Below are 72,089 nucleotides of genomic sequence, written 5' to 3' on the forward strand. Positions count from 1 at the left end.
GCCATTTACAAACTCACTAGGGGGGGACCAGCAGGAATTAGGGGAAGCTCTGTTCTCCCGGGCACCACCCAGGGTTACTAGGAATAACGGCCACAAATTGTTAGAGAGCAGGTTCAGGCTGGACATCAGGAGACCTTCCTTTACAGTTAGGGCTGCCAGGCTCTGGAATGGGCTCCTGGGTGAGGTGGTGCTCTCTCTTTCCTTGGGGATCTTCAAGAGGAGGCTGGACAGATATTTGGCTGGGGCGACATGATCCTGGCATATGATCCTGCCATTTCTGCCTGGGGCAGAGGTTGGACCTGATGATCTGTTTAGGTCCCTTCTGACCCTAAGTACTATGATACTATGAAACTGTAGTCTCTAGACCTGCCTTGATTAAAAAGTGATTTTCCCTTCCCACCGATTGCCGGTGCTTGAGATCTGTGTCAGTAGATTGTAGACCATCTGCTTGATGTATGGGGTGTTAAGAATAATGGAAGGGGGCAAGCAAAGACAGGGCTGAAAGAAGCTTCTCTGGTAGGACTGGAAAACAGCTTTTGACTTCAGCATTAAATCCGGTGTTTGGAAGATAATGCAGAGTAAGTGGCAGATGGAAGGAATGAGGATGTCCTGGAGAGAAGTGAAGTCTTCTTTAGAAGTACAGTCATAGATTCATAGATGCTAGGGTTAGAAGGGACCTCAACAGATCATCGAGTCCGACCACCTGCCTAGGCAGGAAAGAGTGCTGAGTTCAGATGACCCCAACCAGGTGTCTATCCAGCCTTCTCTTAAAGATCCCCAAGGTAGGGGAGAGCACCACCTCCCTTGGAAGCCCATTCCTAATGTTGGCCACCCTTACCGTGAAGAAGTTTTTCCTGATATCTAGCTTAAATCTGCTGTCTGTCAATTTGTGACCATTGCTCCTTGTTACCCCAAGAGGCGCTCTGGTGAACAGAGCATCTCCAATCCCCCTAATGAATTTGTAGGCAGCCGCAAGATGACCTCTCAACCTTCTCTTGCAGAGGCTGAAGAAGTCCAGGTCCCTCAGTCTCTCTTCATAGGGCTTGTCCTGTAAGCACCTAACCATACAAGTGGCCCTCCTCTGGAGCCTCTTGAGTCTATCAACATCCTTCTTGAAGTGTGGTGCCCAAAACTGGATGCAGTACTGCGGTCTGACCAATGCTGCATAGAGGGGAAGTATCACCTCCTTGGTTCTCTTTGTCATGCATCTGCTGGTGATGATAAAGTGCCGTTAGCTTTGCTGATGACGTTGACACACTGACGACTCATGTTCATCTTGGAGGTCCCTTTCCACTTCTGTGCTGCTGAGAGGGTCACTTCCCAGCCAGTAGGTGTGCTGGATATTTTTGTGCCCTAGGTGCAGCACTCTACACTTGTCCTTGTTGTACTGCATCCTGTTATGTACTGCCCACTTTTCTAACCTTTCCAGGTCTGCCTGCAATTGTTCCCTACCCTCTGGAGTCTGCACTTCACCCCACAATTTAGTAGCATCCGCAAACTTGGACAGAGTACACTTCACACCCACATCCAAGTCACTGATGAAGATATTGAAGAGTACAAGTCCAAGGACCGAACCCTGCGGGACCCCACTACCCACATCCTTCCATGTCGATACCAACTTGTCTACTACCACTCTCTGGGTGCTACCACTAAGCCAATTTGCCACTCACCGGACCATGTAAACATCTGTCACAGCCTCTTAATTTATTTATGAGAATGGGATGAGATACCATATCAAAGGCCTTGCTAAAATCCAGGAAAACGACATCCACCAGTCATCAGGCCTCTGTTGCAAACAGGAGATAATTTTGTCTGAAGTGGACCTTCTACTGACTTTGTATTCTCCTGGTAATAGGTCCTGAGGACAGGCTACAAGGGTGGGTGGATGTGAATAGGATGGGATTCAACACAGACAAGTGCAAGGTGATGCACCTCGGGAGGAACAACCGGCACCATACCTACAGGTTGGGGAACTCCCCTCTTGTCAGCACGGAGGCGGAAAAGGATCTTGGAGTCATCATTGACTCCAAGATGACCATGGGCCGGCAGTGTGGGGAGGTAGTCAGGAAGGCCAACCGTACCTTGTCATGCATCCACAGATGCATCTCGAGCAGGTCCAAAGAAGTGATCCTCCCTCTCTAGGCGGCACTGGTCAGGCCGCAGCTGGAGTACTGCATCCAGTTCTGGGCACTGCACTTCAAGAGGGATATGGTCAGCATCAAGAGGGTCCAGAGGAGGGCCACTCATATGATCAGGGGGCAGCAGGGCAGGCCCTATGAGAAGAGGCTATGGGACCTGAACCTGTTCAGCCTCCACAAGAGAAGGCTGAGGGGGGATCTAGTGGCCTGTTACAAACTAGTCAGGGGGGATCAGCAGGCATTGGGGGAGTCACTGTTCCCCCAAGCACTGCCAGGAGTGACCAGGAATAATGGTCACAAGCTGGCAGAGGGTAGGTTTAGGTTAGATATCAGGAGGCGCTACTTCACAGTCAGGGCTTCCAAGAGAAGTGGTGATGGCTCCTATCCTGGGGGTTTTTAAGAGGAGGTTAGATGAACATCTTGCTGGGGTTGTTTGACCCCAGTATTGTTTCCTGCCATGGCGGGGGGTCGGACTAGATGATCTACTCAGGTCCCTTCCGACCCTAGAAACTATGAAACTAAGTATCAAAAGTTGAGAGTCAGGTTCTGGCCTCATGGTATAATAGTGACCACGGAAAGGGTTGCTGTGTCAAAGTCATCCAGTGTCCCTTGAAGAGAGGTTCTGGCCAACTACCCATGGTAATACAGACTATAGCTTAGGCTTAACTTTCCTTAGAAGCTTAACAATAGACACTTTATTGTACATTATGTTGGTAAACAAGGCCTGACAGTTGTCTACATGAATGATACTGAAGAATGCACTTTTCTGCCTAAAAGCCTGAGTCTTTGGAATGGCCTTTCACAGGGACTTCCTATGGTCCCTATTGTTTAAATCTGGTGTGGGCCACAGCTGCCACTAGTGCATCTCTCACACTCCCACCTACTGCACTTCTGGTCCGCTGTGGGCACGAGAGCCACAAGAATAAGCAGGGCACAGGTCAAAATGGAAACTGCTGGAAAGAAGCCTCAGAACTTTTGCATGTGGGGTGCATGCCTCATGAGCATGATGCACATGGACAAAGGCTCACAGAGTCTCTCTGCTGCTACTGGCCCATTTCACGAGGCATGGAGAGGGCTGTGCATCTGGAAATGTTTCAGCCCTAAAAATGTCTGTTCAGGATGCTTCCTGAGTGACAGTGGTGTTGACAAGGAAGCCTGGATGCAAGCCTGGGGAGGAACACAGCTGGGCGTATCCAGCTGTCATTGCTTGTCCTGTATACAATCCTCTAGTGAGCATCACCTCCTCCTGCATAGTCCTCCTATCCCAGTCATGTCTATACACATAGCAGCTCCTGTGCTTGCCTCACAGCTCTGGTACTTTCTTGGCTACCACTGTCCATGCCTGACCTCATCTCTTGTTGTTGTTACCTCCCTACAGTGCTAGTTATTTCCATTAATATTTTCCATGGAAATGCCTCATTTCTCAGATATTCTCAGATGGAAGCAGCCTCAAACAAAAGGATGAATTCATTCTTTGCCAAACCGGCAATGCATAAGTTTATTTTTATTCCTTATTTAATGTCAGTTAATCCATCAAAGGCAGACACATAGTTACACATCTCTTCATGAAGTGGCAGAAGAAGGAAGTTAATACTGCTCTGTATGGGAGGTAGCCAAAAAAGATACTAATACATTTTATAACAGAGCAATTTTTGAAGGGCTTCTTAAGGATGGAACCCACATATCATTTCTTAAGTATGGAAATGAAGCTCCTAGAACTTGACAGGGAAAAAATTTCTTCTTCCAGACAAAATTTATCATAGGGAATTTCTCAACAATATTTTGTTTCTAGCAAAGTCAATGGTTAAGGTGTCTCAGAGTAACATTTGTTAGGAACCCAATTTCATTCCTATCTATGTTGACTCTCCATAATCATATCTGTCTTCATAAAGAAAGAAAGAAAAATGTCTGAATCTCTCCCACTAATATATACAAGTGGCTTTATCAGTGTCCCTGCAGTAATCTGTTATGCTGTGCTCCTTCCCCTGTGACCCCTGTGTGCCATCTCTAGTGTGCTGCAGGTCCAAAGCAAATATTTCTTTGGACATAATGTACTGTCTCATCAGTACTGCCTTGCCACGTTCAGACCCATTCTGTTTATATTCCATGTATCCTGTGTTCAACTATTGGACCTTCCCCCAATACCTTTTCACTGTTATTTGATGACAGCATGTTTTCCAAAGCCTATTTTCAGTTTCCTATCCTTGGTATTAATATTGTTAATAATATAAATAGTACCCTCCTTTCCTTTCCAAATTCTCAATGTCTAAAAAGACAATTGAATTTTGAAGTGAGAGATTTATACTAAATTTCCCACTTGTGGGGTCCTTAAATCCATCCTTAAATATGGAAGATCAGTCAGAAAAGCAAAGCCATTTTCCTGAGGCAAGGCACAAAACAAACAGCGAGACACCTCTGTAGGACAGCATTCCTTCAGGTGATTCTGGATTCTCCCACATGCTGTGTACACTGTAGACTTCAGCTAATCTTTAGCTCTAGCTAATCTTTAGTCTAGACGGTAAGCACCAGAATCACAGTCCTTACCTGACCTACTTCCCTTTTCATCTCAGTGAAGGTTCCCTCTTCTTCCAGTAGGAAAACAGTCTGTGCTGGGCCTAGGTACCTTCCACAGTATCCTAAAGAAAGACATCCTATGGAGAAGGGTCAAGCTGTGGAAGAATAAGCAGAACCTTACCACCTGACTATCCGCTTCTCTTGACACTCAATGCCAAAGTGCTCCTTCCCCTCTTCATTACCTTCATAGAAGTCATAATTCTACAGAAAAGGACCTGGGGGCTACAGTGGACAATAAGCTGAACGTGAGCCAGCAGTGTGCCCTTGTTGCCAAGAAAGCTAATGACATACTGGGCTGCATCGGTAGGAGCGGTGCCAGCAGATCAAGGGAAGTGATTATTCCCTTCTATTAAGCACTGGGTCCAGTTTTGGGCCCCCCGCTACACAAAAGATGAGGAAAAATTGGAGAGAGTCCAGCAGAAGGCAACAAAAATGGTGAGGGGGTTGGGGACATGACTTATGAGGAGAGGCTGAGGAAACTGGGCTTATTTAGTCTAGAGAGGAGCATCCAGATGACCATGTGTGTGCATTTTCCTGGGGGCAAATATCAGTGGCACATAGTTGTACCACTGCTACTTGTCCCTGGGGAATGTCTATACCCACATGCTCTGGTGCACATCATATTACCCTTGATGGGGTATGGGAGGCTGGGGCCAGCACCTGGGAGCCGCAATGTGATTCCAGCCAATCAGGCTCTGGTTTCAGGCAGCACAGGCTGCCGCCACATATGCCACCCCACTTTTTTCTGCTGCAAGTGTTTTTGACACTGGAATCTTCTGGTGTCAAAAAAACTGCCACGCTGCAAAATACCCACATGGCAAGCACCTGCATGTGCGGCACATGCAGTTTGCGGTGCCACAGATGAGTCTTCAGTGGTACAAACCACGCACATGTGCTCATCTAGACACACGCAAGAAGAGAAGACTGAAGGGAGATTTAATAGCAGCCTTCAACTGTCTGAAGGGTGGTTCCAAAGATGATGAAGGTGGACTGTTCTCAGTGGTAGCAGACAGCATAACAAGAAGCAATGCATGCTGAAGCAAGGGAAGTTTAAGTCAGATGTTAAGAAGAGAGCCAGGAAAGGAGTAAAACACCAGAACAGGTTACCCAGAGAAGTTGTGGAATCTCCATCCTTGGAGGTTTTTAAGACTCAGCTAGACAAAACCTTGGCTCAGATGATCTAATTGGGGATGGTCCTGCTTTAAGCAGGGGGTTGGACTCAATGACCTCCCAAGGTTCCTTCCAATCTTAATTTTCCTAATTTTCTATGATATACCTGGGAGTAGAAGCAGCACAGAAGGAGGTATCTATATGGTGGCAAATATGAACAGTAGCAACCGTAACCCTGCCAGAATCATTACCAACTTTTGGCATATATATGGAGGAAGCCAAGAGACCCTCTATTTGCTTATAAGTTCCCGACCCCTATTAGTGCAACAATTCATGTAAGTTTTATTGTAGTAGCATCTAAGAATCACAGCCATAGCCCCACTCTGACAGGAGCTATATAAATGCATTACAAGAAATGTTCTGTTCCAACGAGGTTACTTCAAAGGCTCGTTATAGTACAGCTGAGCCAAATGGCAGTTTTATGGTGCAGACAGAATCCTAAATATACAATACACAGTTTCCACATAGCATTAGAAAATAGGTATCACTTGAGAACTTTTTCATGTAAGCAAGCCAAGAAAAAAGAACAAATTAGTAAATAAGCTTAAGACAAAACCTTGGAATAACACCAGATCTGAAAGTTTGACTACGTTGTTTTCAAAAGAGAAGAATACAGTTGATAGCAATGAAAATCAATGGGAGTGTGAAGGAGAGCAAATTATACGTAGAATGGAAACAAAATACTTGTACTATAGTTTAAAACTACTAGGGCATTAGGATTTTGTACATTTCAGAATAAATTGCTAAGCCAAAAAATTAGAACAGGTACTTCTTCTCATCCCCAATAATTTTGCAGCAAGAAACTGCCTGCTAGCCATGTGGCCTGTTTACCTAAGCATGATAACCCTGTGCTAACCTAGTCTCCATGGACTTTATCCTCACAAGGTAGGGCCTCTTTTTCAAACTGATGCTTGGCGATGCAGCACGTTGCCAGGAGTGAACAGTTTCCAAGATCAATAATGAAGAAAAAAAACAGATTTGCAAAAAAGTGAAGTGCAAGTCTCAAAGTTCTGAGTCAGGTTATTTTCTGCTCAGCATTAGGCAACTCTTTGAAATGCTCCTTCCACCAAAATATAGCAAGCGATAAAATAATGTTTTCATTGTTTATTGATCTAGCATCTGGATATTATATTGCATGATCATGATTCACTTAAGCTTGTTTTAAAATTAAAAAAACAAAATAAGCATATGCCCCACATTATCAGGGTATTGTCACTCAACAGTAATCAATTTCTTTGTGTATGGGACTAGTCTGTAACTATCCAAAAGGTAGTACCTCTCAACAGTCACCAAAGTCAGGTTTATACTACAAATTTTGTCAGTATGTACAATAGATTCATAGATTGATTGTAAGGCTGGAAGGCACCTTGGAAAATCATCAGATCCCACCCCCTGCACTAGGCAGGAAAGACAATTGTCTCAGCCTTTCCTCCTATAGTTTGCCATGCACTGCACATATGCTCTTCTCTGGACTCTCTCAAGCTTTACCACATCCTTGTTGAAGTGTGATGCCCAGAACGGGATGCAGTACTCCAGCTGCAGTCTTACCAATGCTGAGTAAAGTGAAAGAATCACCTTCTTGGTTTTGCTTGAGATGCATTGATTGATGCATGCCAGAGTATTGTTTGTCCTACTGGCTACAGCATTGCACTGATGGCTCATATTCATACTGTGGTCTATTATTACCTCTAGGTCCCTTTCATTTGTGGAGCTGGTCAGTTTGGCTCCGCCAAGCCAGTAGCTGTGTTGAGGATTGTTCATCCCCAGGTGGAACACTACATTTCTCGTTGTTGAACTTCATCTAGTTTCAATCGACCCAATTTGGTACCTGTCTAGGTCTGCATGAACACGCTTCCTCACAACTTGGTGTTGTCTGCGAATCTGGCCAGTGAGCTCTTCACCCCCACATCCAAATCTTTGATAAAGGTATTGAAAAGCACTAGATGAAGCACAGACCCCTGGGGGACACCACTGGCCACTTCTGGCCAGGACGAGACAGATCCATTCATCAGACCTCTCTGGGTCCTACCTCGCAGCCAGCTTCCTACCCATCTAGCTGTCAAGCAATTAAGCCCACCATCCTCCAATTTTCTCATGAGAACATTGTGGGATACCAGACCAAAGGCCTTTTGGAAGTCAAGGTACACAGTGTTAACCTCCTCTCTCTTATCCAGGTGGTGAGTTACCTGGCCGTAGAAGGAGATAAGATTGGTAAGACATGACCTGCCTGCGACAGGCATGTCAGCTAGGAGTGCAAAAAACCTGTGTGCCTACTCTGCAGCCCCAGAAACTGGCACAAGAAGCAAGGGGGAGTTCCCACTTTTATACAGAAAATCATAGGAGTTAGGGTCACAAGACAATGAGCCAAAGGGAGGGAACAGGTAAATCATATCAACACTATGGTAACATACACCTAGTACCTTAATTTCCTTCCCACACCTCTGGAGGTGTCCCCAAACAAGCCTTTAGTCCCCAGAGAGCTCAAACAGCAACCTGCCCCTTCCCCCAAGTCTGAGTCCAATTCCTTCAGTCCCCAGTCCTGGCTGGCCGAGCCTGTGAGATCTCCAGCTCCACTGAGCACTCCTCTGTGTAGGGCCGACCAGGTGCCACATACACATTGCTCCTTCTTCCCTTTACTCCAGCCTCAAGCTTCCTCTTCCTTTTCCCCTTGCCCCTGCCACTCCCTCCCCACTTCCTGGGATTTCTAGCAGTTGCAGTCTACATTTACAAACAGCACAGCTCTGCAGACTGCTCCCTGCTGTTACACACATTGGATTCATATTAGAGCTGAATGCATGCCCCTGCCCCGCCCCCCAAACCCCAACTCATGTAGGTAGCAAAACCCCTAATAAGGACGCAGCCCTGCTAAGAAGGGGTTTATTTTGGCTTGGCTTGTATCATTGATGGAAGTGGTGTAGCTATATTGGTAGCAATACCCCAGAAGTACTAGAAGTGTGTAAGGCCAGAGGGACCAGTGTAAACACACAGTTTCACCTATAGCTTGTCTGGAACCACTTAGTCTTCGTTCTTCTGCCCTCCTACACAATACAGTGCAAGACTCTGAATACATTTTACACTATTTTTCCTAAGGGAAGAGGAACATGGGACATTTCAGGTGTTCAGAATATCTGGATGCAAAGCCTCCTTGTCTGTCTCTAAATATACATGAAGCACTTTAACCAACAGAAGAGCATAGACACCAGCCTGAAAATAACAACAATTTGAAGCAAGGTTACATATGAAGTTAAGAAAACAAATGAAACACCCTGCAGTGATATGGGAAGATCTCTGACTGACTTTTCACTGCTACAGTCAGAGGTAAAAATTAGTATGTCGGGATGACATTATAGAGCCCTCTGCAGTGATTATTTTTCCCCATGGAAAATATCACAGGAGTCCTGACCACTCACAGCTTCTGGGAATCCCACCATTACGTTCAGAAGCATAGGGATATTAAAATCCATGGCCATGGCCAGTCCCCTGATTACGTTCTGCAACCCCTATAAAGTTTCTGCTATAAAAGTGTCTGTGAATGCACTGCCCTAAACTCTGCTGGAGTTGTAGTCTGTCAACTACAGCTGTTACTTTTCTCCCAAAGACAGTTGGATGAAGCACTTCTTGTGTATCAGGGCTTACTGGTGTGGAAAATTTCCATTAGTTCAACTACAGGCATGCTTTTAAAATCAATTTAGTTAAGTTTGGAAGTTTGCAATGCCCTCTGGGGTGACTTCAACAGAATTCTATAAATGGAAGACTGCCAAAAGCATCCATTTGAAATTGCAAGAAAGTTTAGGTAGCAGAATATAATTAGCCAAGTTGGAATTTAATTAGGATGGAAATGATTCCAGTCTGGGCTGGGGTGCTGAGAACTCAAAGCACATGGCCTTAGGGACAAGCAGGAATTCCTAAATGCAGTCTAGGGTAGAAATACCCAGGCTGGTTTCAAATCCATTAACAAGCTTCAGTTTAAGGTTGATATTCTGCAGGATGACAGATTCCTGCTGTGTTTCCAGAGAAGAGCTTGATCATACATCTTACTTGTTCATGTTCCTTACTGATGAGAAGACACCTTTGCAGTGAGACTACCTGAATTCAGATCTAAATGCAATATGCCTGAAGAGGCATTGGTGATTAACACTTCTCACCTTCCCAACATGGAAGATTTGACTCATGTAAACAGAAAAATTGCCAAAACGTGAACATGGAGAAGACTTTGAACAAGGATGCACCAGACAACGGAAGGGTCAATCAGGAGAGTCCAGTCCCTGTTTATACTGACATCAGTGAATCAATGTCCCTTTAATTAGTCTCCCCACCAAGTGTAGTATGAATTTCTTATGCCAAACTAAACTTTAATCGGACTGTAAATCTCAGTCCTTAATTATGAAAAGATCCAAAACACAGCAAGATTTGTTACCATTTGAAACTTGAATATCAGTCAATTGTAAAGTATGGTAAAAAATTGCACCTAAAAAGTATCCCTGCAGCACTAGGTAACTGTGTACTCCTTTTCTGATGTTTATCAACTGCGTTATAAACAGATTATGCACAAGAGAGAAAACACTCTGATAGATACAGACGAGCATTAGTATTTACAATGAAATGTTTCACAAAGGTCAGAATGTACAGCCAGTTTCAACTGATTAAGTTAAAATACTGGAAATATTCAGAAGTAAAAGTCAATATTGCACATCTTCATAGAACAAATTAGACATTTTTGAGTAAAGTCTGTTTAGATTTCAAATGTTTTGCTATTAAAACCTCACTTGTCCTAAAACAGCTAAAAGTAGTTACAAAATGTAGGGTCTAATCTTGATCTAAAATTCCTACCCCACCACCCAGGGTTGGGAGTGGAAGCACTCCCAGTAATAGGATCAGACCAGTAAACCCAGCTCAAGTAAGCAGGATGGATCCTGGGCTGGGGTTTTAAGGGTTCCCAGGCACATGGTCAGGTTCAGAGTTGGGAGGATTTCCCTTGCTCCAGTAAGCAATGTGGCAGCTAGGGATATCCTAGGGCTATGGAGTTTAGGGAATCTTCAAGCTAATTCTTGTTGTCAGGTTGAAGTAGGATTAGGGTTAGAGAATGGGAAATGTTTTGGACTGTCTTTCTGGTTATGGCTGGTAGAACTCTGTTTAGGACAGAGTTAAGTAGGTTGGTCCAGTGAAGTGGTAAGCGAGACAGATCCTGGAGTCCCCCACCTACAGGTGGGAGTAGGAGCACTCTGCTTGCTCCAGTGGGTATTGTGGCTCCTGGCTAGGAGTAGGGATGGAGTATGGGGGCTCTCCACCCTAGTTTTATGGTCAGCCTTCTCAAGGTTTCTTGCCTGTAGCTAGGGTTGGCCCAGCCTGAGAGTTAGGCTAAGCAAGGCTTGAGCTGTCTTTGTGGTTGTGGGGTGGTGGGATCCAAGGAGCTCTAAAGAAGATAGGTCAGTCCAGCCTAGTGCTAAGAAGATCCATTCCACCCCCACCCCCTACCCCCGCCCCTGCTGGAGCATCTAGAGCTAGCTTCAGGGTCAAAGGTGGAGATTGAGGAAGGTTTCAGCCTCTGTGGATACCTGGGGCTCCAAGGTACATTCAGGGCAGTAGGGAGGGCTCTCAAGGTTCACTGTAGATGGTGTGGATACTTAGATCCCCAGCTAGAGAGAAGGTTTGTGGGGTATGACTACCAGTGGTAGTTTCATTTTACTCTAATGGATGCTGTGACGGCTAGGGAACTCATGACTAAGTTTAATGATGGGATCTGGGGCTTTCCAAGCTAACTTTTGTGTTCAGGCTAGTTGGGTTCTCTAGCCTGGGTCTACATCTCAGATGGATGGAGCAGCCAGAAGTAACAGGCTGATTAGGTGTGGGGGAAGTAGGGAAGTCTTTGGGCTCTTTTGATGGTTTGGGTTAGTAGAGGTTCCCCTGGCTAAGTGTAGGACACAGGTAGGTCAGAATCTTGCGGGCATTGGTATGTAGCATTGATCTTGAGGTCCCCTTGCTAGGGTTAGGGTTGGAATGCAAAAGATAGATTAATTTTAAAACCATACTCATTCATCTAGACCCTGGCTGTGGGCCAGATCTAACATGCAGAGATGTTTTATCTGGCCCACAGGAATCCCCAAGGGTCCAGAAATTTGGCAGCAGGGAAGCAGTGGCAGCATTAAATCCTGATTTCCTGCCGCCAAATTTTGGACCTAGGTAACATGGCCCTGCATACTAGATTGGGCCCAGCACATGGCCAGATCTCAGATCATGGGACTTTCATCCAGGACCTGAGTTACTGGCTGAAGAGCAAATTTCTGAAGTCAACCTGAGCTCTTTATTTCCGATTTTTAGCCAAGCTTCAAAAAGCTTCCTAAATAAGAAAATTCAAATACAGCCAATGGATAAATATGTGTTCATTATGCCATTTAATCATTAATATAAAATATTCCTTCTGTTATGGTAATCTCTTATTTGGCATCCAGAGAATAGATTTCTTCTAGTAAATAGTAAAAACTGTCTCTATGGGAAAACCGGATCTTAGCTAAACTGACCTACCTAGCTTAACCAGGTTTCCTGTATGTTCTGGGGCCTTCTATCCTGAGTAGTAATGAGTGAAAGAACTCAGGTGGGGAGGTTTGCAAGGGTCCCGAGGGAAGCAGAAAGTCCTTTTCTGAGCCCTAGGCCCAGCAGCGCCATGAAAGAAGGTAAAAGGCCAAGTGTGTCCTATAGCTGGGTGCTTCCATGCATAGAGTTTAGCCTGGGGATATCAATGAGACTAGGATACAAAAATCCACTCTGGCCTTTGTACCTAACACTGGCTGGCCCTCAGCTTGCCATTACTTCTACTATGGGATTATTTTTGGACTCTGGAAACCCTGCTTCCCTGGAACTTGAAGTTCTGGCAGCAAGGAGAGGCAGGGTCTCTGCACTCACACAGGACTGAGCCAATAGAGGCTCATTTAAGGACAGTAGTCCTCAGATAGAAAGGAAGAGGTACTAACAAGCCAGGAGAAATCAGGGCAGGCACAAGATGCCAGGAGAAAGGAGATTCTGGGCTGTGATGGCCAGAACCAAAGAAATTAATAAGCAATAAATATGTGCTTCTTGGAGGCATTTGGAACTTTTGTCTAATATGATGTTTGTATTTTTGTAACCCGCAAATGTAACTTGTAACTGTTTGTGGAACTCACTAGGCCTCAAAGACAAAGCTATAGCTGTGAAATTAGCTGACCTAATAGTTCTTTCTTGCTCAGAATTTAGCCTTGATGATGATAAAAACTGGATTCAACTGCCTAGCTTATCTAGTACATTTCAAGAAAGGACATCTCAAAAAAACATAGTCAGAGATTTTTGAAGGGGCTGGATTTAGGCGGGGTAATGTTAATTTTAAACCTGAAGATGTTGTGTTGCAATTTGCTTATTGGATAAACCCAAGCTTGGGCAGTAACTTACTATAATAATTTTTAACACCTTTTAACCCTATAGGATAACAGCTATAAAGCAATGTTATGAATGGCTATATAACTAAAAAAATAGCATAATTAAAATATAAAAGAACACACACATCATAGTAACCCTCGGGAAGGACGGAACAGAAGGGTCATTGCTGTCCCATACCCCCACGGATCTCTCTTACTCCCTGTGAGAGCGAGGACCAGATCCTGACTGAGGGGCTTCCACCGGTATCCTTCGAGCAGCCCAGTTCAGAGACATCTGACTTTGCTGATCCAACTTGCCGTGCATCTTCTAACCTAGGGACTACCGATAAGTCACTAACCAAGTGGGAACTCTTCGTTAATTTCTTTATCTGTTTTATTATCATTGTCAATTTTAATCTGTATTGTTATGTTGTCTGCTTATTAGCTTAACCTTTGTATTAACTATTATATATGCAAACTATATCTTTTGTTGTCATAAGTAAAATTCATTCCTTTTTGTAAGTGAAACTCGTCATTTCTTTCCTTTCCAACATCACCTCCTCGATCCCGAACCAAAAAGCCCAGTGGCTAGTAAAGTTGCAGTGCTCAGTCAGTCTGCAACTACATTGATATACTCACAGTGCCCAGCTGGCCTGTGACACTGGGCTGATCCAGGAAAGAGGCCCAGCATGACCATATCACTGGGGAAAGCAACCAGGGACAAATCCCAAACTTACACCTTCTGAGGGAGCCCTTACACAGTAGTGAAGAAGATTTAACACCTCCTTGCTGGTGCAAAGACCAAGAGCAGGTCGCTTGTAGTGCATTGAAGCTGGTAGTGCATGCACTCACTTAAGAAAGAGAGTGCAGTCAGAGTCAACAGCCATCCTTGAGGGATATAAGAGAATCTGGAAATACTTGGTCATGTTCCAGTGGCCTGTGGTGTGAGATTAGGGGTGGAGGAAGTTGCTGGCACATCATTAGGATCTCAGCGTAGCACAACCTTCACACTGGCTGATAATCAACTCAGTGACGAGCAATGTTCCCAGGAAAGAACCTAGAACATAAGTGAACAGGCCACAAAGCTGCAGGTGTGGCAAACATCTTAGTGTCCCCAAGGTTTATGGCAGTGACAAAGCATCAATTACCATTTTGCAAATGTCATTATCCCAAGGTGTGAAAAGTTGCAGCAAGGCATGCAGGCAGCACATCCCCGGTAGGTGGTGCTGCACTTGTATATTTGGCAGTGATTCCAATTTTGTAGATTTCCCTGAATTCCTTCTATGTGGGGCTTTGTTAATACCCATGGTGAATCCAGACCCTATTCCACTTAAGTGGTCTCAGGCACTTACGTGCAATACTATTTCACCCTGCGCTGGTCCTTCAAAAGTGTTAACACACCTATTTTGGCACCATGCTATCATCTGATCCTCAGGAGTAGGACAAGAAGCCACCCATCCTTTTCATTATGGGTTTTTCTGAGACTCAGGCAGATTGGAATAGAAACAAATCCACTTACGTGCCTAAAAGGTGAAATAGAATCTGGGGTCACTTGTTTACTATGCAGATTTCCAAAATTGCTAGAAACATTCCTACTGACACCTCTCCCCCCTTCTCCCTCCTTCCCCCAACCATTTTTTTTTAAATGTTAGTTGTATTTATTGCCTTGTTTGAAGGACAGGAACATGATTCTGGAAGATTTTCACAGACTGGAAAGCTGGGCTAGAGCCAATGGGATGAATTTAAATGCTGAAAAATGCAAGTTGCTAAAGCTCATGAAGAATAACCCAAAATACAAATTAAAAATAAACAACAACTGGCTGGCTGACAATACTGTGGAGATAGATCTTAGAGTTGTGGAGGATCACAGAATCAACCTGAGTATAGCTGTGGGATACAGCTGCAAGAAAAGTGAATGAAGTTTCAGGATGCATCAACAGGAGCATTAAGCGTAAAATACAGGTGGTGATAGTGTCACTATATTCAGCACCGGTTAGGTCTCACCTAGAATATTATGTGCAGTTCTAGACTCCATGTGATGTTTAAAACGGTGGGAGATTTAGAAAGGGTCCAAGAGCAGGCAACAAAAATGATAAAAGACTTGGAACACAAGCCATGAAAGGAGAGGTTGTGGGAAATAGGCATGTTCAGCTTGTGGAAACGTTGATTAAGAGGGAACACAATAGCAATCTTCAAATATCTGACAGGCCAACATAAAGAAGAGGGAAATCACCTTCTCTTCCTCAGTGCAGAGAGTAGGACACAGAAATTGGAGGGGACAGTGCTCAGCAGCACGAGAATGAAGCAGAACACCACAACTGGTGTGGTTATAGAAGAAGATTAAGGAACTAGGAAAGTTCATGGTGGGGACAGGATGACAGAAAAGAGAATTCTGGTTCTTTAGTTAGGATGTGTGGAGTTGTGTTTGTAGCCTCCAGGCTGCAGTGCAGAATGAAGGGTGTTTTGGTTTCCCCATATGTCTGGGTTTTCCTGGTTGCCACATGGGACCAAGAGGGAGGTTTGTTTTTTTTAAATAATATTTTGTATTGGACTAACAATATAATTTGGAGATATGTCAGACAAAGTTTTGGATACAAGGTGACCTGAGGGTGGTCAGTGCTGTTGGGACTGGGTTTGACCCTTGTGCTTAGCTCAAGCTGCATGCTTAGTTTGAATTGTGGTCAAGACATGCACCCAGTGAAAGGAGAAGATGGAAAAATACTGTCTCTGTGTAAGGAGGCTGTATTGTACCACCTGGAGTTGTCTCTCTGCTGTAATAGTAGTGTTCTGTCCCTTGAAAAATCTCCAGCCATACCTTGGTGTTAAAAAGACAGAGGTACCAAACACTTGAGAGAGAGAGAAAAAGGATCAGTTAAAGGCTCAGGAGATCAGCTTCTTTTTGCAGGGCTCCACCATCCCCATCCCCTGCCTTAACCACAGATGTTCCAGGCCCAGTGTTGCTCACCTGCTGGACTTATGGTCCAGGCTTAGCCTTATGGGCTCCTGTGTCAAGGAGTCTTCTTCTAAATTGACTGCTTGCCACGTTCTTCCCTGCATGGGTCCCAAGCCAGCCACCTCTTAGTTCTAATCCCACCCTTACCTTCAGGGTTGGGATAGATTTACCCCTCCTTTGGGGGTAACTTTCTCTGTGTCTCTTTCTTTTAGGATCCCAAAGTGGTTATCTCCACCCCTCTGGACCTGATTCAGTGACAGAGCAGTCTTCTCCATTGCTTCACTGGTTTCTTCCAGGAAAGTCCGGGGACCAGGGCTTTCTTCCAAGCGCTGGGTTGGTTCCTTCTCCTGTCATCTCTCTTCCTCTTCTCTGTTTTTACCTTGCTTCTTCTTCTGAACCAACCCCAGACACTTCCTTAGTGTCCCTTTAAATCCCCTTTCTTCCTGGCTTTTTCCCCCATGGCAGCATCCGATTCGCTGCCTTCTTGCCTTAACTGTTCTCCTTTTACTTTTTCAGCACAGCTTTTTCCTTTTTCTTCTGCTGAAGCATTCTCCTTCTCCCAGGCAGGAACTCCAGCAGTTGGGCTTGCTGCAGCAGCTTTTGAACTGCCATGGCCCCAGCTGTTTCCTTTAATTAGTCAGGGCACAGCTTTCCCCCCGCCCCCCATCTCGGCTCAGCACAATTTATTCAGTGTCTCCAGGTAAGTTTTGTTCCTTTTTGTTCTTCCTGGCATCCCTGTGGCAAGGTGCTTTAGCCACCCTGTCACACCCTAACTTAAAATGAATCAGGAAGTTGGCTAACTAAAATTGAATAGAGTCTGGACGAAAAAGGAACAGTCGCATCAAAACCTACTCCCATCTAAGAATGAAAAGAGTACCTCAAAATAGAAAATTCCAGTTAAAAGTAAACATATTTGGCAAACAGAAGCAAAATCATTAATATTCATTAGGAGGAACACTTAAGCTAATTTTACGTATTAAGAAATGCAAGCTATATGGTATATAAGGAGAGGTAAGAGAGTGTATCCTTCAGAGCACCCCGAAGAGATCCTGTCACCAATTCAAGATCCTGTCTCAGCTTCAGACGTGGGAACCAGGATCCCCAGACAAAACTTCACAGCCTGATCAACCAGTGATGTCGCATTTGCAGCATTATGGAGAAGTGAGCATCTGCTTTGACTAGCTACAAAACTTCAAATGTAACTGTTAATGCTCTTTCAATTCTAATTAGAGTTGTATTTGTTAGGGTTCAATAAACTTACTTTTAGTTTAGGACAACTGTGTCTTAGTCTCCTTGCCAGTGTTAAGACCCATTATAGCATCATAGGGGGCACAACAAATTGGTGGAGAATGTGGGCATCCATGTAATGGTGTAGACTGTGGATGTAGGCTTCCCCCATATTGTTTGGAGTGTGAACATTGCCCAAAAGTTTGTCCAGCATCTCTGCCAACTATGCACTTGGTCCAAAAAAAAAAAGTAAAAAAAAAAAGATAGTATGAAAAGAACTATTGCTTCTTACTTTAAAATAGAAGCATATTATCAATCACTGCTGGCACAGCACAAATGCCAGAGTCTAATGAAATCATTCTAACAGTCCCTGATGATGGGACAGAATTGCTGAAATGGACAGTGCATCCAGCTCTGTCAGTAAAATTGTTATTACAGTATAACCTCAGTTATCCAAGCAGCAGATTTGTTTTACTAACTTGCAAGAAGCAAGGATTCTTATAGGCAACATCTTTTATTGGATCAACTGCATGGTTGGGATACCCAAAAGTTTGTCTATGTCTGTCCCAGTATCCTTTCTGAGGTGCCTGGGTGAGAAATAGACACAGCAGCACTAAATAGCAGATGGAACAAAAGCTTGTATAAAACTCCATATGTAAATAAAAACAGGATACAAGAGAAAATTCCAGTCCTTATTGCCTGTGAAATGCAGAAATGAGCAAGTATGAGGTAGATTATAATGGACCATAATGTCATTGTCCATGTTTGCTAACTTTTAACTTCGGGTATTCTATAAGAGACAGATCTTTTTGAAGTTTGTTTCATATAGTCCTGTATACTATTATGTTAGATCCAGTACTGCAACTTGCAACTGTTAACTGTTATCTTTTAAGCTTTTTTTAACAAGGCACTGTATTCCTACTTAGAAGTTTTACAGAGTAACTTGTAAAGTGGTATTGTATAACAATCCATTGTCTCTTAAGTTTTAAAGAGGGAACTTTTAAGGAAGAGAAAGCCACTGGTGGTCTTGCATTGGTTAAGCCTCCAAAGTAAAGGGCACCACAGAATCTAGAACCAGGGGGTACCTGAAATCAAGAAAACACAAATAACTGGAAAGTAAAGTCTAAGTAAAAGATAGGACTGACGAGCTGAATTCCCATGAAAGCCTGTGCACCGTCTCCTTTGTTTCCAGGTTAAAGAAAAAGGAGGACAGTCAGTCAGGGTGTTGTCCCATTTGGGTTCATAAGAAACTAAGTTGAATATCAGAAGATATTAAGCACCTGTGCTCTGAGGATCAGTAGAAATTGGCCCTATACTAGCAGACAAATAACTCATTAGACTTCTGGGTTTTGGACTGCAAAATCCCCTAGATAATCTTCCCAGGCACTTGTGTACATACTCAGTAATGATCCACAGAGTGCTTAGGCTCTCCATAGGGCCTATTTCTAGCTTCATTTTTGTTGTGATTATTCCCAGGAGGCACCAAAGTTCTGCCTTTGTCCTTGGAGAGACCAGACTAGCAAGCAGGAAGCCACCAAACAGAACTCCTGTGCCTTCAACAGCAATAAATTCAACTTAAAACAATTAACAGGGATTTGCTTTGCCTAGAAACCCAACAGTTAAACCATTTTTCCAAGTAGTCAGAGACCTGGCAACTGGACCATCTTTCTTGGAGGGTATCTGAGTCCACATCTCCTCCAATGGCCCCAACCATGAGGCTCCAGAATGGGTAAAATGAGGGTACTTTTTCACATGACCTGCCACTGGGAAGCCAAGACAACAAGATCCATAGAGCCAGAAGAGGAACAAATCAGGCCTATTTGGTACACAAAAGAATCATGGACATGTGCCTCCACAGGAATGGTTAGCCCCCTCTGTTCTTATAGGAGCTATTACGCATGCACAAGCAGATTCCTTGGGACAGCTGTGAGGGGCAGAGGTTAATAACAAGTGCCCCAAAGGGGGGACACCAAGCAGAGCACACCAACCATTGCTCACTGGCCTTTGAAAGAGTCCAAGGAGAAGGGAAGCTGTAACAGGGGGCCTGCTCAGGGCTGATCTCAGTGTGGCCCGCCCCCCTGTTCTTGGGCTAACGATCCACCTTCTCACCCACCATGCCTTGATCTTAAATGAATTAATTGATAGATGTAATTAAGCAGGAGACTGCCCATTTTTTGCCCTGATGCCAGGGGGCGCTATCTGCAGCTCCATTCCTCCCCTACACTGCAGCCCAAGCCTCACAGATGGCATCTCAACATCTGCATAATCGTCAGCTCCACTCTGGGCCCCAGAATCTTTCTATCAGGACCTCTGCAAGATCCCTCCATTTAGGCAGCCTCCCCACCTTCATTCAGTGATGTAGATCCCTGAATCTATTTTCCCCTCTCGGGCATGATCCTCCCTCAGGACCTTTGGCTCCTCTAGCCCTGGTCCATCCCTAGGCCAATTGGGACCCCAGGCCCCTGGCTCTTGGATGTCCCTCACAGTGGGCCACCAGCCCTTTTGACCAGCCTGGGCCAGTCAAGGGTACTCTCTCATTCTGTCTCTGAGTCCCTAGCAGTTCACTCTCTCTCAGGGTCTGCCCTTTGGGCCCTCCAAACATGAGGGGTTACCCACCCAGTGGTGGGGGCTAGGAATTAAGGCACCCCAAACTGCCTTTCACCAGGGTGGCCTGGCATTTCCTGGGGGCTCCCATGCCACTGAGAGCCCTACTAGGCCACCCACTCCCAGCAGGGTGTAGTTTTCTGTCATACCCAGGACAGGAGCCTCTTACCATCCCCTACAACTCCTTCCTTACCTCCAGATGAAACTCAGCAGCCCTCTGACCAGATAATGTTATTGCCTAACCTCCAACAGCCAAACTGCCTTGTTTACATAGACAGCCCTGGACCTAAAATGGCTGCCCTTATTAGGCACCTGGAGGCTGCCAGCACCAGGGCTTTAAAGTGGTAGGCACCCATAGTGCCCTGCTGCAGGAGCAAGTCAGGGAGACCCTGCCTCTGCAACCTAATCATTCATGCACTTTTCAGATAGAGGAGTACCCCAGGTTCTGGTCCCTGTTGCCAGGGTTATTTTTCAATGCATGGAGTAAATTGCATAAACAATCCTGGGAACAAGTAAAAAGGAGCCTACTTCTGTAGCCTAGTATTTATAGCACTTCCTGAAGAAGGGAGAGTGCTGAGCTGGAGTCCCTGTTGACAAGATTACTTATGCACTGTACTGTACATTACATTTTGCATTTAACAGGACAGGTGGACAGTACCCTGAGTGGGCTTATCTACAGCCTGGTTGTTTGGCTACTCTCTTAAGTAGTGGTAGATGGAGTCATTCCCTTTCCTGAGTTTCTGCCTTCCTGTGTGAATGGTCTAACCAGTAGCAAAATCGTGGGTAGTGCTCCACCCTTCCCCACTGGCCAATATCAGAAATCCATTAGGCAGCTCTCCTCAGAAGTCACTAGGTTCTGTAAATTTTAAGTGAATAAAAATGCCTAATGGACATTGTAAGTCAGCCATTTAAGTGCCAGAGAGGGGTGGGAGTTCAGATACACCCCAGTGTTTTAGAGCTGAGGTTCCCAACCACCAGGCCATGGCCCAGTACCAGGCCACAAAGGGTTAGCTGCCGGTTCATGGCACAAGCCCCCCACTTGGCCTCCCTAACTGTCTGCCAGGGTGATGGCTTCCAGTGCCAGTGGTCACGTGAGGTTAAAGCTGGGGGTGGGGGCAGGCCAGGGAGGGAGGCAGCTGGCTCCATGTGCCCCATCCTGCTCCCATGCCAGTCCACAGGATAAACAAGATTGCTTTAGTGTTTCCTATAGCTATCCCTAGATACTTGTGAAATTTAGACAACAGACACCCTTTAATGGTGCTGGCTGCTACACAGCTGATACAGAATAACTCTTAAGTGCTCATTAAGTCCCTCATTTAATTGTGCAGGGATCTTAGGCACTAACTTGGTCAAACTGAATCTCCTTCAGGGATGCGTAACAACAAAGCACAGCCTAAGACTTCAGGATGAAGCATGCCATCAGCATATACACTGCTTTTAAATCTAGTGTGCACTCCAGTACTGGGATGTACTGACTGACAATTCTGGGGCAGTGCAGGACTCTTTTACCTTCCAAACAATAGTCCAGCTGTTTTAGACGCTTCTCTTTGGTGCACAGTAGAGCTCAGATATTGAGCTTCCTGTGTTTGTGAGGTGCAGACAACCTATCAGATCAATCTCAATCATTTCCATTTTCTTCTGTACTATTATCAGAATGGGGGCATTGAGCCTTCTGATATAAATGTGATGTTGTTGTAATGGGACTGAAGAATCTTACTTACACTCGATAGACCAGCAGATAAATAGACAGGAGGCCAGTCAGCCAAAAAAGCTGGATGTCATGAAGTGTCTAATAATAATCTGTCAAGTGTCTCTCTTTCTCTGCTCCTGGTCAGAAGACACATCACACTGAAGTAATATTTGCACAGAACACACCCTTATTTTTTGAAAAGTTAAGTCTATTTTCAAACGAATTGGGTTTTGACTTTCAAACATGAGGTGGGAAAAGGCTGACTTGTCAACACTTTCTGCTGAACACTTCTATGAAAACAACAAAAAATAAACTGAAAAAAAAGGACTAAAAAAATTCTTCTGCGTGGGGAAAATATTTTTTTCTCAGCTCTAGCAACAGATTACAGCTGCCCCAAAACTGCTTTAGGGAGCATGTACCTGCATATCACCTTTGAGACAGCTACTCTGACTTCTGTGTTTCTCAGGGTATAAAATATTGGATTCAATAGGGAACATCACTACTATGTCAGTCTCCATGATCAACCTGTCCAGGTGCAATGAGTCAGTGGACTCAGCCCCCAGGTAGGTGAAGGAGGTACAACCATAGCTTGTGAGTTCAGATGGGCACTGCTGGTAGCAAAGACTCTGTGCTTACTCTCCACAGGGGGAATCTGCAGGATAGGGCTGAAGATGAACAAGTAGAAGATAAACAGCAGCACAAAAAGTGGTGGGCCAGTAGGGGACGCTCCTGATCTGAGCCACCTACCTCACTGTGCCTGTTCACCTACCAAGCTCTGAGTGCCTCCCCATCTGGCCAATCTCCTTCCTGGAGCACAACCACAAGCTTGGGATCACTGCTGCCACCACCCAGGAGTTCTGATCTGTCTTTCTGCCCTGTGCCCCCTGGGCCTTTTAGACTACAGGCCTTATAGACCTTGAGGATGCTTGACCCACTGCTAGAACCTGGGGTGCTTCCCTTAGCCTGAAGCACCAGAAAGTAGCCTCTCTTAGTCAGCTGAGCATAGGGAGTTTGAAGGCATGCCCCAATCCCCTTCCCAATGAGTTCACCACACTTGTACAGTGGAGAGCTCTATTGGTCACAGAGGGTAGGCTTGGGGGAGGGTACAAGTTAGGGAATTTTCCATGAAAGGGTACCATGATGGCAAAGAGGGTGAGGGAAAAGATTGTGATTTCCTTCATGTAGGTGTTAGTGTGACTCAGTTTCCCCATGGCAGCTATGTTACAAAAGTAGTGACAATTTGAGTCACAATAGGGTCATGTGAGTATCAGGATATTAATCACCATTGATATCAGGAAACCAAGGGAACACAATTCTAATAGAAGGCAAATACTTGTCCTTTCACTCGCAATGCTCTTGTAGGTCAGAGGTTTATATATTGCTATGTACCAATCATATCCTATAAATTCAGAAATAAAGTAACAATTGGTATATGCAAAGCCAACAAAAATGCACCTATGCAGTGCAGCTGAAAAAAGAAATTGTGTTACTACTTTGCAGTAAACTGTTCAGCCTTGCGGGGCTGATATGAAAGTATAGCAGATCTCAGAGAAGGACAGGATGAAAAGGAAGAAGCATGTGGGTGTGTGCAGGCTGTGAGCTGTCCTAATGACTGTCATTATAACTAGATTTGCTGTGAAGGTCATGATCTAAATCAGCAAAAACAGCAGGAATAGGATCTGTAGTTCTTTCAAGATAGAGAATTCTGAGTAAGATGAACTCAGTTATAGTGAACTGGTTTCTCTTTCCCATGTGTGCCATAGGATGTTCTTAAAGAAAGAAACATGGGAAGTAGAAAATGAAATCAGCTGAGCAGTGTGAGAGTAAAAGTCACACATATGGCAAATTAACTCCCTCAAACTCACTCCTGAGACATCTTTCTGCCAAGACCGTGAACAGCTGCATTAGTTGAACATTTTTCCTCTAAACTCATAGAGTCACTGTTGCTCTTAATACCATATGGCAAATAGTTCCGGTAACCACAAAACTCTGAGTAGTCAGACACTGCATCCAGCAGTGAGGTACAAGTCTTGTGAGTGGATGGTAGGCGGTGAACAACTTAGTCCTAAACTTTGGCAGCAGTCCAACAGATGAGTTTTATTCTAAGAAAACATCTAAAATAGAAGTGCTTTCCTTCAAACTTAGAAGATGAACTTGTGGAGTTATATGCAATATGTGGTGTTATAGCAATATTTGTGTGTGTAATATGATGCATTATTATAGAACAGTATTTCTCATCCTTTTAAGTAGCAAGTACCTGCTAACTCCTGAAATTTTTAATAAGTACCCCAACACTCAATTTTCCAGGGGATTTTATATTTACAGACTGATGTGCGCTATATGTTGGAAGAAGGACTGTGTATATAAAGCTGTGATATGACAGATGTCTGATCTGGTGTGGATAGGGTTGCCACCTTTTACACCAGGCATGCACAATTCAAGTATGTACCTGGGCTAGAAGTGATGTTGCCCAAAGCTAGGAGGGCTGAACCCAGTGGCACACCAAGTTATTACTGGTGAATTTTAATGCGTGGTGCACCAATTTTTTTTCCATAGTTTTGAGAGTAAAAGAGGGCAAGAGGGAGGGGAACAGAGGGCGAAAGAGAGAGAATGTTGGGGTACCCGCATACCCCCTGCCTGTGTCTCACGTACCCCCAGGGGTAGGCATACCATAGGTGGAGAAACTATGTTATAGAAAGACCTTTGCACAGTATGCATGGTATGATAGTGAAACTTTCACATAATCTGAGAACATGCTGGGCTTGTAGATGAGCTCACCATTTTCTAAACCATGTTAAGTAATTTACATGACACAGTTTGAATCTAATTGCAATTCAAATTAAGGGTTAATAGATGATCATTGACCATCAGCCCCTTAAGAAACCCAATTTACAGCCTCTGTGTCTGGGTTTAGCACTTGGTTGGAAGTAAGTAGGATGTGAGAATAAGACTATTTAAGCACTGCTGCATTGTTGCAAACCTACCTAAAGTGCTGTTCCTGAAGCCTAATGGGTGCAATTGACCTGAGTGTTAATAACCACCTTGGCCAATGTTGTTTTGGGAGCAGGGGCGAGGGCAAAGGGGTTTGCCACTTTTTTCACAGATCAGTAGCTGGTGTGCTTGAGCAGGGCTGGAAGCTTACTCAGAATACTGATACTTAATCATGTTGAGGTGTTGTTGACACATTTGATTTTGTAAAGGTGTTACTTTGTGCTTGATAGCCTCTGTTGTGTTGCAAAAAACAAGTTGAGTTTCCATTGCTGGGACTAATATTTGCAATACTTATCTGTTGAGTTTCTAAGGACTGTTTTTCCTAAAAGCAATGCCATATATACATGTTAATTAATACAGTTTAAATTGCCTAGTTCAGACTGCCCTAAACTGCATCAACTTTAATCTTCATTCAATGATTAGTCATCTGTAAATGACCTAGTAGAGTTCCAGTCACACACAAAGTTCCACACAACATCTTTCTAACTTTAAAAGCATTTATTTCCTATAAATTTTTTGCAGGTTCCCTAGTAGGGAAGAATTTGTCCCCAGCTAACATGGCCACTCTCACCCAGTATCCAGCTACCTCTCTAGAGGGGTCACAATATGTGGCACCTACTGCCCAGAACCTTCCACCTGCCTAACCCAAACCCTATAGCACCTCTAGCACCCACACGTCTGCCATGGTTGCCCAGCACCCTCCAGCATTTACCCATCTAATCTAGCATTCTACATCCTTCAGCAACAAACCATCCACCATAGCATACTATGCTTTACAGAACCCACCCCCACCCCAACATACCATGCTAGATGTTCCACCAATCTCCCATTGCAATCTAGGACTCTCTAACAACTACTCTCCAGCCATTCTTGCCACATCTTCAGGTTTTATTCCTTGTGCCCTAATTTCTCCTTTGTTCAGAGCAGAGTGCCTCAACCAGGAAGATGAATATTTTGCTCCAGGCAAGTTAAGTCTTCACAGAATTTGCAAAAAGTGTCAAGTATAGCATTGCATGATGGTTAACAGCTGTGAGCTCACCTGGCCCAAAGGCCTGTCCCTGCTTGGTGAGTGAAAAGCCTAAGGGCAATATGGAAAAGCACAAAGAAGCCTTACACCTATCTTGTTATTATCTTCCAAGCCCCACTTCCCTCCTCCCAAAGTGGCTGCATAGAGCACATCAGGCTAGATTTTCAAAAGCATTTTGAAAGGTATCTAAAAATGCACATAGGCAGCCAGTGGGATTAGGGGAGGGGGCACTGGGCTTGCCTAAGTGCTTCTTAAAATTGATGCCTTTCTGAATCTTTTCAATGATATAAATCATTGAAAATCTGCCTCCCAAGTTGTGACTACTTCTGCCCCTCATTTCAAACAGGCCACACCTATTTCTATGTTACATTTGCCCCAGGATCTTCACAAATAAATGACTGCACCCATAAGTGTGTTGGTATCCTAGCAGCTACAGACTATATTGTGAACATAAAGTAAAAGTAGACATGTATTGGCCTTAGCAGATTCTGCAGAAAAATAACTTTAGATTCACAAATGCAGATTCTACATATTTACATATATCACACTTTTGGCCACCTGCACTGGTTAGTAACAGCCAGGTGCATTCTCAGTATGTTTGCTTCACTTGGGTAGATGCTGGATTAGATATACCCAGAAAAATTCTAAATCTCAAAGCAGTATGAACTCTTGCCTTTCCACACCTTAAATACTCTCTAACTGAATCTCTGTCTATGGTCAGTAGACACTTGTTCCTAGGATTACCATACATGCAGGTTTTCCCAGACATGTCCCCTTTTTGGATCCACTGATCTCTGTCCAGGTGGATTTTTGAAATATGAACAAATGTCTGGTATTTTGCTCTCTCCACTGGCAGAAGTGGGGGGTGGGCAGCTGGAAGCAGGAGCACCATGTACAAGTGCATACGCATACACACATGGTCAGTATGCAGCCAGGCAGCCAGGTGGCAGCAGCCTTGGCAGCTAGATGCAGGTAAGACTATGGGAGCAGGGGTTGGAGGACCAGGGCTTGGGGACTGTTCAGGATGTGTGTGGGTGTGTGGCAGGGGTGTGTGGAGGGGATGGGTGTGTGAGGTGGGGTGGGTGCCTGACAGTGCTATGGAAAGCTGTCCAGGTGCTGGGGCTGTGGCAGGGTAGGGGGAAGGTACCTGCCTTCTCCAATGGGGGAAGGGGGCAGAGTGGCCCTTTGGGGGTGGCAGGAAGCTCCAAGGCTCGGCTGGTAGCACAGGGGCTGGTGCCCGTGCTTACAGGAGTGGAGCAGCCAAGATATGCTGCCTGGGGGACAGGGGGCATGGCTAGGCCACCTGGTGCAGCACTACAGTCCCAGCCCAGGGCAGGAGGTGCCACAGACCTCCCTTCCTCTTCCCTCCTGCCCACATCAGGCTGGATTTTCTCTGCCACTGCCTGCACAAATCAGAGTTGCTGTGCTCTGGCCTGGTCAGGATGGTGGTAACTGGAGGCCCCCTTCAGCAGGGCTGTGGGGAGCAGGGGGCTGCAGGTCAGGAGTGAGGTGCACCGGCAGGGTTGCGGGGGCTGTGGCTTGGGAGTGAGGGCATGGGGAACAGGAGGCTTGTGGGTCAGGAGTGCAGGGCACTGGCAGTGCCAAGGAACTGTGGGTCAGGAAAGAGAAGCACCAGCATGGCCTGAAGGGTGGGGAACTGTAGGTCAGGAGTGAGGGGCACTGGCAGGGCCAAGGGGCTATGGGTTGTGAGTGATGTGTCCCCCTGACAGATGTCCTCTTTTTTGGACCTGGGAATATGGCAACCCTACTTGTTCCCTCATTGTGATTCTTCATGAGGAGCACATGGCCCAGCTATTACCAGCATTTGCTGCCTGTTGGTTTCCATGTAGCGGTCAAGGTGTTAACGATGAGCTGAAAATCCCTAAGTAGCTTCAGGACATGTGTACTGAGAAGCCTTAGGTGGAATTCCACTTCTTGTTGTGCACCTAAGTGGCGGGTTTCTAGCTGTGCAAGCATTGTCTTTGCCTCTTACACACAGTTTGTTGGGGGGCATTCTGCTCCCCCTGTACTGTGAACACATAGACTGAGCACGTGCAGTAGGCTACATGCTGGCTTGCCAGGTATGTGGCTATTTACATGCACCCATTGTGGCTACAGACCTATACTTAGGCAAATGGGGGCCAACCTTTCTGCCAGGCATGCCACAAATTAGCCTCACACTCTACCCTAGTGCCATTCCAATCCTCTTCCCTTGCCTGATCATCTACTTTCCTATCTGCTTCCTGTTCTGTGCTCCCTGACTGATCTGCTGCTCTGTTTTCTGCCCCCTGCCCTATTTCCCACCCTGCTACCTGTCCCCTCCCTGGTCTACCACATGCCACACACAGAGGCTGCCTGTGCCACTTGTGGCACCCATGCCACAGGGTGGCCCACCCCTAGCCTAAGTTATGAAAATGTAATTGTCTAGAAACCCATGCAACAGGGGGAAAAGACTACAATTTCCATATGTCTTAACCCCAAGAGTTGAAGGATTAAGTCTCTTGCCCAGGAAGGTGGAGACCTGCATGCTATACCCCTCTCATCTACAACGGGTTAGAACTCACAGCTTCCTGTTTCCTTAGCTCTGGGCTCCATCCATCACTCTGCAGGACAGGAATTTACTGAGCCTCACTGATACACTTTTAGATGCTGGCTCCCTGGGCAGCCCAGAGAAGGAGATGTTTGGGACCAGGACTGTTTTGATTCTATGAAAAAACAGAAATTGTTAATCTGGGTATAAAACACAGGTCCTATACATCATCCATAGACCTTAGAGCACTTCACAGGCAAGAAGTGTGACATGGGTGTTGAGAGAGGCACTGGCTTCAGAGGGGTGCCTAAATCATCCTTCACCCCCACAAAGTCTGTGCCCTGGCACCAAGAGCAACCCTAGAGGGTTGCTTGCACAGCAGCAACCAGTGCACAGACAACATGCTGCTGCTTTAAGAGCAAGAGCTGGGGCAGGCAGAGCACTGTTTAGGGTAAGACTCCTGCCCACACTCCCATCTCAGAACCACACTCCCTCCCCCCTGCTCTTAGGGTGCAAGCTCTGCTCATTGCACCTCTGTCACAGACAAATGTATGGTCATCTCTTCTTATGGATGGGAAAACTAAGAAGAAGAGGCTTTCCCAAGGGCACACAGCAGGTGGCAAAGCTGGGATCAAAATCCTAGCATCCTGACTCCCTGTCTAGCCAAGTCACTGGGCCTCACACCACCTTGTTGAACTTGGAGGTGTAAAAAATGACACAAAGGATCATTAAAGCTGAGCACTGAGAGAAATTATGCCACCCTTCAGGAATGGGTGGATGTACCGTCACTTTGAGTTGCACCCCTCTGGGGATCTGAAAACAACACGCCCAGACAGAGCACTGCAGATTATGCAGCAGAAAATAGCCACCTCTTGGGGCTGGATCCTGCCTCCTGTTTTTATCTGAGTCATGGCTGTCCCACTTCTAAGCAGCCAGGGGCTGAATGTCCCATGGGCTGTACCAGCAAGTGCCACATGCCTGCAGTGTGCACCAGGATGAGCCACAGGCCCCCTTTCCCCCACTGCTTCACTGCACATCCACATAGGTATTGCCCCTCACTCTCTGCATGCCTGCATGGCCCCAGGCTCATGCTACACTGCAGTAAAGGGAGGCAATGAAAACCAGAGGAAGGAGAGGGAATCTAGAGACTCTGGGGTGCCTGTACATAAGCACAGATGCCGCTCTGATGCACTATAATTACAGCACATCAGAGTGGACTTCATTAATCAAATCTGCTTGAGTGTGGCAATTACTACACTCCAGCAGCCTCCTACATCTCATGTATCAGTGTCCCTGCACTTGAAAATGGCAGCAGGGGCACTTGAACTAAAAATCATTGAATGATCCCACCCCCTGAGCATATATAAAAGTGCCCTGGATGCTGTTGCAGCTGGAGTGATGTGGGAAGGGGTGGCCCAGCAGGAATCTGAGGACCACAACTTAACCCCTCATGGGCCACCAGTGGGTACAGCCCTGATCAAAGTAATTTTTTATTCTAAGACAAGTTCCCTTGAAAAACACAAGGTCATTCCCTGTGGGTAAAAGTGGCAAAGTCTGGCTGATCATTTGTATAAATATGGACATATTCAGCAATTCACTCTAAGGGTGTCACAAAGGAAAAAGAAAATAAAAGGCTCATTTACTGGCATTTTGATCAATGTGCACATTTAGCTCTTCTTTACCATTTTAAAAGGATCTTGGCATGTTATGCATGTGGCTGTGCAGATCACTTCTAAGTTAATTCAAGTAGGACTAATTGGATGGTGATGAGCAGGGGCTTCTGATTTAGTCTCTCATTTATTCTTGCTGAAGGATGGAAGCTATGGCACTACTAGGAAAAGTGCCAATCATAACAAATGGACAAAGTAGAAAAAATCAAGGAAAGATACTCTACACATTCCTTACACAAAACCTGCTTTAGAGGACTGCTACTGATGTTGAAAAGTCAGATGCTCAGAAATAGGAAGTGCCAATATTCAGGCTGTCTTTGCCTTTAGCTTGGTCCCATGTGCCTGTCCATCATAATACCAGATCTAGCTACAGGATCATAGAAAAGTAGGGCTGGAAGGGATCTCCAGAGGTCATCTAGTCCAACCCCTTCATCTAATCCAACCCCCTATTTGTGTTGCAAACTCCCTACTTCTGCAAGCACACAGGATGATGCATGAGGTAGGGATCTGCCAGAAGAGAAAGGTAAGTCTTTTGGGTCAGGCACTGGACTGGAGTCCAACCTCTAGGATAGCTGGGCCTACACCACCTCATAGTTTTGCAGATCTGAAGGTATGGACAGACACCCTTTTGAAGTGCTTCAAATCCTACTACAATTGGAAGAGCTTCTAATTTAGGATACATATGAACTGGATACAGCCACCTCCCAGCTAAAATGCCTCAAATTGTGCAAGAGCCGACACTATTCTACTATTCCACAGCAAGGGGGACCCTGAGCAGGTCAAATATACCTCTCACCTGCAGTTCCCTGGGGCTTCTGAGGACAACTGGGTGCATACATTCCCCTGCCCCCTAATAACACAGTTGTTACTGTGCCATCATTTAGTACTTGCTTTAGATTTCATAGACATTTGGGCTGGAAGGGACCCCGGAGGATCATCAAGTCCAGCCCCCGGCCCCGGGGCAGGAAGTCAGCAGGGATCATAGGATCCCAGCAAGATAAGCATCCAAATGTGTTTTGAAGGCGTTCAAAGTGGGCGCTTGAACCGCCTCAGGTGGCACAGTCTGTTCCAAACCTTGGGGGCTCAGACAGTGAAGAAGTTCTTTCTTATGTCCAGCCTGAACCAGTCACAGTGGAGTTTGTGACTGTTTGATCTTGTCATCCCCTGGGGGGCTCTGGTGAACAGCCTTCCCTCCAAATCCTAATGAGCACCCTTGATAAGCTTATAGGTGGCCACCAGATCACCCCTGAGCCTGTGCTTTTCCAGGCTGAAGAGCCCCATTGCTCTCAGCCTCTCGTCATAAAGTCTGTTTTCCTGGCCTCTGATCATGCGTGTGGCTGTCCTCTGCACCCTCTTAAGCTTCTCCACATCCTTTTTGAATTGTGGACCCCAAAACTGAACGCAGTACTCCAGCTGCGGCCTCACCAAGGCCAAGTACAACAGGAGAATGGCGTCCCAGGATCTGCTTGAGCAAACCAGCATTTTGCTCGCTTTACTAGCTGCAGCATCACACTGAAGGCTCATGTTCATCTTGTGGTCAACCATGACCGCCAAGTCCCTTTCATCTGTAGTGCTAACCAGCGTAGCACTACCGAGCCTATATGCATGGTGCAGATTTTTCCTCCCAAGGTGGAGAGCCTTGCATTTTTCAGTGTTAAACACCATCAGGTTCTCGTCCGCCCATTCCATGAGCCTGTCAAGATCTGCCTGGATCACCCTCCTGTCCTCAGGTGTGGATGCTTTAGCCCAGGGTTTGGTGTCATCGGCGAACTTGGCCAGTCCGCTTATGACACCAATGTCCACAACATTTATGTAGATGTTAAACAGTATAGGCCCTAGGACAGAACCTTGTGGGACCCCACTGGTCACAGTGCACCAAGATGATTGGCTCCCGTCGACCACCACCCTTTGGGTCCTACCACAGAGCCAGTTCCCCGGCCAGTGGATCATGGTGACGTCAAGGCTGCAGTTGGCCAGTTTAACCAAGAGGTGATCATGGGATACCAGATGGAAGGCTTTTTTAAAGTTGAGGTATATGACATCGATCTCTTCCCCTTTGTCCAGGTGATAGTTCACTTGGTCATAAAAAGAAATGAGACTGGTCAAGCAAGACCTACCCACAACAAACCCATGCTGGGTATCCCTCAGGATATTGCCTTCAGCTAGTCTATTAAGAATGGCCTCCTTGATAATCTTTTCCAAGACTTTCCCCAAGATAGAGGTCAGGCTGATGGGCCTGTAGTTTGCTAGATCTACTTTCCTCCCTTTCTTGAAGACAGGCAGAACATTGGCCCTCTTCCAATCATCAGGCACTTCACCAGAGCACCAAGAACTTTCAAAGATCCATGCCAGGGGCTGAGCTATGATGCTCGCCAGCTCCCTGAGTACCCTTGGGTGTAACCCATCAGGGCTGGCTGACTTGAAGGTATCCAGCCTGTTGAGGTGTTCCTTCTCGAGGTCAGCTTCAATGGAGGGCAAGGAATCTCCCTCACCCGGGCCTCCCTGACCTATAGTGGGCAGGGCCATCCCATGGGACTGATGAAAGACTGATGCAAAGTACCCATTTAGCAAGTTTGCTTTTTCCTGAGCGTCAGTTGTCAGTTGCCCCATCTGATTTAGCAGGGGTCCAATGTTGCCCTTGCTTTTCCTCCAGCTCCCCACATATCTAAAAAAGGACTTTTTATTTTCCTTGACATTTGTAGCTAGCTGGAGTTCCGTTGCAGCCTTGGCTTTCCTGATTTGCTCTCTGTAAGTCTGAACTAAAGCAGAGTATTCCTCCTTGGTGGTGGTTCCAGTCCTCCATCCTTTATAGGTCTTCATTTTAAGATGCAGGAGGTCCACCAGTTCCCTGGAGAGCCAAGGGGGCTGCTGTGCCCTTTTGCTGCCTTTCCTCCGAGACGGGATGGGCTTTGCTTGCACATCCAGGGTTGCTCCCTTGAGGAGCATCCATGCGTCCTGAACTCCCATCTCCATTGGGTTGTGGCCTTTTAGGGCTTCTCTGACAAGCCTCCTTAGCTTGTCAGAGTCAGCTTTCCTGAAGTCAAGGACTTCTGTACAACTGACTGACTTGCCAGCTTTATGGCAGATGGTGAAGGTGATCAGTTCATGATCACTGTCACCCAGCTTCCCTTCGATTGTTAGGTTGCCAGTTAGGTCATTCCCAGTTGCCAGTACAAGGTGGAGCAATGCTTTACCTCTTGTTGGCCTGTAGACTTCCTGCATCAGATAGAGTAGGAGTCCACACATGACAGAAAGTTTTGTGACCACTCAGATTTGGCGGAGTGCTCCTCCCATGAGATATCTGGGTAGTTAAAGTCTCCCATGACAACCATACACCAAGATTGTGCGGCCTCAGCTAATTCCCTGGTGAACTTCTGGTTGAGGTCTGGACTCTAGGTAGGGGGTCTGTAGTAGACCCCTACCATAGTATCCCCTGTGCCATGTTCCCCACGGATTTTAACCGAGAGGGTCTCAAGTCATCCACTGTGAGTGCCAATGTCAGCTTGCAGGGATGTATAGCTTTCCTTGACATAGAGAGCTATGCCCCTGCCCCTTTTGTCCACTGGATCCCTCCTGTACAGGGTATAATTGTCTATACCCGTGGTCCAGTCAGGGGTGGAGTTCCACCAGGTCTCTGTTATTCCAATGACATCATAGTTATTTGCATTTAGGAGGAGAACAAGTTCCTCCTGTTTATTCCCCAGGCTCGTGGCATTTGTGTATAGACACGCAAGTGTCCCCTTAGGGGCTCTTGACTTGCCTACATATTGTTCCAGGGCTAGGGCTGGGGTGGGATCCCTTATGTGTCTTGGCCTGCTGGCTTTGCAAGGGCCACTCAGTGGGCCAGCAGCGGCAGTAGTCCCCCCATACCCTGGTGTGCTTAGTTTAAAGCCCTGTGGAGCAGGTCAGCCAGTCTAGCTAAGAAGAGCCTCCTCCCCAGGGGAGAGAGGTGGAGGCCATCCCTTCCCAACAGCTCGCTGCCTCTCTCTCCAAAGAGCGGACTGTGGTCATGGAAGCCAAAGCCTTCCCGATGGCATCAGTGCCGCAGTCTTTGGTTGACTATGTGGATCCTCCTCTCCCTCCTCAGCCCATAGCCCGAGACTGGGAGGATCAAAGAAAACACCACCTGTGCCCCCAGACCCTTTAGCCCCGCTCCCAAATCCCTGAAGCACCTCATGACCTGTCTAGGAGCACTCTGAGCCATGTCATTGGTGCCCACATGGATGAGGAGCATGGGATAGTGGTCTGTGGGCTGGAGGAGTTTAGAGATCTTCTCTGCAATGTCACGGATGTGGACCCTGGGAAGCAGCAAACTTCCTGGGCTAAGGGGTTGGGGCAGCAGATTACCCCCTCAGTTCCCCTCAGGATGGAGTCTCCCACTACAAACACTTTGCGTTTGGTCTTGGGGAGAGTGGGGGCAGTAGCTACAGTGTCCTCTGTGTTGCCTGCAGGAGCTGGCAACTCAGCAGGCTCTGCTGGGGCTGCAAGAGACTCATACCTGTTACAAAGCTCCAGCAGGGCAGGGGTCTTGGTGCGGCAGGCCCTGGGGCCCTTGACCACCTTGGTCCAACCCCGTGTTTGGACAGAAGAGGAGGTCCCCAAGTCCTCCCTTGTCCATGGTCTACCCTCCGCCTCCCGAGGGAGAAGGGCCTGGCAGTAGGAGTCTATCTCCTGCTCACAGTCCGTGATGGCATGCGGTCTCTGGACTGTGGCCTGGATCTCCTCCAGCTGGCGCACCAGAGACCCCAGTAGGGAGCAGACCCCACAAGGGGAGGTGTCCCTTTAGGAAGTACTATATGATGGCGCATCGTTATTTTTAGCAGATACATCACTGTAGCAATGCACTGTAGTGCAGTAGATCATCACTACAGCAACACAGCATTAGCATCATGGTTTGTGCCTGCTGACACTACGTTACCATAGTGTGTTGCTACAGCGTAGCATTTCATGTAGCCCTCCTCTGGACCCTCTCGATGTTGTCCACATCCCTCCTGAAGTGCAGTGCCCAGAACTGGATGCAGTACTCCAACTGTAAGACTAACAGGCCTATAATTTCCTGGCTCCTCCTTCCTTCCTTTTTTGAAAATGGGGACCACATTGGCCCTTTTCCAGTCCTCTGGCACCACACCAGAGCACCACAAGTGCTCATAAAGCTGTGCGAGGGGTCCCGCAATGACCTCTGCTAATTCCCTCAGCACTCTGGGGTGGAGATCCTTGAGAGGCTGGACATCTTCAAGTCAGCGGGTCCTGATGGATTGCACCCCAGAGTACTTAAGGAGCTGGCAGGAGTCATAGCCCAACCACTGGCCAAGATTTTTGAAAACTCTTGGTGTTCATGTGAAGTGCCTGATGATTGGAAGAAGGCCAATGTGGTGCCCATCTTCAAGAAAGGCAGGAAAGTAGATCCAGGGAAATACAAGCCAATCAGCTAGACCTAAATCCCTAGTAAGATTCTGGAAAAAATCATCAATGAGTCCATTCTTGACAAGCTGGCTGATGGCAACAACCTGAGGGACAGCCAGCATGGGTTTGTTGCAGGTAGGTCTTGCCTAATCAATCTCATCTTCTTCTATGACCAGGTGACATATCACCTGGACAAGGGAGAAGAGATTGACATCATATATCTGGACTTCAAAAAAGTTTTGAAGAATATAAAAGATAGACTCCTACTGCCAGGCCCTTTGATCTGGTATCCCACGATCTCCTCTTGGAAAAATTGGCCAACTGTGGTCTCAGATACATCACAGTCCAATGGCTGGAGAATTGGCTCTGAGGCCAGACTCAGAGAGTGGTGGTCGATGGAAGTGAATCATGACCACGGTGCTCCGTGACCAGTGGTGTCCCCCAAGGCTCCATCCTTGTACCTATTCTCTTCAACATCTTTATCAACGATGTGGATTCAGGTGTCAGAAGTGGACTGGCTAAGTCTGCCAATGACACCAAACTTTGGGGTAAAGCGTCCACACCAGAGGATAGGCTGGTGATACAGGCTGACTTGGGTAGGCTGAAAAAGTATGTGGGTACAAACCTGATGACCTTCAATACCAACAGATGTAAGGTATTCCACCTTGGGAAAAAAAAACCCTGCAGCATGCTTATAGGCTCAGCAGTGCTATGCTCGCTAGCACCAAGGCGAAAAGGGAATTTGGGGTCATGATCGACCACAAGATGAACATGAGCCACCAATGTGATGTCACAGCTGGTAAGACAAACCAAATTCTGGCTTGCATCCATAGATGCTTCTCAAGTAAAACTCAGGATGTCATTCTCCCACTGTACTCAGCCTTGGTGAAGCTGTAGCTGGAGTACTGCATCCATTCTGGGGTCCACAATTCAGGAAGCATGTGGAGAAGCTTGAGGGAGTCCAGAGGAGAGCCGCACACATGATCAGAGGCCAGGAAAATAGGCCTTATGAAGAGAGACTGAGAGCCATGGGGCTCTTCATCTTGGAAAAGCACAGACTCAGGAGAGACCTGGTGGCAGCCTATAAGTACATCAGGATGTGCATCAGAATCTGGGGGAATGTCTGTTCACCAGAGAACCTCAAGGGATGACAAGGACCAATGGTCACAAACTCCTCTAAGACTGTTTTATGCTGGACATAAGGAAAAACTTCTTTCCTGTCCAAGCCCCCAAGGCCTGGAATAGGCTCCCTCAAGAAGTGGTGCAAACACCTACTCTGGACTCCTTTAAGAAGTGTTTGAACGCTTATCTTGCTGGGATCCTTTGACCCCAGCTGACTTCCTGCCCTTGGGGCAGGGTGCTGAACTCAACGATCTCCTGAGGTCCCTTCCATCCGTAATGTCTATGAAATCTATGAAATTACAACCTTAAATTACAAATAAAAAGTATTTGTTAGTAAATGTAGGAAGCGGTTTCCATGTCAGAAAAAAATCCAAATCCAGCAACATGGTAAAACTAGCATCCATTCAGCTGCTAAGCAAAGAAAAGGTAAAAATATGCAAACTCTTCTTGGACAAAAGCTTATCTCTACAGAACCTAATAATTTTGTCATTGACCTCTGTAAAGCTACGATGTGCAGTACTATTCCTTGGAACAGACTAAACAATCCATCTTTTTGTGGAAAAAAATCTGTTTAAACTAGCACCTTCAAAATGAATTGACTGTAAGGAAAAATATCTTGTCATCTTACAATTCTATAATTAAGGAGATTTGTAGTGATATAGGGAAAGGTCTCTTTTGGATTGCTGTAGATGAGACTATACATGACCATAGCCATTATATAACCAATTTGGTAGTTGGGAAACTCACTGGCAAACCTCATTTTTTTAATTTCAGAAGTATTGGAGAGGACAAATCATGAACCAATGGCATGTTTTGTGACTGATGCTTTATGTTTATTGTGGTCTAAATCTACAGCTAACAATGGAGAGAAATTGCATCTTCTACTTTCATATTCCTTTTGGTAATGAGTTTCAGTTACTTTGGTTGTGTTACCATGGTCAAACACTTGGTTAATATTTTCCTGTGTAAATCAGCAAAAACATGAAATCTGGCCTTGCAAGTCTGTTTTTTTACAAGCATTTCTATTTTACTACTCAAATTTACAGCAACAGCATACCCCTCTTGTCTTTATATAATGGAGGATATATATACAAGATGGAGGCACTTTCGCCAGGGCCTCTAGTGTGTTCCTTACAGGGTGGGATGAGAGTCAAATAGGATTATGGAGGGAGGGATGGATAGATGTGAAAAAGGTGGAATTATCATATTCAAGAAAGATAGGATAGTTGGGTGGGTTGATAGTAGGATGGTTAGATAGAGTAACAGCAGGATGATCAGCTGTTGACAATTTAGTTGAGTGAAGTGATGGCAGGATGGACAGATAAGAAAAGGGCAGGATAATCTGATGGGGTGATGACAGACTGTTTGGAGGCAGTGGCAATGGGGTGGTCAGGTTGGAGAGTGGCAGAATAAGATAAACCCAGAATAGCGAGGTCTGACAATGGTGCGATGCAGGTGTAATCATCAGGTGTGATGCCAGTGGTGTGACTGGGTCTAAAAATGGCAAGAATGGTTGTGTGGGTTGACAGTGAGATGGTCTGATGTGAAAATGGCTTGATGGTCAGGTAGTCTGGCCAGGAAGGATGATGGAAAGATGGTTGGATGAGTTATGGGTGAGATTTCAGGTGAAAAGAAGGTAGGGTCATTGGCTTCAAAGAAGGTGAGATTGTTCAGTGGAATGATGACAGGAGGTTTGGGTGTAATGACTGTGAGATGGCTGGGTGCAGTGAAGACAGTGAGAATGAAAAGGGAAAAGTGGAAATATGCAATAGTGATTGAATGGTGGGGGACTTGTTATAGACTGCCGAGTCAGGAAAATGAGGCAGATGAGGCAGTCTTCAAGGAAGTGACAAAATTAGTCAACATTATGATACGGTATTGATAAGAGAGTTCAATTTTCTGGATATTTTTTGGAAGAATAATATAACAAAACATAGGATGTCCAGCAAGATCTTAACTTATGAGGATGACACTTTTCTGTTCCAGAAAGGTGAGAACATGACTAGGGGATCATGACTCTTGGATCTTGTAACAACCAACAGAGAAGTGGCTGAGGATGTGAAAGTGATGGGAAACTTGGGAGAAAGTGATTACGATATGGTAGTTTTCATAGTTCTGAGACAGGGAAACACAAGGTCAGAGGAATTATGGCACAGGATTTCAATGGGCAGACTTAACCTGACTCATGGAAATAGTTGGCAAGCTGTTATGAGAAGACAGTTTGAATGACCAGGTGCCCAAGAGGGCTGGCAGTATAAAGGGCACAGTATTGGAAGCTTAACAAGAAGTGACTGAGTCAGTCACTTTTTACTGGATAATGTCCCTGTGGGATTGTGGGAAGAGGAACTGAGTAACCCTCACCCTGCTGTCTGCCTGGATCACTCTCCCCAGGATAATGCTGAGCTGATGCAGCATGAAGAAGATTCTCCCTGACCATTACCATAAAACAGCACTTGAGGACAGAAGGGAACACTTTGGGTTGGGCAAAGAATAATGATTGCCTCTGTGCCACACCCAGAAGAGGGGGGAGACAGTGCAGTCCTCCAGCATTTGCTAGCCAGTTCTTGCACTGATATGAGCCTACTCTTTCACCCCTGAACCCCATATCCCCCTGCCCCCATTCTGGACTGGCAAAGTCACAACTGACTCACTGTGGCCAGTGGGATTGAAGTAGGTAAATGAGCTGGAATGACGATGAGCAGGAGAGGTAGCATTGGAGTGCCATAGTCAGATTGGTATTCACTATGAAGGTTTTTGCCTTCCTCTGCAGTGGGAGCCATGGCCCTCTACCTGGGATCTCTTGAGCATATATGAACAACTTTCACTCAAGCAGAACATTGGCTACTGTAGTTTCTCTGCTTTACCTGTGGCATATTAGAGTGTTACATCTTGTGTTGCATCAGGGTTGACAGTAGTCTTATGCAAAGTTTAGATTATGGATTGTATAGCCTGGTTTGGATAGGGATAATCCTGCCTCATGCAGGGAGTTGGACTAGATGACCACAGAAGGTCCCTTCCAGCCCTACTTCTCTATCATTTTTGGTTCTATGATACTATGATATTAGAGCTGTAATGATCCAGGAATGATGTAAGAGAGAAGAATTTTTGTAGATGCTATTTTTTTATTGGACCAACTGCTTGGTTGGGATACAGTTTGACAAGCTTTCGAATGCAAAGTATTATTCATTGATTACTTTTATTGTTCATAGCTTATTTATCAATGAAGAATGCCTTATCCAAGTTTGTCTAACTGTATCCCAACCATGCTGTTGGTCCAATAAAAGATAGCACCCACAAAAATCCTTGCATGATGCTTGGGAGTGGCAGTCATGGAGGGCATGAAGACCCAGAGGGCAGTGCAGGGAAAAGGGATTGAACTACTTCTTGCCAACAAAGGAGTGGGGACCTGAGAGAAGACTGCACAAGAGCAGCAGCTTCCACAAAGAGGCTGGGTTGTGCTAGACCTATCTGCCTTCGCCTTTGACAGATGCTCCATGATTTGTCTGGTTGGACACTTTAAGGTTGTTCTGATGCACAGGAAGACAAGCAAGTATGGCAAAAGACCAGCTTGGCTTAGTAGGGAACTCTTCAGTAAACTAAATCACAAAAAGGAAGCTTATCATACATAGAAACTTGGACAGGTAACGAGGGAAGAATATAAGAGTATTGCTTGGGCATGTAGGGATGAAGTCAGGAATGCCAAAGTGCAATTGGAGTTGCAGCTAGCAAAGGATGTGAAGGGTAACAAGAAGGGTTTCTACAAGTATGTTGGGAACAAGAGGAGAATCAGGGAAAGCATGGGGCCCTTACTGAATGAGGGAGGCAACCTTGTGACAGAGGATGCAGAAAAGGCTGAAGTGCTCAATGCCTTCTTCACCTCAATCTTCACAGCCAAGCTCAGCTCCCAGACTACTGGGCAGCACAGTTTGGGGAGAAGGTGAGCAGCCAACTGTGGCAAAAGAACAGGCTAGGGATTATTTAGAAAGCTGGACATATATGGCGCCAGATGGGATGCAGCCAAAGGTACTGAGGGAGTTGGCTGATGTGACTGCAGAGCCACTGGCCATCATCTTTGAAAACTCACGGCAATCAGGAGAGGTCCAAGTTGATTGGAAAAGGGCAAACATAGTGCCATATTTATGAAAGGGAAAAATAAAGATCCAGGGAACTATAGACCGGTCAGCCTTACCTCAGTCCCTGGAAAAATCATGGAGGAGATCCTCAAGGAATCCATTTCTAAGCACTTGGAGGAGAAGAAGGTTATTAGGAACGGTCAGCATGGATTCAACAAGGGCAAGTCATGCCTGACCAACCTGATTCCCTTCTATGATGAGATGACTGGTTCTGTGGATGCAGGGAGACCGGTGGATATGGTATTCCTTGATTTTAGCAAGGCTTTTGATATGGTCTCCCACAACATTCTCGCAGGCAAGCTAAGGAAGTATTGGTTGGATGAATAGGCAGTAAGATGGATAGAAAACTGGCTGGAGCATCAGGTGCAGAAGGCAATAATCAAGGGTTCAGTGTTTAGTTAGCAGTTGGTACCAACTGGAGTGCTCCAGGGATCAGTCCTGGGACTGGTTATGTTCACCGTCTTCATCAACGACCTGGAAGATGGGATAGAGTGCACCCTCAGCAAGTCTGCAGATGATACCATGCTGGGGGAAGTAATAGATATGCTGGAGAGTAGGGAATTCAGAGTGACCTAGACAAATTGGAGGATTGCACCAAAAGAAATCTCATGAGGTTCAACAAGGACAAGTGCAAAGCCCTGCACTTAGGACAGAACAATCCCATGCACCAGTACAGGCTGGGGGCTGACTGGCTGGGCAGCAGCTCTGCAGAAAAGCACCTGGGGGTTACAGTGGACAATAAGCTGAATATGAGCCAACAGTGTGCCACTGTTGCCAAGAAGGCTAACAGCACACTGGGCTGCATTGGTAGGTGTGTTGACAGTAGGTCCAGGGAAGTGATTATTCCCCTCTATTTGGCACTGGTGAGGCCACATCTGGAGTACTGTGTTGAGTTTTGGGCTCCCCCACTATGGAATGGATGTGGACAAGCTGGAAAGAGTCCAGCAGAGAGCAACAAAAATGGTGAGGGGGCTGGGCACATGACTTATGAGGAGAGGCTAAGGGAACTGGGCTTATTTAGTCAAGAAAAAATAAGACTGAGAGGGCATTTAATAGCAGCCTTCAACTACCTGAAGGGGAGTTTGAAAGAGGATGGAGCTAGACTGTTCTCAGTGGTGGAAGATGACAGATCAAGGAGCAACTGTCTCAAGTTTAGGTTAGACATTAGGAAGAATTTTCTCAGTAGGAGGATAGTAAAACACTGGAGCAGGTTACCCAGAGAGGTGGTGGAATCTCCATCCTCAGAGATTTTTAAGACCCAGTGAGACAAAGCTTTGGCTGGGAAGATCTAGTTGGGGATGGTGCAGCTTTGAGCAGGGGCTAGACTAGATGACCTCCTGAGGTCCCTTCCAACCTATGATTCTATGATCCTACCTTTCTATGATTCTATGATCAGATGCAGAGTTCAACAGAAAGCATTTATCTAACATGGAGACAAATAGAGAAATGGCCTTGTGCAGACTGCAGCGTCTGGCTCCACTTGGATAAGGATGAGGATTTGGAGGGAGTGCACCATAGTCACAGCCAGAGAGCAGGCACTGGCCATGCACATTTATATAACAAAGACCCACTCACGCCCTGCCCACAGAGTTTACGAGGAAGGACATCGTTTAGGAAATATTTAGGTTATATACTTATAAGTAACATTATAAGTTTAAGATTCCAGGAAACTGCCTGACCTAGTGTTTACCTCCCCTGCAAAATTTGTCAGGGTTGTACCATAACAGCCAAGAAAATGTCCCCCAACCTCCTAGTAACACATTCCCATGAAGGGAGACCTGGAATCCTGTGCACATCTTAAATCTTTAAACGTCAATAAAGTCAATCTCACAGGTGCCCAAGTGCTGTTTATGAAAACTTCTTCTGTTTTGTCTTCACATCTACTTCACAAATCTTTGCTGTTCTTTTGTTTAGTACAGTTATAAGTACTAAACTTTTAATTATGCCCATTGCAACCAGTCCTAGGGCATGGGAATTGGCAATTGTCAATTTTCCTAATGATGCCCATGGCAATTTCCTATATTTGACAATAATAACTGAGACTCTCCTAATTTTTATAGAGATGTAATAATAAGAAAGGGGGAACTCCCTGCTGCCAATGCCCTTTGAATGCCAAAAGCCAGCTCTGAAGTATCTGCATTTTCTTCTAAGTGAAACAAGGTACAGTTTTTTTTTTTATTTCTCTTGCCTCTGCTCCACAGATTTCCCTTCTCTCCTGTGCTAGGCTTCCAGAGCCCTTTCATTTGCCCAGATGACTAGTTGGATTCTGCGATAAAGCAGCATCCCCTGACTTCTCAAATCAGCTGTCCCGGTTGCCTGCTATACTGTCAGATTTACTAAGTGACTCCATCCCCTGACAGTCCCTATATTTTGTACCACTGCCATTACACTAGCTTGGAAGTGGACCATGGAAGCAGAATCATTGCTGATCTGGGCACAAGTATCCCAGGAGAACAATGCTTAGCCCAGAAGAGCGTGTTCTAGACGAGTGTATACCATTATAATCATCATGGTGAAGTCTAACCTGACCCATGGGCAAAATCTTCATCTTGTGCAGAATTTCAGTCAAACCCGAGCCATAGGATATGGGCACTGTAATAGGCTGCAGTGTAGAGAGGGTTGTTACTTTACTTATCATTTCTTCCTCAGTGCAAAGGAGTGGACCAGGCTCTGCAGTTCAGATACAGGTAAAAACTTCACAGAAGAGGGAAGCCCTAGAATCTAGCTATTAGTTCATGAGCTGCCAGCTAGGCCTGTGCGAGTAGGCAGCTATTCAATTCAGCTTTGGATCCAGCTGCTTCAGATGCCAGTGATCCGATCCAGAGCTCCGGACTGGGTTCCCGCTTCAATCCAGCCAAAGCAGCTCCAAAGCTTCAGAGCCGCCTCAGAGATCCAGCCATGGGGTATAATGGGGAATCAATGAAATATCTACTTTGTTGTTTTTTGTCTGATTTTGATGAAACATGCAGGAGTGGTAGGCTCTGCTGAGAGCATGAATTCTGCCAAGTTTCAGGAAGATCAGTGCAGGGGTTCTGGGGGAACTGTACCCCAAATTGTTGAAAGAAAATTCATGTCACATGTTATACCACGGGGTGGGGGGCACTGAAGGGATGGTGGCCCCTTCTCAGGCCACAAAGCCTGCCAAGTTTCAAGGCAATAGGTGCAAGGGTTTGGGGGGAACTGCACCTCAAGCTGCTGACAAGCAAAACTCATGACATGGGTGACACTGTGTGTGTTAAGGCGCAGCAGGGTGAAAGCTGCAGGGATGGTGGCCTCTGCTAAGGCCACGAAGCCTGCCAGCTGTCAAGGAGATCAGTGCAGGGGTTCTGGATCCTGGGGCCCTGCACCTCTGGCTGCTGACAGGCAAAATTTGTGACATGGGTGCTCGTGCAACTGTGTCTGTCTTGGGGCGGCGGGGTGGGGATACTACTGCAGGCCTGGCTGCTAAGCTACTGTGTTACCAGTTACCAATCAATCAATCATGATTCACTTTCCCGCCTGCCTTCCTTTTTGGGTCTGTGATGTCTTCTCTGCCATACTTGACCAGATGTGAGGGATTTCTATGGTGCAAAGGCATGCAGCCTGGACTGGGAGAGGAGAGAACAGTGACTAATGTGCAAATAATTTCATGTCAGGTTGGGTAGTAATCTGGCAGCCTTGGGCACAATACTGAGGTCCCTGATGATGCCCCTACCGTTAGTATCTGGGGAATAGCTGGGCTAAGAGTGTGAAGGAGATGTCCTATGTTTCTGCCGCTGCTGGGGTGTCACATCACCAGCTTTGCTCAATAAATGTAAGACACTGTCCACCTACCCCACTGCTGCTGCTACTCTTCACCCTCCATTCAGTAAAACTGTCCCTCTAACATGGGTAGTCCATCAGAGGAAAATAGCACTGGAGGCATGGACGTTATGAAAACATATTTTTACCCATAACAGGTCAGTAAATGTTCTGTCCTGCATGCCTACCTTTTTGGGTCTAATTTCTTCCTTGCCACAGTTGAGTAGAATTGTGTCATTTCCATGTTGCAAAGGGGTGCACCCAGGCACTAGAAACTACCCACCCACCCCACTGCTGCTGCTACTGCTCCTCTTGACCCTCCTCTTGACACAGCAGTATTGCCCCTCTCACATGGGTAGTCCATCAGAGGAAAATAGCACTGGAGACATGGAGGGTACAGAAACATGTTTTTATCAAGGGACAGGTCAGCAATGTTCTGTCCTCATAAGGATATTGCCCAGTACCTGGATGGTTCTGATGCTGTTCTTCTTGCTCTTCATTCAGGGAAAGCATTTCATTCCTATGAAAAATGACAACCATACTGTGGTGGCATACTTTATCTTCGTGGGATTCTCCGATCTTGCAGAGCTGCAGAAACTGCTTTTTGTGGTGTTTTTGTTGCTGCATCTGGTTACCCTGATCACAAATGCCACTATAATGACCATAATAAGAATTGACCACACCCTCCACACCCCCATGTATGTATTCCTCTGTGTTTTGTCCTTCTCTGAGACCTGTTATACCTTAGTCATCATCCCCAAAATGCTGGTAGATTTGCTAGCAGAAAACAAAACCATTTCCTTCCTTGGCTGTGCTGTGCAGATGTATTTTTTTCTTTTCCTGGGGTGCTCTCATTCATTCCTCCTGGCAGCCATGGGTTACGACCGCTATGTGGCCATATGCAACCCTCTGCACTACACAATTCTCATGAGCAAGAAAGCGTGTGCTCAGCTGGTAGCCGCTTGCTGCTTCAGTGGCTTCCTGGTCGCTCAAGTGGTCACCACCCTCATATTTCGCCTCCCCTTTCACCTACCCAGCAAACTCAACCATTTCTTTTGTGACATCTCCCCAGTCCTCAAGCTGGCTTTTACCCGTGTGCGCCTCAATTACATAATTGTCTTCTTGCTGAGCCTCTTTGTCCTCATGCTCCCACTGCTGCTGATCCTGGTTTCATACATCTACATCCTTATCGCCATCCTGCGCATCCCATCCATCACTGGGCAGCACAAGGCTTTCTCCACCTGTGTGGCCCACCTCACTGTGGTGGTTGTGCACTGTGGTTGTGCATCCTTCATCTACATGAGGCCCAAGTCCGGCTACTCATCAGATCAAGACACTATGATCTCAGTGATGTACACCATCCTCACCCCCCTGCTCAGCCCTATGATTTACAGCTTGAGGAACAAGGAAGTCAAAATGGCTCTGAAAAGAGCAATTGGAAGAAACATATTTCCAAAGAAATTTATCCAATAAAGAGGTTAATGCAAACTGGCTCTTGGCTGGATATTTCTGGTGAACAACACCCACTTCACAGGTAACACTTTATCTTTCTTGTATGCAACCTTTCATCCATTAAACCAGGGGTGGGCTATTATTTCGGGCTGAGTTTTGGCAAGCCATTGAGGGCCGTTTGACAGGCAGCCAGGGGCAGATAAATATTAATTTTCTAAATTTTTAGGGGCCACGTGGGCTGGATAGAATGGCCTGGTGGGCCATATCTGACCTGCGCGCTACATTTTGCCCATCCCTGCATTAAACTGATTTTGTGAATGGCATCACACACACAGTGAAAAGCCAACACAGAAACTGAATCGATTCAATAGCCATTATATAAGCAGAAGCTCCAGACAAAAGTAAGCAATGTCTCTTTGAAAAGCCAATTTGGGAAGATCCAGGTTTTGATTTTGCACTTTAATCAAAATTGATTAAATGGAGCCCTGGGTTTAGGTAAATACCAGTGAATAGAGAGCTAGCTAACAGAGGTTTCCCCATCAAGAAAGGAAGGCAGGAATGAAGATTTTTAAATATACGTTTCTCTACATGCCGTGCAACCCAAACCCTGCCCCACTGTGCTACTGTTTAATGTCCCTACCTTGCAGTCCATTAAGAGATTCTCTAAACTCATTCCAAGCACTCATGAAGTTATCCTGGCAGCATTAGTATGATGCACAGAAGTGCTGTTATTGCCACTCTAGCAATGGGAAGCTGAGATCCAGAAAAATTAAGAGACTTCCCTAAGTATGACTTCAGAAATGGAATTTTTCCTTTTCTCACATCTTTCAGTCTGAGAAAAAAGGAAATATAAGGAGGCAGATCAGAAATAGTGAGAATCTCTATTTTAACAAACGTGGGGACTGTCACCTTCCATTTATTAACATACCAAGTTAAAGATTCTTAGAAGACTATTTAAAATGAATGTGCCTGGTAATGTTTTTAGAAGCACCAGAGTGATTATCAAAGATGAAGTGGCTTTCTTTTTAAAATGACTTCAGAACAACCAAGATGCTAAATCTCACTGACTTGCAGACAGACTTAGAATGGGGTTTTTTGCAGGTATTATTCCTAAACCCCCACTCAGAAGGGAGCTGGGCTGCAAGGGAGGGGAGGGGCCTCTTCCCCTCCTTGTGCTGGTGGGGGAGGCTGGGTGGACCCCGCTGGGCTGGGTGGGGGCACATTCCCACCTCTTCTTCTCCTCCCCGAACCCACTGTGGCTGAACATACACACACACATGCACGCACAGGGGTGCACACAGACACAGGTGCATGCACTCTACTCACTCTCTGCACATGGACACAGACACAAACACACTCTCCCTGCCATGAACAGACAGATGCACACACACACACACACACACACACACAGATAGACAAACAGGCAGAGACACACACACACTTTCCCCTCACAGGACCTCCCCCCTTCCCCACTCTCGATCACACGAAGGCTGCCGTCCCCCTCCACCCTCACCCCTTCACTGCCTGCCCCCCAAGCCACCTGCAGCTCTGTCTCGCTCCCTGCCTGGCCCCTATTACACTGACCTGCAGGGAGCTGCTGCCTGGCTGTTTCCTGTGCAGCCACACAGATGCAGAGGGCTGGGCTGGGCTGGGCCAGGCCAGGTACACCACGCCATGTCTCTGCAGGCAGGTAGTGGCACTGGGAGAAGTGGCTGTGGGGGGGGCTAAGATGAATTTGGGGGGGCTATAGCCACCAAGGTCCTCCCAGCACCACTGCCCTCAAAGGTGCAATGCGGCGTGGCGTTCCTGGCCCGGCCTGAATGCGTGGCACTGAGCCGGTTGACAGGCTGGATCTGGTGAATGGACCCCTCTGTTTTCCTCTCCCCTCTCGTTCCCGCAGCATACCTGATCTGATGGCTACTTCAGCTAGTCTGGGATCCCAGCTCAGTGGCTGCTCCAGCCCACCCAGGACCCATGCTGAATATAGTGCTTATGAGCACCACATGCAGTTCCGGTCCTGGACCAGCTAAAGAGAATTCTGTGTATGGCAGGTATGCTACAGTGGGCACCATGTGTAACAGTCTGGCTGGGCAGTCACCGTATACAGCATGGCTGCCTCTCCAGCCAGATTGTCCTGCACAGGTATGCTGGGGAGGGGATAGAGGGTCTATAGGTCTTGTCTAGCCTATGGACTGGCCCTCCACCATGGATGAGTGCTGTGACTCCTGAGGATTTGATCAGAACCAGGGGCAGCATCACAATCCAAATAATGAGGGTCCACAAGCTGAATCTGGCCCACCGGCCAGATGTTTTACACCCATGATCTAGCTGATCATCCTGTGTTCAATGGTGACAAGACATGGCAGGGCAAATGTGGTGCCTGTGGAACAGCCAGCTGGCATGGTGCAGCCTAATGAGGTGGTCACATGACTGGAAGAGGGCTCTTGGATTGAGCGATGAGGCTGAGCAGCCTCAGGATAAACCCAGGCCCTTAGGGCTGAGCTGGCAGTTACATCTAGGGAGCCAGAGAGACAATATTACCCAGACAGAGCTGCTGTTCCCAGAATATCTGGAGGTCAAGGGTAGGAACTATGGGGATGGAGGAGGTTCCTGGTCCTGGGGCATGACCTGAAACTACACCCTGCTGGGGATGGATGGTGTGCTGGGGCCGCCTGTGGCAGAGTGCTCTCCAGGAAATGCCACACCAGTTGCCTCCCTAGTGAAAGGCGAGTATGAGGTGCTTGGTGTGCTGTCAATTTAAGAGGAAAGGCTGAAGCAGAAGCAGCCTGCAGGTGTGGCAAGGGCAAATTAAGAAGTCAGCTGATCAAAAATGGACAGGGCTTGAGCTATATAAGCCCTGAGCTGGTCAACCAGTCTAGCCCCAGAAGCCACTGGGATAAGAGCTCCTGGCAGCAGGGCTGCTGCTTTAATAGCAGATCTGTGACAAGCAGCACTGAGCCCCAGAACAGGCCAGGCACTGGAAAAGATAGAACTGGGAACAGAAGTGGGTGAGCCCATAGCCCAGGGTGGGCAATTATTTTGGGTGGAGGGCTGCTTACCGAGTTTTGGTGAGCTGTTGAGGGCCACATGGGTAGCCCTGCCCCTTAACAGTTGCCCCACCCCCAGTCACCACATTGGGACTGGAAATTCTACCCCCCAACCCTTGACTTTTGCCACTGGAAGTCTCTCCTCTTGCTGCAGATGTATTCCTTTTCAGAGGCGGGGTGCTGCAATCTTGAAACCAGAAAAAAAAATCCAAATCATATACAAAAAAAGAACAAATCTACTGTAGCTTATTTGACTTTTATTTTAAAATATTTTTGTATTGATTTATGTGTTTGCAAAGTGCATCTAGAGGTGATCGCATAACAGCTCAAAATACAGTCCTACTGTATGTTGTGTTGGCAGTAAGGGGGTGTATGTTAGGAGGAGTTGGGGAGTGTGTGTGTGTGGGTACGGTGGGTGGGTATGGAGGGGTGTGGGGTATGTGGTTGCGGTCTGGGTTGTGGGAGGGTGTGGGGTTATGGTGGGTGGGTGGGAGAGAAAGAGACAGACAGGACGGGGCCTGCCTGGCTCCACTGTGTGTGGCTCTTCCGGACTGCATATGAGCCTCCCACAATGCAGCCAGGCAGACCCTGCACACAGACGCTGTGCTCCTGCCTCCCCACCCTGGTCCCCACTGGCCCAGGGTAACGGCAGGGGCTGTGTCCTCCCCCCCACCACACCCACTCCCTTGCCACTTCCTTGCTTTCCCTCCTGCATGGCTGCCCACCACAGTCACCACTCCCTCCCCACTGCTTTCTGTGGCCCCCACTGATCCCCCCCGCCATCACTTTCTGCAGGCCCCCTGCCACTCCCCGTGCTGCCACCACTTTCTACAGCCCAATCACCGCTCCTTGTGCCACTGTCACTTCCCACTGTGGCTCCAGCCTGGCCTGGCAGGCACCACATAGCTTGCAGTGGTTTCCCCCCACCTCTGTCCATCCAATCTTATCTGCCTTTCCACTGGGACAGAAGGAGTTGGGGAACAGCCCCAGAGTTTCCAGGGCAGAAGCCACAGAGGCTTCCTGTTGAGGGCTAGGGATGGGGGTGGGGGGTGAGTGGGGTGGAGTTAGGTGAGCCTTGCTGCTCAGCTGCTGGATCTAAAATTTTTAGGGGCCCTGCAGTCCACATAGTATAGCCTGGCAGGCCAGATCTGGCCCACAGGCTGTGTTTTGCCTGCCTCTGCCATAGCCTAAAGAGGGGTGAAGCAGGCCTTGGAAGAGAGAGGCCTGGGGACAGAGGCAATGGTCCAAGGGGGTCTGTGATGAACAGATCAGGGGGTTTCCACAGGACACATAAGTTGATAGCTGATGTCTTGCAGCGGTTGCCAAAGCACAGCATTAAAAAACGGGTATTGGCCCAGAAAGGGTGAAGTTGCTCCACTGGGCTTGCCTCTGTCCAGGAGGTAGCCAGGAGCATTACAGCTGAGCCTGTTCCCCCAAATGCAGTGGAGTCGGGAGGGGTGTACAACTGTCAGCAGGACCAGGCAGCCACCACTGCGGTTCAGGGAGCCAGGGCTGCTGGTTCAGGGTGATGGTGGGGTAAAGGCAAAGAAGCCCAAATAACTGAGGGCTTACAATATTGTGTTCCTTACAATAAAACCTCATGTTATCCTGTCTTTCTGCATCTGGCTTCCTAATTTTGAAGGACAGGGAATATCCCTGCTCACAGTGCTGGGTGGAGGTTGGTTGGTTGGTGCGGGATGCAAAAAAACAAACCCTAAGCATTCTCTCAGACTATCACCATCACTGTGGTGTTGCACTTTGCAAAGTCCGCTACCAAGTCTTTTCCCACAGTTTTGCCTGCCACTTTTTCTGGGAGCTTGTTGCATCGGGTGCAGAGCGGGACAGGGCAGCAGGAAATCTCTTGTGCAAAGGTGCACAGGGTGGCTGGCTGCATTCCCCCTCACAAGTCCTGCTTGCACACAAGCATTTTGCCAAGGCACCCACTTTACAAAGGCACCCAAAGGGGCTGCTCCCTGCCAAGTCTTTTCCCACCTTTTTTTACAGTTCTTTGGTGCTCTTCCTTGACAGGGTTTTCATGCTGTTTTCCAGGCTACGTGTTAGAGACTGCCTGGAGGGTTTTTTTACTCCAAAACAAGGGCAGCGGAGAAGGGTGGGGGGGTGTCCTGCCCCACTCAGAGCCTGTAAATTGGGGGAGCAGTGGTCAGGGTGCATGTACGCTGTATCAATGAGAGAGGTTTGAGGCGGATGAGAGATGGCAGCACACCAGAAGCAGAAGGACTCAGTCCAGCAAGGAGAGTTGCCCCTGGTGGGTGCAGGAATGCAAATGCAGTATTCGAGAAGAGTGCAGGCTGCTGAAGTCAGGTGCAGTGCAGCTTTTGAGTGCAGGATGAGAGCCGCTTTGCAACGTGGGACTTGAAAGAGGATATTGCAACGTGCTCCACAATCGGCACCTTTATGCATTGGTAAGTGACACCTGACACTTGGCTGTGCCCTGAGGGTGGGGGGTGCATTGTTTACATCAACTTTCATGTAAATTGGGTTGGTGTATTTTTTTGTCGTGAAGGAAGGTTCACAAGATGTACAAGAAGTCAGGGCAGGAGGCACTACATGGTGGGCCTGCTTCTAGATGAGGTCCTACCTTTCCATACATTCAAACTGATACATACGCTCATTAATACACACACTCCAATTCCATCCATGGAATACTTTCATGCATACACTCAAGGGACTATTGCTATAAGTAAGCATTCCCTCCATTCTTCTATTCTCTATGTTTATGCCAAATATTAAACAGCCTGGTGGATCTTAGCATCTGGTGGGTAGGTGAAGGCCCTTCTTCCTGGTTACTGGTCATGTCTCAGCAAATGAACAAGCCCTCCATGAATAACTTTTAAATTAGTAGGGAAAAAAAAAAAGTAGGAAGAAAAAGGTGGGAATTTTCCTCCCCAGCACTTCTGTATCTACACAGCATTGTTTATTAAAACAGTATCTCTACATTATACACTATCTATCTATATATATATATATATATATATATACTATATGGTCTTGAGGCCTTCCTGCTTTGAGCTGAGGTCCCAACTTTTGATTTATACTAACACACACGCATAGATTCACTCTAATTGAGCAACATTCCCATCAAGGGACTTTCTGTTCCCTCCCTCTTCTCTCATCCCAACTGCCTACCTGGCTGGGTCTGGGTTTAGCACCAAAGGCTTTATTGAAGCATTACTGAAGCTTTCGCTTGTATTTTTGGAACTGGTGCTGGCCACCAAGACTGACATGAATAATATACCTATCACCATAGGTGATTTCTGCTGTGATTTGAAGTAACATTTAAATTTATTGTAATTTAGCAATCCAGAAGTCTGTCAATCATAAATCATACACAGTGATCCAACCACTATTATAAGCTACGCAGCCTTCCTACTGCCTGTTTGGTCTGAGGGCCTGCCTGCTTCAAGCTGAGGTGAGGTCCCACCTTTTCTCATGTATTCTAACACATACACACATACATGCATACAGACATACAAGCCAATCATGTATTTTGAGCAACTGACTTGCTATAGCATTCCATCTTGATTACCGTCAGCCCTCTTCCCCCCTGGCCGGTGGATCTCCTTCTTACTGCCTGCTTGGTCTCAGGTCCCACCTTTTCATATATTCTAACAGAGACAGACAGACGGACAGACGGACGGATGGACAGACAGACGTGTATTCATACATACACAACTAGAGAAGCAACTAGAGAATTTCAGCTCTTTTTGCTGTACTTGCAAAGTATTCAGCTGATACTGGCTCATTTTATGAAAATTTCATTGACTTTTTCTAATCTCCTTTCCCCCTCTCTTCCCAAATGCCTGGTGGCTCTGGTCTATGCTATTAAACTATTACTATTACATAACCTATATACACACTATACAATACACTATTACACTCCATCCCTCACTCAAGATGAGATTCAAGGAGAAATCCTTCCAATGTCAGTGCTGGTGAATCAAATGACTAAACAAAAAAGAAAAAAAATGCAAATAAAACCAAAGAAACCAAAGGAAAATAATCTTTGATGCTCTAGTTGAAATATTTGAAGTAGTCTTACCTATTAAGTTATGTAAATGTGAATGTAGAACAAAGTGGGTGGGGTTGGAGTCTCCTGCTCAAAAAACCTTGTGTTATTTTCTGTGTCTGCCCTGCAGGGCAGGGTAAGTTCTCACTGTGAATACTTCGATTCATACAAATATAACTGACTCATGGTTTTGCTAATGAAAAAAAAATTAAAGGGTGTATGAAAACTTTAAAGGATTGTTACGTAAAAGAGAATGAATCATTTGCCTCTTGTCTTTTGTAAAACAGCAGAAGGACTATTGGCAAAACTGAGCACCAACCACCACAGCAGCAGCATCAGAGTAGAACCACACACCAGGGGAGGATGTGGTAGAGGTGAAACAAAAACCAAAAACCAAGCATTAGGCTCATAATAGATGGAGCAGTTGCTAATTGCCCTCTTTCAAATCTTAAGGAAGGCTCTTCCCTGCCTGGTGCAGTATTGCTACTTGCCGCTTTTTCTTGTCTTGTCGGATTTGGGATGGGGCAGTCTGTGCAGGGGGGATGGGGGTGAGGGGGGCGAGTCTTTCTTGCAGAAAGGTACTGCACTCTCAGAGAGGCTTGCCAGGATCTTTGTACATTGGGATTGGGGGTAAACCAAGCATTGGACCTCCCATAACAGTCTACCCTGCAACTCTTTCCAGCAATCCCATCACTCCATAAACTCCCCCAAGCAAAGGATTCCCATGCAGAGGGAGGCGGGCATGGTCATCACCTCTCCCAACCCACCCCACACACAAACCACACAGAATGCCATGCATGCCAATCTGCCTATGAAAGAAAACATGCCACATCTATAGACACAGTTTCAAATCTTTATTTAAAAAATAAAATCACTGTGCAGTGCATTTACATGATTTTTTTAAATCAAAAAAGGCATCATTAAAAATATTTTAGATAAACAAAGAAAATTTTTTAAATTAATAAATTACTAGAAAAATAGGAAAACAGAGAAAAAGTAGAAAAAAAATTAGGGATTTTCCTCCCCAGCACCTCCTGTATCTATACAGCATTGTTTATTAAAACACTGTCTATACACTGTCTATATCTATATAGATATATATAGATACATATAGATATATATATGCACACTATTTAATTATACACTACTTATTACATACACTATACACTATTTAACTATTACACTATTACTAAATAACTTGCTCCTACTGGTAAGTATAGATTCTTGATGCTTTCCTTATTCATGCTTTTTTATTTCTGTTCTCAAAAGTGTTCTGCAGGGAGGGTAAGAAAGAGAAGAGGATGTGGTTTTGGACCACAGTCAATACTGCCCTCTTCACCGCCCTCATCTCCTCCCCCCACACACACACTGCACAGGGTCAGTGGGACATTTCTTATATTGCTTATATATCACCCGGGATGTTGCATATCCTGGGGGGCAGTTCAGAACACCATGGTCAGCATGGTGGGCAGGGGCACGGGGAGGGGGAGGAAGCACATGCAGGACCACTGGTGGTGGTACAGGCACAACTGCAACAGTAATTGCCAATATGGGTTGCTCCTCCATTTCTTTCTTTCTGCACAAGGTCTTCATAAAGTTCTTATGCACAACCTAAGTTATTAAAGTTTAAAAGTGCACAAGGACTTTATGAAAACCCTGTATTAAGTTTTCTGCATTCTTTATGTAGTAAGTGCTAGGTTAACTAAAAGATATGCCCCCTGCAATGTGCCCTGGCTGCCTGCCATCAGCTGTGGGAGCAGGGGGAGGGAGGGAGGGATGAGCAGGAGCCAAAAATATATATATATCAGCAGCAAAATAACAGCAGCACCTACTGGCCAAAGGCCCGAACTACAGAAATAGCACAATGCCACCTGATAGCAAAAGAAAGTAATTACAAGTCTTCGAATCACTTGGTGTTTACACGCCACGAATCCATAGTTATCATGATATAATCAGCAGCAATACAAACTAAACTATGTCTGAGCAGTTTTACTTTAACACACCAAAAATACTTTTAAGCCAGCAGGACATCCAACTCATGCAAACACAAATGCAGCTGCAGCTGCAGCGCTATAAACAGGAAATTTCATGGCATATATATGCAGCCAGGGTCAGCAGCTATAGCTTGTTTCGTTTTGGTTTTGGTTTTGTGTTTTTTGCATTGCTCATGTTTGCAGTTGGTGTATTTTGGTCCATAATCTGGGCATGGAGCAAGGAAGCTGCAACCCTTCCAGTCACGTCCTCTTTATGCAACCATTCACCTGGATTTTCTTTATTTTTCTCCTTCCCTGAAAGAAATAAGAAACTCCTTCAAATGTGGGCCAGAATACACTGCTGTCTAATTCATTTCACAATGTGTAGAAGAGATGGGAAAGTGCCGGTAGCAACTTTACATGGTACTGCTATTTGTCCTACATAAGCTGCTCTTCTCCTTCCCTTCACAGAGCAGTCAGGTCTATATCAGCCACTTTAAACTAGATGATGTCCCTGTGGGGTTGTAGGAAGAGGAGCCTGAGGAACCTCCAGTAACCCACATCCTGCTGTCTGCCTGCATCACTTTCCCCAGGACAATGCTGAGCTGATGTGGCATGAAGAGGAATCTCCCTAACGATTGCCATAAATCAGCACTTGGGAATAAATGGGAACAGTTTGGGTTGGGCAAAGGGTATTGACTGGCTCTGTGCCACACCCAGCAGGGAGGGAGCCACAGCACAATCCTCCAGCTTCTGCTAGCCAGTTCCTGCACTGATGTGAGCCTCCTCTTTCACCCCTGAGCCCCATATCCCACTGCCCCTATTGTGGACTAGCAGTCACAAGTGACTCACCTCAGCCATTGGGATAGAAGAAGGGAAATGAGCTGGAATGAGGATGAGTAGGAGAGGTAGCACTGGAGTGCTTTGGTCAAACTGGTATGGACTATGGGGTTTTTTTGCCTTCCTCTACAGTGGGAGGCTTGGCCATCTACATGGGATCTTTGGAGCTTATATTAACAACTTTTTACATAAGCAGAACATTGGCTGCTGTGGTTCCTCTGTTTGTCTGTGCCAGGTTAGGATGCTACATCTTATGTTGCGTAAGGTTTTATCTGTGCCAGGTGAGGGCATAGGCAGTGAAAGGCCGGGGCTAATGTGGCTTAACCCCCACAAACTGAGCCGATGACAGCAGCTCCTGTGCCACCACAGTGCCACATCCAGAACCCCTGCCATGAGCTCCTCCACCACTGTGTGCAAAGCAGCAGTGTGTGCCAGCCCCAGAACAGCCCTGTGGGAGGGAAGGGCAGGGTCAGGCAGGTGCCGTCCATGCCCCGCAAATAATATTTTCTGGTGCTTCTTATGGGTGAGGCTGTTATATCTTATGTTGTGTAACTCAACATAGTCTGATGTAGAGTTTATAGATTTCATAGATTTCATAGACATTAGGGCTGGAAGGGACCTCGGGAGATCATCGAGTCCAGCCCCCTGCCCAAAGGGCAGGAAGTCAGCTGGGGTCATAGGATCCCAGCAAGATAAGCATCCAATTTAGCTTATGGATTGTATAGGATGGTTTGGATAGGGATGATCCTGCCTTAGGCAGGGGTTGAACTAGATGACCACTGGAGGCCCTTTCCAGCCCTACTTCTCTATCTTTCTTTGGTTCTATTATTCTATGACATTGTAGCTGTGATGATCCAGGAATTATGCAAGAGAGAAGGATTTTTGTAGGTGCTCTTTTATTGGACCAACTATGTGGTTGGGGTACAGTTAGGCAAGCTTTGCAATGCAAGGCATTCTTCAACCATGGATTTTATACTTCATACCTTCTTCATCAATGAAGGATTTTTTGCATTCCAAAGTTTGTTTAACTGTATCCCAATTGTGCAGTGGGTACAATAAAAGATATCACCCATCAAAATCCTAGCCTGATGTTTGGGAGGGGCAGTCATGGGAGAAGCAAAAACCTGGAGGGGAGTGGAAGGAACAGAGACCAGACTGTATCCTTCCACGTAGCTGACCTACGTCTTCCCAACACAGGAGTAGAGTCCTGAGAGAGGACTGCAAAAGATCAGAAGCTGTCACAAAGAGACTGAGTTGTGCTTGCTCTGTCTGCCTTTGCCTTTGACAGGCCCTCCATGACTTGCCTGGTTGGACACCTTGGCTGCCTATACACGTGCTTGGGTGTGGGGTCAATTTAATTAGAGTGGTTCCCAGACAGCCCCTCTAATTGAATGGCTCACAGCCACATGTATTAAGCCCCACAGCATTTCAAAATCGTTGTGGGATGCTTTAGTTAAAGCTCATTCAACAAGGTTTAGATAAAGCGCCCCCACAGACTATTTGAAACATGCGGGGTCTTAATACACATGACTGTGAGGTGAAATTAGATTATTTTAATTAAATCATGGAGTAGAGCCAATTAATCGAGTCTGCTTTGGTTCGTTCTAAGTACATCATGAATGAGCACCTCTACAGGCAGCCCCTAAAGTTGTGATGACATGCAGAGTTCAATGGAAACCATTTGTCTAACTTGGAGACAAATAGAGAAATGGCCTTGTGCAGATTGCAGCGTCTGGCTCCACTTACATAATGATGAGGATTTGGAGGGAGTGCACCACACTCACAGCCAGAGAGTAGACGCTGGCCATGCACATTCATATAACAAAGAGCCCCTCACTCCCTGCCCACAGAGTTTATGAGGGAGAACATCATTTAGAATATATTTAAGTTATATATGTGACCCACTGTTTCAGGAAAATACCTGACCCAGCCATTACCTCCCCTGCAGAATTTGTCAGGGTTGTACAATAACAGCCAAGAAAACTTCCCCCAGCCTCCTAGTGACACATTCCCATGGGGGGGGGGGCCTTGAATCTTATGCACATCTTCAATTTAAATCTCACCAGTGCCCAGGTGCTGTTCATGAATCTTTGTTCTGTCTTGTCTTTACATCTATTTCACTAATTTTGTGGTTGTTATGTTTAGTACAGTTATAACAACTAAACTTTTAATTATGCCCATTGCAACTAGCCCTAGGGCCCGGGAATTGGCAATTGCCACCTACCCTAATGATGCCCATTGCAATTTCCTATAATTGATGATAATAGCTGACACTGCTAATTCTTACAGAAGTGTAATAATAAGAATGGAGGGAGAACTCCCTGCTGCCAATGCCCTGTGAATGCCAAAAGCCGGCTCTGAAACACCTGCATTTTCTTCTAAGTGAACCAAGGTACAGTTTCTTTCTTATTTCCCTTTCCTCTGCTCCACAGATTTCTCTTCCTTCCTGTGCTAGGCTTCCAGAGCGATCTCATTTGCCCACATGACTAAGTTGGATCCTGTGATACAGCAGCTTCCCTTGACTTTTCATATCAGTTATCCACCTGCCCTGCCTTACTGTCAGCTTTACTAAGTGACTTTATTTCCTGTCAGCCTCTATATTTGTACCACTGTCATTATTCTGGCTTGGATATGGATCATGGAGCACAATCCTGACCTGGGTGCAGTTATCCCAGGAGAACAATGCTTAGCCCAGAACAGTGTGTTCCTGGGCAGGAATGAATTAAACTGTTTCAGCACGAGGCACCTATATACCAGCAATACTGCATCAGTAGCACGGGCAGTACCAGTATAACCATGTTGGTAAAGTCTAACCTGAGCCATGGGCAAAATTTATTTGTTCTTCAGAATTTCAGTCAGACCTGAATTCTGGGATATGGGCACTGTCACAGGCTGCGGTGTAGAGAGGGTTGTTACATTAGTCATAATGTCCTCACAGTACAAAGAGGGAGTGGACCAGGTTTTGCAGTCCAGACACAGACAAAACCCCACCAAAGATAAGTCCTAGGGTCTAGCTGTGTTACTTCATGGCGTGCCAGCTCCCAAGGAAAAGGGATGTGGTCAGGCACATAGAGTACATGGAAGTATCATTTGGTAATTTCCTGCATGCCTACCTTTTTGGGTCTAATTTCTTCCTTGCCACAGTTGAGTAGAATTGTGTCATTTCCATGTTGCAAAGGGGTGCACCCAGGCACTAGAAACTACCCACCCACCCCACTGCTGCTGCTACTGCTCCTCTTGACCCTCTACACAGCAGTATTGCCCCTCTCACATGGGTAGTCCATCAGAGGAAAATAGCACTGGAGACATGGAGGGTACAGAAACATGTTTTTATCAAGGGACAGGTCAGCAATGTTCTGTCCTCATAAGGATATTGCCCAGTACCTGGATGGTTCTGATGCTGTTCTTCTTGCTCTTCATTCAGGGAAAGCATTTCATTCCTATGAAAAATGACAACCATACTGTGGTGGCATACTTTATCTTCATGGGATTCTCCAATCTTGCAGAGCTGCAGAAACTGCTTTTTGTGGTGTTTTTGTTTCTATATCTGGTCACCCTGACCACAAATGCCACTATAATGACCATAATAAGAATTGACCACACCCTCCACACCCCCATGTATGTATTCCTCTGTGTTTTGTCCTTCTCTGAGACCTGCTACACCTTTGTCATTGTCCCCAAAATGCTGGTAGATTTGCTAGCAGAAAACAAAACCATTTCCTTCCTTGGCTGTGCTGTGCAGATGTATTTTTTTCTTTTCCTGGGGTGCTCTCATTCATTCCTCCTGGCAGCCATGGGTTACGACCGCTATGTGGCCATATGCAACCCTCTGCACTACACAATTCTCATAAGCAAGAAAGCGTGTGCTCAGCTGGTAGCCGCTTGCTGCTTCAGTGGCTTCCTGGTCGCTCAAGTGGTCACCACCCTCGTATTTCGCCTCCCCTTTCACCTACCCAGCAAACTCAACCATTTCTTTTGTGACATCTCCCCAGTCCTCAAGCTGGCTTTTACCCACGCACACTTCAATGATGTCATCATCTTCTTGCTGGGCATTTTTGCCCTCATGCTCCCACTACTGCTGATCCTGGTTTCATACATCTACATCCTCATCACCATCCTGCACATCCCATCGACCACTGGGCGGCGCAAGACTTTCTCCACCTGTGGTGCCCACCTCACCGTAGTGGTTGTGCACTACGGCTGCGCATCCTTCATCTACATGAGGCCCAAGTCCAGCTACTCATCAGATCAGGACACTCTGATCTCAGTAACTTACACCATCCTCACCCCCCTGCTCAACCCCATGATTTACAGCTTGAGGAACAAGGAAGTCAAAATGGCTCTGAAGAAAGCAATTGGAAGAAGCATATTCCCAAAGAAATTTATCCAATAAAGAGGTTAATGCAAACTGGCTCCTCGTTGGATGTTTCTGGTGAACGACAACCACTTCCCAGGTAACATTTTACCTTTCTTGTATACAACCTTCCAACAATTACACTGATTAAACTTAACCTGTGGACACTCAGAAAGAGAGTACATTTGTTTAGCTAAATCCACTTCCAAGGTGGCTTAAGGTAATCTGGAAAAGAGCTCTCTCAGAGTATTACTATGTGAAGATGTTCAGGACTAATCTTTCCAGAATACCTCCTTCCGAGTAAGGGTTTAGGAATAATACCTGCAAACAGCCTCTTTCTAATTCTGTTTGCAAGTCAGTGAGATTTAGCATCTTGGTTGTTCTAAATTCACTTTAGAAAGAAAGCCGCTTCATCTTTGAAATCACTCTGGTGCCTCTAAAAACATTACTAGACATGTTGAGTTTAAATAGTCTTCTAAGAATCTTTACCTGTATGTTTTAAGAAATGGAAGGTGACATTTAACAACTGAATTTAACTATTTATTGAACTATTTTACTATTTTACTAATAGTTACTAATTTAACTCTTAAATGAATTTAACAACTGAATTTAACAACTCTCACTATTTCTGATCTGTCTCCTTACTTTTCCTTTTTGCTCAGACTGGAAGATGTGAGAAAAGGAAAAATTCCATTTCTGAAGTTATATTTAGGGATGTCTCCTACTTTTTCTGGATCTCAGCTTCTCATTGCTAGAGTGGCAATAACAGCACTTCTGTGCATCACACCAGTGCTGCCAGGATAACTTCATGAGTGCTTGGAATGAGTTCAGAGAATCACTTAACAGACTGCAAGGTAGGGACATTAAACACTAGCACAGTGGGGCAGGGTTTGGGTTGCACGGCACTCAGAGAATCATATATTTAAAAATCTTCTTCCCTGCCTTCCTTCCATGATGGGGAATCCTGTTAGCTATCTCTCTATTATGTGGATTTTACCTGAACCCAGGGCCCTATTTAACCACTGAGTGTTTCGTTAAAGTGAAAAATCAAAACCTTGATCTTCCCCAATTGGCTTTTCAAAGAGACATTGCTTACATTTGTCTGGAGCTTCCACTTGCATCATAGCTATTGAATCCACTCAACGTCTGTGTTGGCTTTTTACCAGGTATGCGGTGCCATTCACAAAATCAGTGGAATTGAAAGAAAGTTGTGTACAAGAGAGGTAAAGTGTTACCTGTGAAGTTGCAGCCCCCACCCAACTGCCCTCACCTGCCCAGCCACTGCTCCCCTGGAGACTCCAAGCTCCCCTTCCTTCCTCTGGCTTTTGCTGCCTGCCTCCACCCCAGTGGGCAGGGTAGTGTGATATAGTGTTGCCAGGGGAACTAAGCGTGAGTCTGGGGCCATTTGGGCGCATGATGCAGTGTGGGGGCAGGCACTGTACAGTGGGGGAGAGACAGAGGGGTGGTGCAGTGATGAGGGGCGGTGCAGTGAGCCAGGAGTATCTACATAGTGTTTAGCCCCACAACCACTTAGCCCCAATTAGACCATGGTAGAGTATTAAACACTGGCATGGATGATCGGACATTCCTATGAAAGATGCTAAATCCTTCATATAAACTAATATATCAGTAACCTTTTGATAAGCCAAACAGACTGAGCTCTAAGACTCACTAAAAGGCATTTTGTCTGACTCTTAAATCATGAGGCTGTTCTCTGTATCCTCTCCATTTTTTCAATGTGCCATATAAATACAGCCACCAGAGCTATACGCAGTGTAGCAGTACAGGCAGTCCTCAGACATACGACATAATTGGCTCCTAAAAACCACATAAATTTAGGACTGGACCCAATGATCTTCTGAGGTCCTCTCCTTGGAATGAATCTGTGAATCAGGCTCAGTATTGCACACCATTCTGCTTTAGATTATTTAAACTGAGCATGTCTGGCGAAGTTTTTAGAGGCACCAGAGTGATTTCAAAGATGATGTGGCTTTCTTTCTAAAATGACTTCAGAACAACCAAGATTCTGATTTCACGGACTTGCAAACAGAATGAGAAAAGAGCTGTTTGCAGGTATTATTCCTAAACCCCCACTCAGAAAGAGGTATTCTGGAAAGGTTGGTCCTGAACATCTTCTCATGGGAACGCTCTTCTTCCAAAATGAGAGAGCTCTTCTCCAGATTACCTTAAACCACCTTAGAGGTGGATTTAGCTAAACAAAGGTAGTGTCTTTCTGAGTGTCCACACCAAGTTCATTTTAACCTGTAGACAAGCTGTTGGTCATTTTTGTATGTGTAACCCTGTAAGACGTGTTCTGAACAAAGGGCTGTCCTATCCCTGGCTATTCTTGTGGACTAGAACTGCACAAGGCCCATGTGTAGCTTAACATTCATTTGCCAGTATTTTGTCAGAAATGTTGGGGGTGAAGATGACCAAGACTCTGCCCAGTCCCTGCCTTCACACTCATGCACTTTAAGGTTAGAAGGGACCATTATGAGCTGACATCCTGTATAACGCAAGACAGAGAATTTCACCCAGTTAACCCTGTGTTGAGCCTAAGAACTTTTGTTTCACTACAGCATCTTCCAAAAATACCACCGACCTGAATTCAAAGACTTCAAGAGATGGAGAAATCATCACTTCCCTTGGGAGTTCATGCCCATAACTATAAATATGCTCTATTTAAAAATGTTGATTTATTTCTCCTTTGACTTTGTCTGCTTTAACTTCCAGAGGTTGTTTCTTTCTTACTCAGCCTTTTTCTGCTACATAAGACGTGCCATAGTGGGTCATACCAGTGGTTCGTCTAGTCCAGTGGTGTCAAAGTCATCTGGCCCTGTGGGCTGGATGCATGGTGGGGCCAGTCCAAAGGCTGGATTGGGTCCAAGGACCCCCTCTGTTCCCCTCTCCCCTCCCATTCCCACAGAATACCTGATCTGGCGGCTGCTCCAGACAATCTGGGGCCTGCAACTGCATATAGTGTCTGTGAACATCACACACAGCTCGGGTCCTGGACCAGCGGGACTGTGTGCCATGTGCAGCGAGTGTCTTAGAGTGAATGCTGCATGGACAGGGTCTGGCCAAAGCAGTCACTGCATGCAGCATGGCTGCCACTCCAGTCAGACCATCTATACAGGTATACTGGTGGAGGTGGGTCCATGGGCTTGATCCAGCCTGGGAACCAGCCCTGCACCACAGATGCATGCTATGTCCCCTGAGGATCTGATCCAATCCAGAGGTAGCACCATGGGCAAGATTATAAGGCTTCACATGCCAAATATGACCCACCAGCTGGATATTTGACACCCCCAATCTAGCCCATCCTGTGTCCAATGGTGACAGGAGTGGATGCTTTAGAGGGAAAGCACTGAACAGGAAATGTCTAGAGTGATCTGTCCCCTATCATACCCTCCCTCGCATCCACCGTCGTTGGTTTAGAGATTCCAAAGGAGGCATCCCTGACTGCTCTACTTAATAACTATTAATAGAGCTATCACCTGTGAACTTGCCTAATCCCTTGTTTTGAACCTGGCTCTGCTATCTGCTTCTACAACCTCCTGTGATAATGAGTACTACAAATGAACTATGTGCTGTGTAAAAAAAGTATGTTCCCTTGCTAGTTTTAATCCTGTCTCCTGCTAATTTCAGTGGGAGCCCCCTACACCCAGTATTCTGGGACTGGATGAATACCAGTTCCCTATTCACTTTGTCCATACCCTTCCTGATTTTATAGATACCTATCATGTCTCCCCTCAGTCTTCTCCTTTCCAGAATGAAGAACCCTAGCCTTTTTAGTCTCTCCTTGCATGGTGCCTGCTCCATATTCCTGATTATCTTGGTCATCTTTCTTGGTACCTTTTCTAATTCTACAACCTTTTTGAGATGGGGAGACCAGAACTACACACAGTATTCAGGATGTGGGTGTACCATCAATTTGCATGGTGGCATAATGATATTTTCCATTTTGTTTTCAACTCCACTCTTAATAGTACTGTAAATTCTCTTAGTTTCTGCATTTTGCTGCTGCATTTTGCTAGATTAATGAGCCCTCTAGTATCAAGTATTTTCTTCCCATAAAGGTACTCTAGCAGGCGCTGGTCTGAGGGGTGGCTGTGACACTCCCTGGTGGATGCTTGGCCTCTGCTCTGCCTTCATTTCTCAGGCTTGCTCCCCTTCACCTCACCTGCCATGTCTTGTTGTTAGTAGATTTTTGGAAAGAGAGGCTGTGCCCCAGGGATCCCTGATCCCATACTGTTGTTTGTGTGTGGCTACTCAGTGCCTTAAGGACTTATTATGTGGCTCCAACTTCCCCTTACATCAGGCCCATGCCTCACAGATGTTATTGATCATGCTCTATTTTGCATCCAGTAAGTGTCTCTACCCAGGGGCACCTAGTGTCCCAGGTCCCTATGTCACATCCATTAAACTCATAGCCTGGGCACCTGGTGTCTCAGGTCTCTGTCTCTTTTTAACTGTCCTTTTCTCCTTAACTATACTCAGCTCCTCTGGGCATGCCAGTGCCTCAAGCCTGCCTCAGGCTCTCTGGCCCTGCTCCTCAGCCTTTGGTCCCAACCCTGGGGACCCTGGCCCAGCTCCCAGGCCAACTGAGACCACCACCACCCCTTGTCTCAGTTTCTAAAACACTAGACCCTTCCTCAGCTCTAAGGTTGCCTTCTCTCAACCCCTGGACATGCAGATCTCCCTCTGTCTACTGCTTGCTCAGGAGCTCCTTCCCTGTCATCAGCTGGGGTGAGAGGGCCTGCCTCAGCTCTGGCCCAGGCCTTACATCCCAGTTAAGCCTCCCCCCTTCCGGTCAGGTGCTCCCCTGCCTGCTGACTCCGCTCCTTCCAGACCTTCTCCCTGCTTCCAGCGCCTGTGGCAGTTACTTACACAGAGCAATCACATTGCTTCTCAGTCAGCATTTTGATTAACTAAATTGAATGAACTCATTAGACCACTCACTGTAAAACATTTTGTCCACCTTCAGAACAATTTGTCTCAATCTTTTCTGTACCTCCTCAGCGTTGTAACCTCTTCTTAAAAATGTGGACACTAGAATTGGATACAGTCCCCCTGTCTCCGTCTTACTAGTACAGAGGTTAAATCACCTCCCTGCTCCAGCTCACTGCCCCTGTCTATACACCCACGCATCACATTAACCCTTTCCACTATGGCAATTTTTTGGAAGCTCATGTAGAGTTGTCTGTTATGATGACCTTGTAGTCCAGTTCAGTGTGCCTACTTTCCATTAGGGAGGAAGGCCCTGCCTCCCTTTTCCCACATGAGCCTATACTAAGACATGTTTGCTTGAATTGGCCTTGGTTATCAGCTGATCCAGACTGCTTCTCCGTTCTTGGCAGTATTTATCCCTTTGCCAATCCCATGAGAGATGCTCACGAGAGATGCCCATGAGAGATCCCATGAGTGATGAGTGCCCCTGGCAGAGACTTTTTGAGACCTATCAGGTTGCTAGTTCTCAATCCACTCTTCATTTAATAAAGTAACGCTTTGTTAATAGTGTGCCATTTTCTTAATCAGAATGATCTGTGATACCAAGTCTAATGCTCTACCACAGTCTAAGTCAGGGCTGTCCATCTTCTAAGTCCCTGGGGGGGCAAAGTTGTGCAGATACCCTTGCCTCATTACTCTGGCCCTCATCACTGCACCAACACCACCCTTTCCCCTGCTGCACGGTGTCCCTGCCACTCCTGCACTGCACCATGTACCCACATGGTCCCAGGCTCCCCCTGGCCACACCACACTTCACTACCCTGCCCCCTGGGGTGGAGGCAGGCAGCAAAACCAGAGGAAAGAAGGGGAGCTTGAAGACTCCAGGGGAGCAGAGGCTGGGAAGTGTGGTGGGGAGGGGCCAACTGCAATTTATCTTTTCACAAGCTATATGCAGCTCCTAGGCTGCCAGTTCCACAGCCTTGGTCTAAGCATATTGCCTCTGTGTTTACGCTTTCTGACCAAACTTCTGATTTTATCAATGGACACCTGCTGTGTTGAACAAGACATTTTTTTCATAGAAAACCCTGTTGACCAGCTTTCTGCCTTTGCCAGTTGAGCATGTCTAGAGAAAGCCAGTCAGTAACAGCCATTACCCTGTTCACTTTTCCCTGACAATTAGCACTGGTGACTGCAGAACACAGCGTGATTGTAGAAGTGGAAAATCAGGAAACTGTCTTAGTTTGTGATGCAAGTCATGTCAGTGTATTCCTGTAATGGTAGACACTGAGTCCCTTGTGAGACAGCAGGGATACGCCTCTGCATGTCTACAAAGTACCTCACACATTGTGGACATGGTCACAAGCTCCCCATCATCATCATAGTGGAGCTAATCATAAATATGCTCTTGGTTGTAAATGGAAATTTAGGTTTTTTAACAACAGATTTTCTTTCTTTGTGAAAAGCACCCGCTTTCTGCAGCAACCTTGGACAGTTCATTGAAAGATCAAAAAAAAAAGCCAAAACTTCCAGCACCTTGATCTCTTTAGGCACCTATATAACTTGCCTGGTTTCACAGGTGCTGAACACCCACAGCTCCTTCACCAGCAGTGGGAGTGACCAGTACTCAGAATATGCAAGGACTGGACCACTCAAGGGTTTGGATTATGGATTTTGCTGTCCAACTTCAGGCTCTTGGTGAAGAACCTGTGGCACTTGTCTCTCGGGGCTTCTCTTTCTCCACCTCAGTAGTATAACTAGGGCAGGACAAGAGCAACATCAGCACCAGATGCTGATTTAGAGGGAGCTCTGGGTTGGCCCCCATCCCCCAGGAGTCCTTTTCATGGCAGGGGTGACACTGAGAAACCCAACCATAGGGAGCCAGGCAGGTGTAGCCCCATGGCCCATAGGGTATCTGTGGGGGATGGGGGTGAGCAAGGGAATGGAATCCCCACCCCAACAAGGCTCTGTCATAGGAGGCACATAGGAGCCCTGTTCCCAGAAGCATATCTTGGAGGAAAGAGTGAGCAAATGGGGCACCAGGATGGCCCCTATGGAGTCCATGCCAGCTGGGATACTGCAGCAACCTAAGTTCACATTGCTGCAGCTTGAGCTGTAGCAGCTGCTACCTGAACACAGAGAGCAGGGGCAGGTAAGATTCCATTCAGCATAACTGAACCCCTAGTCCCCTTACCTGTGTCCTGAGCACTGACATACCTCACTGTGCCTCTGTTCCACTTGTAAGAAAGCAAGAAGGCTCTCCCCTCTGCTTCACAAAGCTAGCCAAGCTGAACCTCCCTCCTTTGTGCCCCTTTTCATCTCTTCACTCTCCTAAGGGGAGGCACTGGTATTGCAGGTCCCTGCACCTGGATGCCATTGGCTCAGGCTGTCGCTAGATAGCAAGGTCCTTCTGAACCAGTGAGGAAGGCAGCCCTGGCTTGCTGTGCTCCTAGTAGCAGAAGGAAAGGCACTGGCTTTCCCTGCTTCTACAGCAGGTTTGTTCCAGCATAAGCACTGGTGGTAGACGCATCAAACTCACCATCACTGCCTGGGCCTGTTTCACCAGGTCAAGGAGGGACTGCAGGAGCCAGGCTGACAGAGTAGCCATGATGCATAATTGGGTCAGGGCAGTTCTGGCAAAGAAAGCATTCACTGCTCCCTTAGGAGGACAATGATGCAGCTGCTTTGTGCCTGTTTCCACAGTGATCCCTGAGACATTGGACCTGCTTTATACAATGTCTCCAGAAGCTACCTAGGAGTAGACCCCCAGCTCTCCCCATTTCAACACAAACAGATACTGACATATAGTTCTGCTGTGCCAGAATCTCTTCCATGCATAATGAACGGGGTTCTAACTCTGTTCAAATGGCCATATATTCTCCAGAGCTTTGTTGGGGCATGCTCTTTTTCAAAGGAGAAGCGGTACCACACTATAAATCACAAATATATATGTTTGTTCTCAAGTCCAGGAGGAAGAAAGAAGCAAATCTAAATACTTCTTAGAAAAGATAAAGGGAGAACAGTGATATTATTATGGTGTGGGGGGAGGGGTCTACTGCAGACCAGCTAGTCAGGAAGAAGACATGGATGAGACACTTTTGTCCCAATAGCTTACTAGTTGGTATACTTGCCTCGGAAGTTAGGGACCTTGGCCAGATGTGGTTTGAATGTTTATCTTTCTGATTTCCAAGCACAGGACTGTAACCACTATGCCACAGACCAGGCACTACCCAGAGACTCCCCAGCATTCCTTTTGAAGCTGACCCCCTGAGCAGCCAAGAGTGTAAAGTGTGTAGTGCTAGAAAGAAAAGCAAAAGCCAGGGTGTGTGCAGCTCAGTGAGATGACTGTTGGGTTAGAAAGGTGCAGGCCTCAAACTTTCCCACTGTGTTGTGCTCCATTTAGTTTATCCAATGAGTATTAGACACAAAGCACAGTGGCTCAGCCTCAAACAGTGCACTGGAAGAGTGTCCAGATAATGCTTGACCTACAGGGTAGTGGTGAGAACCCTGCACTAGGAATTCAAAGAAATGCTAATTCAAGATGAGAGGGATGAAAGGCTATAACCCAGGTATCTCACTTGCTCCATGAGTTCCCTAGCCTTTCAGCTGTTAGGGTAAAACATGGAAGGACCATGTTTTTCAGTATTTAAGCTCAAGTATATGCACACATAGCCACATATATGCCCAGTCAATCCATAGTTTTCCTGTGGAACTATATACACACACACACACACACACACACACACACACACACAATACATAATATAAGATATAAACAGTGGGGGTGGCAAGTGCCCAGAGTATGGAGCCAGCGGCACATGGCAGCTGCAGCAAAGCTGGTGGCATGTGGTGGCACTGACCCAGCCCATTCAGCGTGGCTCACTAGCCCAGCTTTGCACCAGAGCAGGAGGTGCAGCTCAGGGAGGCATGGCTCCTGTACAAACGCATGCTAGCTGTGCGGCCCGGGTTGGGTCAAGTCAGGCCTGTCACAGGTCACATTTTCCATGAGGCCCAGGCACGCAGCTAGCATGCATTTTCACAGGAGCCACATCTCCCAGAGCTGTGCGTCCTGCTCTGGTGCAAAGCTGGACTAGTGAGCTGCGCCAGGCTGAGTCCCCCCACATGCCTCCTCCCTGCAGGCACTGCAGGGCAAGCAGCACTGCTGCTGGAGACAGGACCTAATGTAGCATGCAGGGACAGCACACCAAGCCAAGCCAGGTCCTGCTGGCACTGGGGCCATTTGTGCTGCCAGGCCAGGCTGGTTCCATGGTGACAGGACCTGGCTTGGCTTAGTGTGCTGTCCCTACACACTGTGCCAGGTTCTGCTGCCATGAAACCAGCCCAGGCTGATGGTGCAAGTGGCTCCAGTGCCAGCAAGACCCAGCTCAGCGTGATACTCGACGTTAGTCAGGAGCTTGACCAGGAGTTCACCAGGGAATTGGCTGAGGCCACATGTTCCCAGTCCATGGTTGTCATGGGAGACTTCAATTACCCAGACATCTCGTGGGAAGAGTGCTTGGCTAAATCCGAGTAGTCACAAAGCTTCCTCTCATGTGTGGATGACCTCTATCTGACACAAGAACCCTACAGGCCTATGAGAGGTGAAGCACTGCTCAACCTGGTACTGGTAACGAGGGAGGACCTAATCAGCAACCTAACAATTGATAGGAAGCTGGGTGACAGCAACCACGACAGTGGCTGACAGTGATCACCTTCACCATCTGCTGCAAAGCTGGGAAAACAGTCAGCAATACAGAAGTCCTCGACTTCAGGAAAGCTGGCTTTGAGAAGCTCAGGAGGCTTGTCAGTGAGGCCCTAAGGGACCATGATCGAAAGGGAGGGGAGTTCAGGAAGAGTGGTTGCTCCTCAATGAAGCAATCCTTGATGCACAAACTAATGCTATTCTGTCTCAGAGGAAAGGCAGCAAAAGCAGCCCCCTTGGCTCTCCAGGGAACTAGCGGACCTCCTGCAGCTAAAAAGAAAGGCCTGCAAAGGATGAAGGACGGGATCCACCTCCAGTGAGGAATATTCTGCAATGTCCTGAACCTGCAGAGAATGAACAAGGAAAGCCAAAGCTGTGACTGAACACCAACTAGATACAAGTATCAAGGACAATAAAAAATCCTTTTTTTAGATATGCAGGGAGACAGAGGAAAAGCAAAGGCAACATTAGACCTCTGCTAAACCATAATGGACAACTGATGACTGATGCCCAGGAAAAAGCCAACCTACTAAATGGGTACCTTGCATCGGTCTTTCACCAGTCCCATGAGACACCTCCACCCATCACAGGACAGGGAGGCCCGAGTGAGGGAGATCCCCTGCCTTCCATCAATGCTGAACTCATGAAGGAACACCTTGAGAGGCTGGACACCTTCAAGTCAGCCAGCCCTGACACTCTGCACCCCAGGGTACTCAAGGAGCTGGCAAGCGTCATAGCTCAGCCCCTGGCACGGATCTTTGAGAACTCCTGGTACTCTGGTGAAGTGCCTGAAGACTGAAAGAAGGCGTATGTGGTGCCTGTCTTCAAGAAAGGGAGGAAAGTCTGGCAAACTACAGGCCCATCAGCCTGACCTCTATCCCTGGGAAGGTCTTAGAAAAGATTATCAAAGAGGCCATTCTTAACGGACTGGCCGATGGCAACTTCCTGAGAGATAACCAGCATGGATTTGTTGTGGGTAGGTCTTGCTTGACCAATCTTATTTCCTTTCATGACCAGGTGACCTATCACCTGGAGAAGGGAGAAGAGATTGATGTCATATATCCTGACTTTAAAAAAGCCTCTGATCTGGTATCCCATGATTACCTCTTGGCAAAACTGGCCAACTGCAGCTTCAGGTCCACCATGAACTGATGGCTGGGGAATTGGCTCTGTGGTTGGACCCAGAGGGTGGTGGTCGACAGAAGTCAATCGTCATTGTGCCCTCTGACCAGTGGGGTCCCTCAAGGCTCTATACTTGGACCTGTATTGTTCAACATATTCATTAATGATGTGGACACTGGAGTCAGAAGCGGACTGGCCAAGTTCGCCGATGATACCAAACTTTGGGGTAAAGCATCCAAACCTGAGAACAGAAAGGCAATCCAGGCTGACCTCAACAGGCTCAGGAAATGGATGGACAAGAACCTGATGATGTTTAACACAGAAAAATGCAAGGTTCTCCACCTTGGGAGGAAAAACATGCAGCATCATTATAAGCTCAGCAGTGCTACGCTGGCTAGCACTATGGATGAAAGGGACTTGGGGGTCACAACTGACCACAAGATGAACATAAGCCTGCAATACGTGATGCTGTGGCTAGTAAAGCAAGCAAAATGCTGGCTTGCAACCATAGGTACTTATCAAGCAAATCCCAGGACGTCGTTCTCCCATTGTACTTGGCCTTGGTGAGACCACAGCTAGAGTACCGCATCCAGTTTTGGGCTCCACAATTCAAAACGGACGTGGAGAAGCTTGAGAGAGTCCATAGAAGAGCCACACACATGATCAGAGGTCAGGAAAACAGATCTTATGACAACAGGGTGAGAGCTATGGGACTCTTCAGCCTGGAAAAGTACAGGCTCGGGCGCAATCTGATGTCCACGTATAAGTTTATCAGGGAAGTTTACCAGGATCTGGGGGAATGATTGTTCACCAGAGCTCCCCATGGGATGACAAGGTCAAAAGGTTATAAATACCTGCAAGGCTGTTTCAGGCGAGACATAAGGAAGAATTTCTTTACTGTCCGAGCCCCCAAGGTCTGAAATAGCCTGCCATCAGAGGCGGTTCAAGCACCTATTCTGAACACCTTCAAGAGAAAATTGGATGTTTATCTTGCTGGGATCCTGTGACCCCAGCTGACTTCCTGCCCCTGGGGCAGGGGGCTGGACTCGATGATCTTATGAGGTCCCTTCCAGCCCTAATGTCTATGAAATCTATTAAATCTATGTACGCAGTCCCCATGAAAGGTGCCAGCCCCTGATAAGCAGCACAGGCAGTGCTAGCTCTGAGCCACTCAGGGCCTCTCCGTGCTGTGGGAGGGCTGGCAGCAGTAGGCTCTGAACACCCCACT

General features: G+C 46.5%; 2 protein-coding genes across 2 annotated transcripts; both read left to right on the top strand.

Moving 5' to 3' along the window:
* Window positions 1-44,919: 44,919 nt before the first annotated feature.
* On the top strand, window positions 44,920-45,870 carry LOC149870807 (olfactory receptor 10K1-like). Its single transcript, XM_090034753.1, has one exon. The coding sequence runs from the start codon at window positions 44,920-44,922 to the stop codon at window positions 45,868-45,870; it is 951 nt and encodes a 316-aa protein (XP_089890879.1).
* A 13,308-nt stretch (window positions 45,871-59,178) lies between these two features.
* Window positions 59,179-60,129, top strand: LOC149870808 (olfactory receptor 10K1-like). The gene has a single exon (XM_090034754.1). It carries the CDS (start codon window positions 59,179-59,181, stop codon window positions 60,127-60,129), a length of 951 nt encoding a protein of 316 aa, XP_089890880.1.
* Window positions 60,130-72,089: the final 11,960 nt, after the last annotated feature.

This window comes from Crocodylus siamensis, chromosome 2 (assembly GCF_052110815.1).
Source record: "Crocodylus siamensis isolate JL-2025a chromosome 2, ASM5211081v1, whole genome shotgun sequence".
Lineage (NCBI taxonomy): Eukaryota > Metazoa > Chordata > Crocodylia > Crocodylidae > Crocodylus > Crocodylus siamensis.

Excerpts from the sequence above, each read along its gene's own strand:
- LOC149870807 (XM_090034753.1), top strand. The coding sequence starts at position 44,920 with ATGAAAAATGACAACCATACTGTGGTGGCATACTTTATCTTCGTGGGA.
- LOC149870808 (XM_090034754.1), top strand. The coding sequence starts at position 59,179 with ATGAAAAATGACAACCATACTGTGGTGGCATACTTTATCTTCATGGGA.